Source organism: Quercus suber, unplaced genomic scaffold (genome assembly GCF_002906115.3).
Source record: "Quercus suber isolate HL8 unplaced genomic scaffold, Cork oak 2.0 scaffold_449, whole genome shotgun sequence".
Taxonomy (NCBI): Eukaryota; Viridiplantae; Streptophyta; class Magnoliopsida; order Fagales; family Fagaceae; genus Quercus; species Quercus suber.
Window position 1 is genome coordinate 289 of NW_027069900.1, and position 72,089 is coordinate 72,377.

Below are 72,089 nucleotides of genomic sequence, written 5' to 3' on the forward strand. Positions count from 1 at the left end.
TGAGACTTCATGTGGCAGTATATAATTTTTTTTTTTTTAAATTACCAACATCTTTTTTATCTTATATTTTTATATTTTTTGTGTTTTTGGAGGAGAGAGACATACGAGTAAAACAAAATTACATATTTAGCCCTATTTTTAACAAAGATGTGTTACAAAACCCTAATTGAACTTACCTCAGGTGGGTAACCACAAGAGGGTAAGTTATAATTTTCCCTACTTTTTAAATAAGAACATTGAATCAAATTTATAAAAATAAGATAGCATTTGTGAATGGAGAATAAAGTGAAGATGGAGAATGGAGGTTAGAGACGAGCCAAATGATGATGGTCTTTCATTAGAACGTTAATTATTACACATTGGTGTGTACGGAGTGTGAGTGCCACATCAGTTGAAATTGTGTTTTGGACGTTTTTAATTAAATTATGAAATCGTGTTTTCAAAACATGATTTTACGATTTCAAAATTATAATTAAAATTGTGTTTTCAAAACACAATTTTCAAATGTTTGTATACGGATGTGTACAACTAGTTATGTATAACAAACATTAATGTTTTCATTATTTGGTAGAGCAAAGATCAAGAGAGAAAGAGAAGAGGATGGATGCCAATTTCACATAAGTCCACCATAACTTCACAATTAAAAACCAAATAGAAATATATAGTGTATGAATTTTTTTTTTTTTTATTAATTTATCACTTTATCTTAGAAAAGATAGGACTCAAATAATGAAGAAAAATAGATCCATTTTTTCGTCTATGATGATCACAAAATGCATGTGGTATATATGTTACAAGCTATAGTGGACCTCTCTTTCATCTCTAAAAAAATAATGTATGTCTTTAGTGTGTAATCTTAGTCCAATTGCTTTAAGAGACTAAAGGAAGTCCTCTATCAACTTACCATCCCTAAGCCTATAAGAGATCTCACATCTAACTCCTCCAAGCTTTTACAAGCCCTTAGAGTGCCAAAAAACACCATGTGTTCATCTTCGCTTGCTATCCAAGTTCCATGGGCTATCGTTCGTGTGATTATTTACATTAGGCCTGTCCAAACCCATCTGAGACCCAACCTACCCGGAGGACCCAATCAAAATCGATCCGAAACCGGCTGACCCGACTATTCCGACGATCAACGGCTGGTCTTCTCCACCAGAAACTGACTCCGACAAGTCGTTTTCAATTTTTATCTCCCCAAAACCCGAACCAACTAAAGAAAAACCCATATTCTAGCAAAAAACCTAAATTCCGACAAGAAACCCAGATTTTGGTGAAAAAAATTCCAAAATTTGGCTAAAAAAACCCAGATCTCAGCCAAAAAACCCAGATTTAGGCAATATTTCACATAGATCAATTGAGATTTTAATCGAATCTGGCGAAATCTCATAGATTCCGATGAGATTTTCACTAGATTTGGGTTTTTCTCACTGTTTTCTCGAGTTTTCTCACCGTTTTCTTAGATTTACGATGTCGACCAACCCGCCCGCCACCCGTTGAAGTCTGATCTACCTAACCCATTTACTTTGGCGGTCGGCAGCGAGTGAGATTTTTCCAAACCCGATTCCGTTAGATTGGTTCCGGATTGGGCACAAACCCAACCCGAACCGACTTGTGGACAGCCCTAATTTACACCATGGCTCCTAGCCACATTGTGTTGTGTGGGCTATTAAGCTGTCCACTAACACTCAAATCATGCTACAATGATTTCCCAACATCATGTGTATGAGAAAGGGCAACTATTATATCAATGGTGAATTGCAAACACTTAGTACTCAAACATGTGTTTTAGGACCATGTCCATGTGTAATCACCTCGGCTATATTTTCCAATAGATGATGTGTGCTTTCTCTACGGTATTAGGATTCTTAGTGCATACCAACAACCACCATACAATCTCATAACAATTTGATAGGGGTATTTTTACTAAGAAAATTTCTTAACTCATTAACCTGGCCGGATAAACATCTCACCCAGGATCCGTCGAGACAAACATCTCATTCAATCTCCTTGAGACCCAACAGGACAAGAAACTCTTTCTCCTTGGGACTCATCAATACAATATCTCCATCGATCTCCCAAAGACCCATCGGGGCAGCATCTCTTTCGAGCTTGGTGGCCATGGAGCATTACCCGTACCTCCACTGTCGGTCCTAAGGACTCTTAATGGATTGGCTTGCATACCAACAATTGAATACACTAGGTCCCACAATATTTTACATGTTCTCCACTCATGTCCCCCTATATGGAAAGAACTTGCATGCTACGCACAAAGACCCTACTACATATTCGTATCCTCCCAGTATGGGAAGAAATGCCCTAAGATCTTAGGGCCTTAACTCCAAATCTTTTCTACAAGGAAAGATCCTACATTCAAGAGATCTTGGTCAACTCTACAACACTATATAAACACCAAGTCTTCTCTTCCTTAAGGTACGTGAAATTTCCTAACTCTCACACTTTTGAGTTCTTGGAGATTCTTTTATCACTGACTTAACCTTCGAAAGGTCTTTGGCTGGCATCCCACCGATGCTCTCTGTTAGTCTTTGTTCTCTTATTCTTTAAGTGCCTTAATTGGCGCACGTGTGAACAGTCAACTCACTGACGATTTTGTGCATCATCACAAGTCACAACCCAATTATGACTTAGAGGCACTTCAAATAACCATTTTCCTTACTTGTTTACCAAAGTAGAATTGCACACAAAACCATCATATCAAAATCGAGGACTAAGCAATTTTTTCTGGCACAACCAACTACTGACCACACCCCAGGTTTTAGGTAAATCTAAATTGCTATTTCAATATGTCATATCATATTTCTAAGCAAACACGTTTGGTCCTACTCAGCAAAGCATGTGGTGAGCACTATTAATTTTCTAATTTAACTCTCATGAGTAAATCTAAAAATTTGAACACTATCTATACTAATATCGGAGTGAACATACTCTTGCACATAAAATAATCTAACTTTGGGCATGATTTATCTTTCTACCATTAATCATAAGGCAAGACTAGATGCTCTGCCTCAATGAAAATGTCAACGGATTATAGAGTTATGGAACAGAAACTCTATGGATCTCACTTAAACTACATTAGCTACCAATTGTCAACATTAATGGTTCAAAACGATTTGTACCATTTTCGAGAATTAAAGAATAGTGGACAAAGTTATCACTCCCACCTTGTAAGTCCACTTGAAAAGGACTAAATTAAACAAGGTGAAACAATCTTTGCCTAGATAATATCTTATGTAACAAGGAGTGAAGAGTGAGCAACCATTGTGCCCTAATTCTTCGTCTCATAAAAATCTTCTATCATCTAATTCTCCAAAGAATCAACTATTTAGTATCCTTCCAGAAAATGTGATACCATAATAAAGTGACAATCCCCAAATTGTCATGAGACAAACTCCAATATAAAAATACAAGTCCAACCTCATGGCACTTATCCTACTGTAAAAACCAAGATCAACATCTCCAATTTGAATCAAATGAGGGAAAATTTGCTAAATGGTGATCCATTCCTAACAAATATCAAATATGTGGAAAGCACAACACTTATCTAAAGCTTACATTAATGATTCTCTACAAATCCACAAATGACAAGAAAATATTTATTTCTAATTAGCTTGCATGCCACTAATTAAGATCCTAAAAATCACATTCATGAGCTATTGTTATAGTTCATATTCAAATGGATTGAATTTAGAGATATTACACATTATCTTCTTCTCTTTGCTGAAACTTCAATAATAGGGGGATTTGAACTCTGAACATTTTCTGTTGGAAATATCAAGCAATGCCAATTAAGCTACAAAGCTCTTAGCTGATAATTAATATCATCATAATGGGTAAAAAAGGGGATAAGATATTAACTTTGATGGTCCCATCAGAATTTATCCACACACATTCTAAATGTTTTAATTACATAACCCAAAAATCTTTTAGGTTGTGTTTGGCCTGAAGCCACATCAACTGTTAGGTACCAGGACAGTTGGGATTATAATTTGCCGGCTGTAACTAGTGACCGGTGAAGTTAGAGAGAATAGCTTTATACCATATATGCATAACGCAAAGCAAGCTAGCACATTTATACTCTTATCTTATGAGGTTTCTACTTTTTATTCATTTCTTTGAAATTTATTAGGCGTGGATTCCATTCAATTTCAGATGGGTAGTGCAATGTCTAATAGTAATGGAAAGTGCAGTACCATTAATTGCTACAAAAAAAGTGACTCCAATCAAACAAACCCAAATAAATAAACAAGAAAAGAATTTAAATAGCCTATTTAAAGTGCAATGAAATGCATGCCATCCTCCCATGCTCTCTAGTCTCTTGCTTCTTATTTCATTGTCTTTAGCTTCCAAATTTAATCAGTTACTCCTTCAAAATACAATGTCTCACCCTTCACACGATGCTAATGAAAGCAGCCCTTATGGAGACCTTACAAGAGAAGAATTTTACAAAAATCACCAAATCCTCCACAAAGAGAGCTTCATGCTAAACCAACAAAACATGAAAATCTTCACCCAATCATGGAGACCCAATTCCACTCTCCAACTCAAAGGCATAGTAGCCATGGTACATGGCTACAACTCTGAGAGCAGCTGGTTCTTTGAGCTAACTGCCGTGGCCATAGCCAAAACTGGATTCCTTGTTTGTGCAATAGATCTCCAAGGCCATGGCTCTTCAGATGGCTTACCTGGTCACATCCCCAACATTGTGCCCATTGTATGTGATTGCATACAGTTCTTTGACTCTATTAAAGTTGACCACCCTAAGCTTCCAGCTTTCATTTATGGTGAATCACTTGGTGGTGCCATTGCTATTCTTGTATGCTTAAAGCAAAAAAGAGACTGGAATGGCTTAATTTTGAATGGTTCAACGGGTGGAATTTCGGCTAAATTCAAGCCCACGTGGCCCTTAGAAAAACTACTTCCTGTGGCTGCATTCTTAGCACCCATATGGAAAATAGTGATCTCAAAGCTTCTAGCTAGTAAATCATACAAGGAGTGGAAGAGGAAATTAGTTGTGAAAAATCCAAACCGTAAGGCCTCCGGGAAGCCGCCAATGGCGACTGCATTGGAATTGTTGAGAGTTTCTGAGTATATAAGAAGGCATTGCCATGAATTAGAGGTTACCATGCTAATGGTGCATGGAGAGGATGATGTGGTATGTGACTATAGGTCTGCTAGGTTCATCTATGAATCAGCTGCAAGCGAGGACAAGAGACTGAAAATCTTTCCAAGTATGTGGCATCAGTTGATTGGTGAACCTAAGGAGAATATGGAGCTTGTGTATGGATTCATATTGTCTTGACTAGGGGATCGGGCAAACAAGGCTAAAAGCAGTACAAACTGTTTCTGAAGTCCAGGAGTTCAATGTTCCGTACTATTATTGTACTGGGTGGGTCTCGGCTATGATTATTAAAAGGCCAACGATTGCTTTGTATAGTTGATCTTGATATGAAGAAGCATAAAAAAATATATTGAATTTTTTAATCAAATTTCAGTTTAAAAAGATTTTTTAACAAAATTATTCTAAAATGACTTTTTAGTAAAAATGAAATGAGAGTGAAATGGAAGCATCAATTTGGATATTTTTCATAGTTAAGGGTTTTAAATTTTAAATTAGAATATTAGGGAACCAATTGATTTGTTCCAAAGTTCAAGGGTAAATCCTATTGCACACAGTGTGTATGTGCAATAACTAAAAGTCGCAATTTCAAACTTGAAAAATGACTTGAAGTCACGATTTCAGTTGTTTGCATGCAATATGTGTACATACACATTGTGTGCAACAATCGTTACCCTTTTTAAAATGACCATTTTTAGCTAGACCAACATTGGTTCACACTTGACTGGATTGGACCGGCCAATTTTTAAAATCATGGAAGAACTAGTTGTGGAAATGGAGCTGAATATGTCATTCTTTGCTCATTTATAATTAGAATGAATACACATTATCATCAAAAGGAGCTCTGGAGTTTATGCAATCAAACTACGCCATGAATAATTAAAAGGAATTTCTAGAATTTTTTTTAGAGGAGCCATAATACGGCTCTGTGGCATACATATCCTCACAAGTCACAACATCCACTCCTACTGTTCCAGAGTGCAGCTGTTTCTTTCAGATATGTGCGCTGGTGACTAGAATGTGGGTGAATTGCTTACTGATATGATGCTCCGAACAACCAAGTGAGATAGTCATAAACTGCTATGCAAGGATTGGAGATGGGATATAACTTCTCTTCGAACTTGATCTCTTTTTATTTTCCCAGTTGTTGTGGCTGGAAATGGTTCCGTCCATAAAATAAATACCTTTGGAATCTTGAACCTTTAGAAGATCAAAGGGAAACAGTAAGTAAACCATCCAATCTAATATTACACATATAAATCACAAAAACCAATATGTACTTAGAAAGGATACCCAGTTAAATTCTTTTCTCTACAATAACGTCGGAGAATTGCACCAGATAAGACTGGCACTTTGTTTTTAGATGAGTGTTCAAAGGTTCCTTGAGACCAATGCCAATGTTCTCTCAACTCAACACAAGCAACAACCATCTCTGTCAGGTGAGCATCTGGAACTCCCACAATGACAGTGCCAACAATTCCTGGATGTTGTAACAGGATTCCCTCCACCTATTCATCACCAAACAACTATACTTTTAGTGTGGGACCATGTATAATATAATACATATCCATTAAAGCTAGAATTTTTTTTCAAGAAATTTAACTTAGACTGGTAAAAGAAAGTCCCAGTGAATCATTAGATTCATTTTATACTTCTTCGGTCACCACCAAACAAATGGAAAGTGTATAACTTATTAATTCCGCTTGTTTTTTAATGGATTTCTAAATAAGTGAATATTTAAGCAAGGCCAATTCAAATTATGCTACCTCTTCAGGGTAAATGTTCTCCCCTCCACTCTTAATTTGCCCTTTTGCTCGTCCAATGAGCCATACATTACCATATTCATCAATGGACCCAACATCACCTGTGTCAAACCAACTCTCATTGCTGGAGTGAGCTGCCTTTGCTGGAATTTCTCCCCAATATCTAAGCATTAAATGTGGGCCTCTAGATAAAATTCTTCCAACAGGAGAAGAGCCATCGGCACATATCTTTAATTCTACATGGGGTGCAGGCTTGCCAACACAAACACCTTGTGGTTGGTGAACTGAAGTATACTTTATATTAGCAACAGTCTGATGGTGCTGGCTGTAGGCTTTCATTGTTGGGTCATAGATGGTCATGAAGGTTAGCGAAGAACATGTCTCTGTCATCCCTATATTAATTAAATGGAAAAAGGAGAGAAGAATAGTAAGAACACTATAATACATTGCAAAAGACTTTTTTTTTGGGCGCAGGGGGATCTAAAGAAATATTCATAATGTCAATAATCAATAGCAATTACATTCTTTTACTCATCTAGTTACTAGTTCATCTTCTTGAGGTATGTAGATAATACAAGTTGACCCTGGCTCTTTAAACTTAATTTGCAGACTCTGAGTAAGATCTAACACAGCTATGCTGAGCTTAATGCTTAAGCTTGACTCAAAATTCAGAAAATTATTCAGCTTTAGCTTGTTCACATTCTTTTGTCCACAACTAATTGACACAGCTAATTAGCATAGATAGAAATGCTAATTGTGAAATACTCAATGGTCATTTCATCCATAAAACACTCTTTTCTTTTTATAGGTTTTCATCCATAAAACACTCATTCTAGCTGTTCAGGAGCCCAAGCTAATCTATTATGGGAGTGGCTAGTGGTTCTGTCAGTTATTGAATGTGGAAACTCAGCTTGAACACAGCTCCATGGGCTAGTTAACAAGATGGAGTACAAGCAAAGGACCATTTACAAGAATTTTTTTTTTTAACAACTCCACAAGATCAATCTTAATCACTTCTGATAGTAAAGTACCAAAGTATCTTGCCTGGTCATGGTGGGTGGAGTTAACATGGAAACATTACTGGGTCAAGACAGTTATTGTTTAAGTGTTTAGGTTGGATATTTATTTTTGGGGGAAAACTTTTCATTTTAAAGCTCTTCATTCTTTTTCCCCCCAGATGACTTCAAGTTGCTTCCAAATATAAGCCGAGATCTTTAGATTCCACATCACTTCAGAACAGAACTTGTAATACTGAATAATTGGGAGAAACTATGTATGAGAGATACCCACCATAAGCAGAGAGAAGCTTAGCTTTTGGGAAGAATAAGGTAGCATCCTTGATAAGCTCAATTGACAGACCCCCACCTCCATTTAATATCTTGTTCACAGTCTCCATCCCTTTCCAAGTTTCCTTCTGCCTGACAAAGGCTTCAAACATGACTATGAGTAAACTTAAAGATACAATTTACTAGCATTGAGCTGTATGATGCAAATTGTATAAAAAGCAAGACATTGTGGAGGGGCAGAAGGATTAAATTTCTGGAGTGAACTTAAAGATAGCAAAAGGATGTTATATTGATGATTTAGAAGAGACACCATCTAGGAAGACAGAATAGTAAAACAGGAGTATAGCCGTCTGCAAATTGTTAGGACATGATATGCTTTAAATAAATTAAGCATAAAAATTCACAAGATAATGCAAATGATCTTATTTCTATAAATTTAGTACAAAAATTTATTATTATATAGCTCATTAAACTATTATCAAAGTAGCATGCAATTGAGATACGTTATATCATCTCATTGGTTAGCACAAACCACCTGAGAAAGCTCCGCAAATATTTGTTCCAAATACATTGGAATGTATAGTTTGCCTATTTTTTTATCCAAAAAAAAAAAAATAAAGAAATAAAGAAAAATTATAGTATACCTGATTATAGAAATTATACCAGCCATTATTGCAGGGACAGTGATAAAAGAAGTCACTTTGTGTCGTTCTATGGCCTCGAGAGCTGATTTAGGCTCAAATTTAGGAATTAAGACATGGCAACCTCCAACCATTAGCATGGTCATGGCTGACGAAAGACCACCAATGTGGCACAATGGTGCAGTATGCAAATAAACCTGCATATACCAGCACAACAGACATTAGAAATCATTCTTCCTTGAGCTGCTTTCGGTGTAAATGGTTTGACCCCTACTAACACGTGTATGTGAAACTTTAATTCGAAAACCTTTAGTCCTCACAGTATTATCCTCAAAGCATATTGTATAAACTAAAAAGAACATGTACACATCATGAGGAATGGCATACATCATCCTCACCGTAACCAACAATGGCAATTTTTGATAACGATTGTATAATCAAAGCTGCATGGCTTAAAGTAACTCCCTTTGGCCTCCCAGTGGTTCCTGTAGAAAACAGAACAGTCATAACAAAAAACTAAAAATCTCTATCATTTTATATTTCTTAAGATTCTATATAATGGTTTTTTTTTTTTTTTTGGTTGAAAAATCACTTCAATTCTTTGTTGAATTTATTTGAGTAAAATAGTGACCATTGACTGTAGAAATAGGCAGAGCTAGAGCTCTATATATGCGTGTTCCATACAAGATTTTTCCCAGAAACTACAGGTACAAACTTTTAATAATTGATAAAATCCTACCAAGCTCTCAAAATTTCAGACTGGCAGTGCCTAACATTAGCTCAAACAGTATTTAGGACTGGCAGTTAGTTGCACATCATCACACTTTCTAGATTTGTGCAAATATTAACTCATCAAAACAATTTTAGCTCTGACTTTGGCACTTGTTACCAATTTATTGGCTGAAAATTATGAATGCCCAATTCTATATGTAATGCGGCATGCATGCATATATCAGGGTTGAAAGGAAGGGTGCAGCAGAGTTAAAAGCAGGAGTACAGCTTACTAGAAGGGATTTATATTTCCAGACAGTACACCTATAAGGACTGCCCAAATTTAATCAAATTACTCGTCTATAAATTACTCATGGAAGTTTTTGAAAGGCAATAAATTATGCAATTAGGCAGCAGCATTTCCAAATCCACAATCAAAATCCATATAGAAATTTTAAGGAAAAAAAATAATGAACTTGTACCTGATGTGAAGCATATTATAACAGCACCCTCATGTGCCCAGCAGTGGTTCAATGGTTGAGAACTTACAGAATTCTTCTTGAGCATTTCAGTAGTTAATACTGGAAAAAATGAAAGAAGCAAGTAATATTGTCAAACAGCAGGTAAACTCTTCAATCCATTACGTCATCATTCTTCATGGCAGCATTTTAAATGTCCACAAGACTACATACCATTCCACATCTTCATGAAATCTGAGGAGGGGGAATCCAAAGAAACATGCCACCTCAGGGAAGGTATGTCATCTTTTTGGAAGTTTGAATACCAGTGGTGACAGCTCTCATCAGTAACCAACATAACTGGCCTCACAACCAGCATTGCCAATCTTGCCTCTTCAAAGCTCTACAAGTTAAAAAAAGAAAAAAATTAAATACAGAAGTAGGAATAAATGAAAAGGATATTTTTCTAATCCTATATATAAAAATTATTGTCATCAATCTCCATGCGGTTTCTAGACGTAAAATACAAAAATAGCCTTAATTAGGTCAACTGGCCAACCTAAAACAGCAGCCTTTTCATGGATCAGAGTATGGATGTCTATGAGGTCTTATGACATGATTCTAGTAATTTTCTTCTGTTATGGACAAAGAATGCTCACATTTGATTCAAGGTTTTGTGTGTGTGGACAAAGAATGTTCACATTTGATTCAAGGTTTTGTGTGTGTGTGCGAGCGCGCACGTGTGTGTTTTGCTAATGCGTCCAGAGCTCTTTAAGCACTAGATTATTCCACAGGTGTATAGCACCCCATCTCATACAAACCAGGTTAAAGGGAAGCATTTTTGGAGGGTAGACCGAAAATGCAGGCTAGGAGTTTTGAACCCAATACCTCATGGATCTTATGAAGCCGCCTATCTGTTAGCATGTGGTATATATATGCTTGAAATACATTTCTGGACAACTTCCTAGTAGCTTACTGCTTACTCATCCAGCTTCAGAAGAAAATTCTAGATTCAGATTCAGAATAAGGCCCTTTAATCACAACCATTTAGTATTTTGGATACAGTACATCATACATGTATGTTATATATCATGTCTACATTCAGTAAACCATCTATTAAAAAACTACAAGAACTTATATATCTCTATGATTTGCATATTTAAATACTAAAAAAACTAACTCAAGTGTGGTAACTTCATTCTCATACAGAAAGATCATATATTTATTATATAATTCCCATAGTCAACTGAAATATCCCAGGTCCCAGACAAATTAAATCAATGTTAGCATTACAATTAAATTCATCATTTCCTAACATCTTAAGTTTTTTTGGGACAATCAATAATTTATCATACTATCAAAACAGGCCTTTTTTGCCCCGTTATGCTATTTTTGCAAACATATTAGTTATGTGGCGAAAAACGAAACAAATCTCTATGATTTGCATATTTAAATACTAAAAAAACTAACTCAAGTGTGGTAACTTCATTCTCATACAGAAAGATCATATATTTATTATATAATTCCCATAGTCAACTGAAATATCCCAGGTCCCAGACAAATTAAATCAATGTTAGCATTACAATTAAATTCATCATTTCCTAACATCTTAAGTTTTTTTGGGACAATCAATAATTTATCATACTATCAAAACAGGCCTTTTTTGCCCCGTTATGCTATTTTTGCAAACATATTAGTTATGTGGCGAAAAACGAAACACATTAGTTCTTTTTTTTTTTTTTTTTTTTAAGTTTCCAATGAAACTCGAGTTCCAAATAAGGTCACATAATTAATATGTCTCCGCTCTAACTCCTATTTATAATGTTAAAAATCATACGGTGTTGGACTCCACTAGAAAGTCCGGGTCCGCCCACAAAAGAAGTGTTAGAATTATAATTAAATAATTAAAAACATATTTAATCTGTATGAATTAAACTGAGGAGGAGTGAGGACTCACCCATCGGTAATTAAGAGGAGCAGCTATGCCTCCAACGAATGCAATGGCTAGTAACCACTCCATATACATATCACTGTAATAAAAATTCCCATTCAAATTTATCAAAACAAAAACACAAAAAAAATTTAGAGAGACTGAGAGAGAACCTGTTGAAAGCAGAGATCGCAACAATGTCACCGGTGGCGACGCCGAGTTGAAGAAGGCCACGAGCAAGACACAACACTTCGTCGGCAAATTGCATGCCGGTCTTTTGCCGATTGCCGGTGATAGTGACCACGTCATCACTCCGGAGAGTTGAGAGGCGGGTCAGGCATTGACAAATGTGGGGCTCCGAGTATGAGAATTTACTACTCATTTTTTTGGTTTTTTTGGGTTTTTTAAATTCATCTAGGAAGCTGGAAAGCGCGGTATTATAAACAAACAATACCTTATCTACTGAGACAAAATAAGGTTACACGTCAGTGATGATTCCCCCACAGCTAAATCCGATTGGATATTGTGATTGCAAAAGCCTATCTTTAGTGTGACTCATAACTAGACATGGCAAAACGGGCGGGTCGGGTCGGGTTAGGATTGGGTCAATCGGATCACGGGTTAAAAACGGGTCATTTTAAGCGGGTCAAAATCGGATTGCGGGCCGGGTCGGGTTGACCCGTATTTTTCACATAAATTTTTTATTTTTTATTTTTATATAGAAACAACATGTATCTGTCATTTGAAAAGTTATGCAACAAATTACTTAATGTAGAATGCATTATTTTGAATTCACCACATATATCAAGAATGAACTCAGTTAAACTTATTAATACTTATTCAACAATTTTAAAATTATACAAATCCTAACATTACAATCTAAAACAAAATAACACAAAGCTAAGTAAAACAAATACACAAATTTTATTTCTATACAATATCAACATTCCAAATATAAAACAAAATTACAAATGACTTATTGGATAACTCATTTGATAAAGAATAAAAATATATAAGAAATTTACAATCTTGAAATTTAATTTTATAATCTATTATCAGTTGTGGTTGACACTCTATTTCAATTTGAGATATACTTTAAAATTTGATTGCTTACTTATTTATACGTGGTCTCTTTTATGAATATCATATTATTGTTAAGCAACACACACTCTAGGAAATATAATAATTTATTTTGAAAAGCCGTTTATTTTGGACATAAATTATTAAAAAAATAGGTCTAAGTATTCATAATTTATGCTAATTTGATACTTTAGCTTCACTATTTTCATACTTGTGAATATTTCTTACATGTCTACAATTTTAAATCTATGTTTTTAACTCTACTGTAACCAGATTATCTTGGCATGTACTTTGCTATTTGATATCTAAAAATACTTACTCATTACAGAATGTTCAACCATTAATCTTTTAATTAATTTGCATATAGTTATGTAAATGTATCAATTGTTTCCTTAAAGTTCACAATAAACAATTAAACCAATATTGTCTTAATTTTACTATTTTTTTTTTTTTTACCCAAAAAAAAAGTTTTAAAAAAATGGTTCGGTTCGGGTCGGGTCGTGGGTCGGGTCGGGTTGACCCGCAAAAAACACGGGTCGGGTCACGGGTCAACCCGTTTTTGCTTCGGGTCAAAAAATTCGGGTTCGGGTCAAGTATTTTTCGGGTCGGGTCGGGTCGGGTCAAAAAATTCTGACCTGTTTTGCCATGTCTACTCATAACCTTTGTTAAACTTGTCTTTATTTTCTTTTTTCTTTTTCTTTTTTTTTTCTTTTTTTCTGTTTTTGATAGGAAAACTTGTCTAATTAGTAATTATGGAAGCAATGAAAAGTGTTGTAAAATTAAGGATTTTTTTTTTTTTTGAGAAATTGCATATTTAGAACAGGAGATTGGAGATTTCAATCCTGAATTTTTCAATTGAAAAACCAAAATGTGTCCACTTGAACTACAATTTTACAAGAATATGTAATTTGATTTGTTATGTTTTCACATGTATATTTATTGTTTCACTAGGTGTTTTTTTCATACAATTTTATTGCAGGATTTCAATTCATTTTTCACTTTTTATTGTTGGAATTTTGATACTTGGATTAGAGGTTTTTTTTTACTCAATTATATCATACAATGAGACTTTTTTTTTTTTAGAATTATAATTTTACATTCATCCCAATTTGAGGTTTACACATTTTCCAATAATATAATATATTTATGAACTATTGGTATAACCAGGATTGTCATAAATTTAACTCCAAAAGAAACTTATAGTAGTATATATTCAAAAGGACCTAACTCTTAGATACACAGCATAGGCTTTAAACCTCTTTAACTCACGCTCAATTTCCAATGTAAGATTAACCCACTGTATTAAAACCTTCTCCTTTCTCTTCTCGTGTGTGTTAAAAATATTTTGGTATTCTCAAAAAAAAAAAAACTCCAAAAAATGAACACTAAAATGGCATTGATATTATAATTTTCAATTCTTAGATGTGCACCGAAAGAGTTGCAGTTAACTCAATTGTTAAAATCTCTTATTGTTGAATAAGAAATCTGAGGTTTGAATTTTGCTTATACCATTAATCAATCAGTGTTTTAACCTAAAGATAAAGAGCACTCATCATGGAATGCATAGGTTGAAAATTTTCTAAAAATGTAAAAAAGTAAGTGGACCGAAATGGATCAAAGTGGACCTATTGGACCAAAGTAGACCGAAATAGACCAAAGTGAAACAAATGGACCAAAATTGACCAAAGTGGATTGATTTTTTATTTTAAAAAATGCATAAACCCTTAGTTGAGATGAATAAAAAGTTATATATATATATATATATATTACATGTAATGCACATGCGAAGAGGCTAGTTTCTTTTAATACAACTGCCAATTATGCATTTGTGACATCAAAAGATAGCAAATTATTAACAATACATGAAATGATATCAGAAAAATAGAAAGATAATAGCAGTGGCAGCTCCACATATATTTTAGGGTGGTCATAGGACCACCCTCACTTGCCACAAATTTATATATATATATATATATATACTTGAAATTTAAATATAAAAAACAAAATATATATATACACACTAAAACATATATTTTAGGGTGGTCATAGGACCACCCTCACTTGCCACAAATTTATATATATATATATATATATACTTGAAATTTAAATATAAAAAACAAAATATATATATACACACTAAAATAACCTATTTTGACCACTCTAAGAATAATATTGATTACTTTGACTTGAGAATTATAAAAATTTGGATTTAACAAAAATAAAAATAACTTTGCATCTATAATATTTTCACAATAGTTTTACTACAAATTGCAGCTTCTAACTTGAGAAATAATATTGTAGCAAGCTATTATTAATTTAAATTTGAGTCTAATACTAACATCACTTTTTTATCCATCAATATATAATAGTTGGTCGCATAAGATTTGTTATAAAAATGTTATGAACATAGTATAACTTCATAAATAATTTTGGCCCCCCAAATATAATCCTTAACCTCTTTAAAAAAAAAAACCAAAATAAATAAATGAATAACAAAAATAAAAATTAGCCTAACAAAAATAAGAGTAATGTTACATCAACAACAAAAATGCATTTCACAACAAAAATAAGAGTAATGTTACATCCACAACATTCTTTTTGTTAGTAGAAAGAAATGGTGATACTTCATGTAATTACGCTCTCTTTTTTTGTGACATACATCCAAGTTATTTCTTTATTAGATTTTGTCTAATTTAATTTTTTTAGTGACTACACTAAAAAAAATTCCTTCAACCACCATTGGATAACATGGATCAAAAATTCTGGCCGTAAACAAAACCCTTTGAACATGGTATCACTATTCCAATTCCAATTCATGTATACTTTTTATGTAAGTAACATCAGTAACCTCTACTTAAACCCACCCCTCCTCCCTTCGAACATGCATTTGGTCCAGAACTTGTTGAACTCATATAAAAATTAAAAACCTTGTGGTTTATTTGATTGGCACTTCAATATTTATGATGTTTCTGACAAAGACATTTAAGTTCAACTACCTCATTCTCATTATAACTATGAAATATAAATTTTTAAAATTAAAAAAAAAATAAAAAATAAAAAGAATTGAAAGATTTAAATAGGATGAGGAGGCCCAAACCCAGTCTGTTCGCTCAATTAAACCGAGAAAGCTTGCCTCATTCGTGATGGGCTAAGACGGATAGGATTCTGAACCCAATTTTAGCCCACGCCCATCTGAGACGCAAGAGTATCCGATCCAACATATTTCGCTCCTCATTTTCCTGCCAAGGAAAAAAAAAAAAGGAAAATACAAACGAGTGATTTTTTTTTTTTTTTTTTTTTGTTATTGTTGTTGTTGAGAAGAACATTAGATAGGAGTGAGTGAGAAAGAGAAGAAATGGAGAATGCAACGGCAACACCAACAGTATGCTACAAGTGCGGCCACCCAGGCCACTGGTCACGTGACTACCCCTCCTCCGCCTCCACCTCCGCTCCAATCCCTAATTTGGAATCCACAAGACCTTCTTCCTCTTTCAAGACTAGAAGCACTGGCGTAACTAAATCAAGTGTGATATATATATATATATATATATGTCCAAGGTGGCAGTAGCAACAAGTAGTATAATGAACATAAAGATAACTGAAAATACTTCTTTATTGAAAGTAGAGTTAAACACTTACAGCAGTAGTAGTGAATACAAGATCTCAGAATAGATTAACAGTTACAAAGCTTGAACTAGTCCTAGTTACAAGGTTTGTAGGAACAAGGTAGTAGTAAGAACAAGGTGAACAAGGTAGTAATAGATAACAGAGAACTCTCTCAAAGAAGGCTTCTAGGAAAGAAAACTCTCTCTAGAGAAAATTCTAACAAAAAACTTCTGATTTTAACTTAAGGGACAACCCCCCTTAAATAGGCAAAATTCGGAGTGAACAGTAAAAGTGAACAGTAAAAAGTGAATAGTAATCCGTGAACAGTAATTTTTCCCACTTTTTGTCTTGAAATCTTCAGCAAATTTGGCATAGTTGATAGAAGTGCTTCTGACTTAGAGGTGACAAAAAGCAAAAAAAATCAATAGTGGTGCATGTAGGAGTATGGGCTTGAAAGTAAGGAATATGGTACACATGATGTCCTTTTGTCTAGCCAAAGTTTTCATAAAGAACACCAATCACCAAATTTGTCAGACGCATGGCCATGTACAGGAATCTCATAGTAGGAGCATGGGGAATCTCATAGTAGGAGCATGGGCTTGTCAGGCATTTTTCGAAAACTGCATTATTTTTAGCCGTTGTGGAGGCTAGAAAGCCAATCATTAATAAACTGCAAAGGGTCAGTAGGATCTTGACTAAAACAGTTCTTGATAGTAGGAGTATAAAAAATATAACTTTATCAGTGAGAACAATAATGTCACAAATTTAATCAGTAGAAGGAGCATCGGATGGGTATCCATCAAATGGATCAAAAGGGCCTTGTGGAGAATTGCATGGTTGGTCAAGGTAAATAGCATATCTATTGCAGAATCCGCAATATAATATTGGTTCAAACACTGGTCTTTTTCCCGAGATGAGCAGGCTCCTTAGATTACAGTGATTAGTTATTCGCAACCGAGCAATAGCATCAACATATGGCCTGGGACCAAAAATAGAAATTCTATCAGTGCTTCCTATGAAATGATAATTTTTCCATAGACTCTGAGCCACCTCAATAATCTGGTTATTGAAATAATCACTCCAACATTCGGCTAGAGCATAAGGATGACAAATGAGAATTTCCTTCAAACCATTGTCCTTGGTGAGTATGTCCATTTATGAGAATAAGATGCTTTGAAGGCTGGACATTCATCCAATTATTTCTTTCCCATTTTGGCAAAGTACTCCAGCATCTGATAGAAACAAAAGGGCTAGAAAATTTTTTAATAGCATCCTGAATTATTTGTGGAAGTTGGCTGGCTTGATGATGGCTTGTTAATTTTAAGAACCTGATAAAGCCATATTCAAACATACGAGAAAGCCAGTTAGGATCAGGATCAGTATTATCATCTATATATATATATATATATATCACACTTGATAACAGTTAAAGCATCCTCATCAAAGATTTCAATAAATTTAGCATTTACCATCTCAAAAACCTATTTTATCAATTTTAACACCTCACTTTACAATACACCCAACATCAAAGATTTTATATTTTTTACCACTTCATTAAAATATTAATTTTTTATTATTTTTTATTCTCATTCACATTTGTTTCACTACCAACAAACCCACTGCCACTACTAACACCAGCTGCCACCACCGCAAACAGCCACAACCACAGCCGCCGCCACCACCAACCACTACCTCAACCCCCAGCCACCAAAATAAAAAAATAAATAAAAAACCCACGACACAAACCGTAGCCAAAACCCACCACCCCAACAACCCTAATCTAAACATCAACCCTGATCTAAACCCACCAACAAACCCATCACGCCGAACCAAAGAAAAAGAAAAACCACAGCCATCGAACCCAGGAAGAACCATGCCAAAAAAAAAAAAAAAAAAAAAAAAAAAAAAAGGAAACCTCCATCGCGGCCACCAGACCACAGCCATCGGACCCACGATCCATGACTACAATCACCAAATCACAGCTATCGACAGCCCACAATCGGTGGAGCACAATCATTGGCGAACCACAATTGGCGAAGCACAGAGAGAGAAGAGAGAAGAAAGAAGGGAGAGAGGAAAGAGAAAGATAGAAGAGAGAGAGCCTTTGAGGTGAATAAAAAATAATTTTTCTTTTACAATCCAGCTACAGTGCGGTCTCAAAGATGAATTGTACTGTAGTTGAATGTCAAAAATTTTAAGATTTAGCATATTTAATGTAGAGGTATTTTTATCATTTGAGGTGCTAAAAATGCTAAAAAATAGCATTTAGCATTTTTAGCACCTTTGATAAGAATTCTCTTAAACGTCATGATATACAAATTATAGTATTAATCTCAATAAAGTATATAATAAATATTTATGCTTTTTTGTTACAAAATTTTTAAAAATAAACCTAACATGCTCATACTATACACGTATCATTCTTTATTTGTTTCTCTATTATTATGTCAAATTTTTTTAACATATTTTTCCTAAAAGATACCAAATATACTTACCATATAAAGCACATATCGTATTTTACTAACTAATTTCACAAAATATTTTCATTTGAATTTATAAGATATACTTGCTCACTGGGGATATTCCCCGATGAATAAAAACAACAGAAACTCAACATAAAATAACCACTTCATTTGTATATATAGCAAATAGCAATACACTAATAATTCAAGCTAATATCATTTTAAGACAGAAGGAAAGAAGTGAAAATTAATCTCGTTGAAGAGAAGCTGACCTTGATCAATTAAGCAGCCATTGCTGAATGCTGATGATCTTGATCTATAACATTTGCCATTGGCAAATACCAAAAGCCTGGTAGTATTATTAGTTTTTTACTTCTACTACTTACTCAATCTGCGAAAGTAAAGGGGTTTTTTTTTTTTTTTTTCGAAAGCAAAAGTAAAGTTTGTAATTTAGGATAAAACTTAGATATAGATTAGGTTATTTGATAGTTACAACATGCTACTAATCTTACAATTCGAAGCCTTAAACACTTTCCCCCCTAAACCCAATTTAGTTGCAAGACTTTTGGCAAGTTACTTGATTAAATTCCAACAACTAATTGCATTGACCAATAAAATAAGAACACTTACGTTATTTGATAGTTACAACATGCTACTAATCTTGCAGTTCGAACTTCGAAGCCTTAAACTCTTTCCCCCTTAGACCCAATTTAGTTGCAAGACTTTTGGCAAGTTACTTGATTAAATTCCAACAACTAATTGCATTGGCCAATAAAATAAGAACACTGTTGTATTTTCCAAAGATGGTTCTTCACCCAAAAAAAATCCATGGTAAGTGACTTTTGTTTTTGGAAGGCATTATTCAAAACAGCTACTTAATCATTTTCCAAGAAGTGAGACACACTATGAGGAATTTAAAAGGCAATAACATTTTAGTGTTTTACAATTTTTACTATGAAATTAGACATGAGTAGTTGTAAGGACAACAATAAAAATTCACAACATCTTTAAATTAGTTTACCACTTTACATATAAAAAGATTTAAATTGCATATTGTGGTGGGTCCATATGTGAAATGCTATACTAATTTAAGAATGTTGTGAAATTATTGTAAATTTTTGTTATACCTCCAACTTTATTGGAATAATATAAGTCGACTTCTTTCTAAAAAAAAAAAAAACTTCATTGATTCAACATGGGGAAGGTTTATGATAAAATCACTTTTTGTTGTAAACTACTTGGATCAAATTTTTATTTTTTTATTTTAGTAAATTATATATATATATATATATTGAAATAAATGACCAAGAGCCTTATAACTCAACTAATATTTTTTAGTGTTTACACCTTAATGTCTAAGATTCTAATTTCACTTCCTCCAACTATCAAATTATCAACAAAAACAATGTTGAGGTTCAAAAAAAATTGCCCACAGTCTAAGGCCCAAAGAAATAAGCATGTTGGGCCAATTTCATGAAAATAAAGTTAGAGAAATAAAGGGCTAGGATTCAACGATCCATGAAAGAAAAAGAATTTAAAATACAAGAAAGGCCCAACTAGTTAGGATCAACATACCAAAAGGAGTCCAATAAGAAAAGCTGGGTCGGGATCCCAGAAAGTCACCAAAGTCTGGGGATTTCTGGAATGAACAACACAGTATAAGAAGAAATTAAAGCAGGATAAAAGACAAGGAGCATGCAGGTCTCATGCGCCCAGGCAGACAGTGGAATCAGGAAGGTACAGAAGCAGAAAATGCATGAGCTACCGAGGTCCCCAGAATGAGAAAAGGCATAAAAGAAGGTAGCTGAAAGGGAGCTTTCAACCCAGCAGTAAAAAAGACTAACTATTCAAGAAAATGACAAAAAATGAAGTGCAACCAAAAGCTAGGAGGGTGAAAGAAAGGATTGAAGAGCAGCGGCCTGAGGGGAGCTAGAAATAGAAAAACATCTATGGGACTTTCAGCTTGGTCGCACCAAAAGGAAGAAGCTATGAGGGAAACGACCAATCCCTGAACAAACTGGCACAGCGCAAGCTCTTAGGGGCAAAAGGGAGAAATCACTGGTACTCCCAGAACCCTAGAAGCTCACCATAAAAGAAGGGGGAAGTCCTAGCTAACGAGCATTCAGAAAGGAAGCAACTCATTGATTTTTTATTTACACACATCACCATTTTTGGATTTCTATAAAAGATACAAGAGCCATAAAAGGACTCTATAAAATTAAGGGAAAAACAAAGGAATCGCTCCCAATATCCCCTAGACAGCCACTATAGCATGTACTCGGATTCAAAAGATTCAAACTTTGCAAGTCTTTGAAGCTCAAATAGCTATCAAAGTTTGTAATTTTTGAACTTGGTTGAACCTTGTATCACGTCTTAGTGAGCATTGTAATCATAATTAAATAAATTTATAAAACGTCTCTCATTGATTCAAGGATCCCTAACCCCTTTTTCTTTTTGCCATATTTTATCTGTTGCACATTTCCTTGCTGTTTGAATTGTCATTCAATACGAATATTTCCGTTTGTTAGTTTATTTGTGTTGTAGGAAGCTTGCTTTGTGCACCACTTAGTTCTTAAACAGCCTATTAGTTGCAGTGAACTAAGCCTAGTCCACCAAGAACAATTATTTGGCCCAGGATCTTTGGGCCATTGTGCCGAGAAAAAAAAGGCACTCTCACAAACAACAAGGATGTAAATGAAGTGAGTTAATTTATTTTCATTTATTTAACAAACAAGTCAAACTCAAACAGATATTCAGGTTAAACTCAAGCACATGTTGGTCAAATTGAGAAGATCTCTTACGTCACATTTGTTTGTGGGAAAGCTCACTAGCATCTGCAAGTGGCTCAATTTTGCTAGTTGTAGCTTATCATCAATTAAATAGTTACACCACTTTGGAAGATATAGATATCTCAACTTTTTCATCATCCATAACACTGTCGGTATTAGTACAGCTGAATCCCAACTCAGTTCTTCAATGGTTTCCAAATTTAGGGTCTATAAACACACCAAATTGACTATGAGGGAAGGTAGCTTATCATCAGTTAAATAGTTACATCACTTCGGAAGATATAGATGTCTCAACTTTTTCATCTAACATTACATTGTTGCATTAGTACAGTTGATTCCCAACTCAGTTCTTCAATGGTTTCCAAATTTAGGGTCTCTAAACACACCAAATTGACTATGGAGGAAGGCAATTCTCGTATATGAGTTTTCTTCAAGCTTAAGAACCTCAAATGAATCAAGCTTCCTATTTGCTCTAGTAACACTATGTTAAGGTTCAAAATTAAATGGCCACAAACTAAGGCCCAAAGAAGTAAAAAAAACGTTGGGCCCATTTCACACAAAAAAAAAAAATGAATAATAAAACTAGAAAGGCTGGGCTCTCACAATAAAGAAAAGAGAGAAGAAAGAAAAAAAAGGGAAGAAGCCCAGAGGAATGGAATCCAGATATCCATGAAAAAAAAAAGCCCAAAACAGGCAGAACCAGCGAACCGAAGAAAGCCCAGAAAGAAGAACTGGGTCAGGATCCCAGAAGCCCCCAGAGTCAGCAAATCCCTAGACGTGCGAAGTGAGATTAAAGCAAATTCAAAGAGAGATAAAAGACAAAGGGCATGCGAGTCTCATGCTCCAAACATGCAGTGGAGCCAGGAGGTACGTGCAGGAGCCTAGTCCCAACCATTTGGAGAAAGTGACAAGGAAGAGTACAACTGAAAAAGGGCTGGAGCGCTGAGAAGAAAAAGCCAAAAAAGCTTCAGACCAGCCAACGGAGAAATCTGGAAATAGAAAACTAGCTAAGGGACTTTCACTTGGTCAGACCAAAAAGCAAGAAACTATGAAGAAAAAAGGAAAAGACATGACCCTGAGCAACCTGGCACGGCACGAGCTCTAAGAGGCAAAAGGGGGAAATCGCTAGTACCCCCAGAGCCCGAAGTTGTGCTATAAAAGGAGGAAGGGGTCCATACTACAGAGAGGGGGAAATTCAGACTAAGGGATAGACAATTCATTTACGATTAGATTATTTGAGACATTCACAATCTAAAGTCTCATAAAATTATAGAAAAGGCTCTATAAACTTAAGAGAAAACAGAGGAACCGTTCCCGGTATCCCAAAGGCAACCACAATAGTACATGCTCGAATTCAACAAATTCAAACTTTGCAAGCCTTTAAAGCTTGAATAGCTATCAAAGTCTGTAACTTTTGAACTCAGTTGAATCTTGCACCACGTCTTAGTGAGCACTGTAATCACAACTAAGGAAAATTAATAAAATAAACAATTAGGGGATCCCTAACTTGTTCTTGCATCATATTTCACTTGTTGTGCATACCTTTACTATTAAAATGTCATTCAATACGGATATACTTGTTTGTTAGCTATTTGTATTGTAGGAAGCTTGTTTTGTGCACCAATCGATTCTTAAACAGCCCTTTAGCTGCAGTAAATCGAGCCCAGTCCACCAAGAACATTTTATTCGGCCCAAGATCCTTGGGCCATAGTGCTGGAGAAAAAAGGCACCCACACACACTAAAACAAAAAATGTTTATTACCAAAAAAAAAAAAAAAAAATCATTGCAATAACATCGAAGTCATTGCAATAGTTTATGCAAAATGTTGCAATAAAATTTGAGGTAATAAGTTTGTGCTACAAAAAAAATTTGTTGCAATAAACCTTAAATATTTTAATGAAAATTTTGATGTAATAATATATTTGCTATTGCAATAAACAATTTATTACTTCGAATATCTTGTAGCAATAGGCTATTATTTCATGAATTTTATTACAATAGATTGTAAAGAATTGACAAAAATAATTTGGATTCAAATTATTGTAACGGTATATTTATTGTAATATTTATTTTTTTCATATTTTTTCTTACAATATATTGTAAAATAATTGGAATTTGATCATTGTAATAATATATTCATTGCAGCTTCAGGTTTCTCATTGCAATAAATTGTAAAATAATTGATATTTTAGTTATTGCAATGTTAAATTTGTTGCAATAAGCCATCTCTTTGAATTTCTAGTATAATATATCGCAAAATATATAATTGGTATCAAGTTATTACAATGGTTTCTTCAATTTAAGTTATTACAAAAAATTTCTAAATTCAATTTAGTATTAAAATCTCTATTGCAACTGAAAATTATAAATTAATACAACTAATTATTATTAATGTAATAATTTACTATTTTTAAGTTACTATTGCAACGACTTTTAATTTTTAGATGTGATATTATATCTAATATCCCTGGTTGTCAAAATCGCAATCCGAATTGTAAAATCGCATGATTTTATGATCCCACCTCACCAAAAAGTTTAAAATCATAGCAGGATCGCAAAAATGGTAGGATCATATGTAGAATCGTGTAAAATTGTATAGGATCGTATGATCGTATGGGATCCTACCGATCCTACCATTTGGCTTGATTTTTTTTTTTTAAGTGAAATTCATTTGGGTAAGATAATCCACCTAAACCTACAAGTCCAACGGGTTATTAGAAGCCCAATAATGAATTGAAATCCCAAATTTACCCCTATGTCAACATAAAATCTCAAAAAAACTTATAGTACTTAAGTTTAACGTTTTCAAAAACAAAACCTAAAATATTTAGATGATGAAATGGGATATAACAATGACAATGATTAGATTAGAAGAACTTTAGAATGGGAATTCTCTTTTGGATTTCATATTTGTAATTAGCTAGTTTACCTTAGATTAAGAAATCTCTTTTAGATTACATATTTTAAATTAGTAGTTAGCTAGTTTTTATATGCTAACTAGCCTAACTTATTTTGGATTTGGAACTTAGAATTTGGAAAACAGTTTCCATATGTGTAGATAATATTTTGGTATTTAGATGCTAATTAAACATGTACTAAATTTTTTAGATACATTATGTCAAAAGTTAAATATATTTTGTTTCATTAAAATGACATAAGAATGATATAGTGCGTTCAAATTACATTTTATGATGCAATTTTTTTTTTAATAGATGGATTCATATTTTAAGTGATTATATAACATATAAAGTCACTATCAATAGGTTTTTGCTTAAAATTTGAAAATAAGTAGGATCTTACAATCCACGATCCAATCCAAGATCCAAGATCCTAACTACTTCCCACGATCTTACATAGAATCCCGATTTTGATAACCTTGCTAATACCACTATACTAATTTTGTTGTATTAACACTTGATTTAATAGACTTATTTTGGTGTAGTGTAACTGTCCATCCAATGACTGGATTCCTTCCTGATCCAAAACTCTAAGCAATTTTGAGTACTTAAAAATTGATTTGATTTGACTTGCTTGCTAATATTAGTGAAGTATATAAGGGACCTGAAAAGATGGCAAGCCTTCAAATACTACCAGTTGATGAATCAGCTGTCTCATTTCTACTCCAAGGACTCAAAATGTAGAGGAAATTTTCTTGCTTTGCCTTTGACAAGCATAGGTCTCACATAAGATCACGAAGACGACAAGATTTAATCCTTCCATTTGACCCAACTAGCTAAATTCCCGCACGATGTGCGATGCAACTTATTATTAGTTTTCTCCAATATTTCAATAAGTTTTACGAAGAATCTTGTAATTTCCAATAGAGACATTCATGATTTAAATCTCCCAACTATCGATGTATAAAATTTTTTTAATAAATTTCTTTGTAAAAATTGTAATATTTAATTATTTTATAGACATAGTAGAAATACACTAAGATTGCATGATACAGTGGTTAATATTGATAAGCATGTTTGATGCCTACTAAAAAAAATGTATATATCATTCAATTTTTTTTTTTTTTTTAATTTTACATTCTTGATTGTATTACTAATTTTTCCCTATTTTTGTTGGAGCTTCAATTGTTGCATGATATAGGGTTTCAATTGTTTCTCACATTTAAAAAAATATTGTTTCTCATATAAATTTTAGAAAAATGACAATAAAATTTCATTATGCTATTTCAAAATAAATATATTTATTCTAACACACACACACGCACACCCCCACACACACGCACACCCCCACACACACGCACACATATATATCATTTATGACTAAAAAGAGTTAGGAAATTTAAAAGATTAAGATTAATTTTAGTGAATTCACAAATATTTAATTTTTTATGACTTTTGTGTTAATTGTTGTCAAAGCAACTAAACATAAGTAAGAATGTCATATTCTAAATTTATTATTATTATTCCAACTAAAAATTATCTCTTATATAGAGTTTATAAAAATAATCATATAAATTCATTTAATATAAATAATTAATGCCCAACTATAGATAATTAATATATGGATTTTTTTTTTAGCAAAATTAATATATGCATTTACTCTAATGGTTAATTCAATGAACTAATACTTTGATATAAATGCAAACTTTGTTGATTTAGAAGCCTAAATAAAGAAAACTTCATAGAATGCGCCACATGGTAAAACCTCATGCTTTTCTGTATGAGATCTCTACTTATATATATATATATATATATAGTGATATTGATTTGTAATTTATTCATAATATAAATAATTGGACTCTTCAATTTTCATGGCAATTTTGGTTTTAGATTTAATCAGAGTAGTATTCTAATTTTCATATCAATTGCATACCCCACATCAAATAATCTAACTATCCCTTTTTTTTTTTTTTAATAAGTTAGTTTTTGACTTTTTATCTTATCTTCCATATCTTTCATAAATAAGCTACCAGAAATAAGCTGTTTGTAAAACGTGAAATAAGTGCTGTGTTCAGACGATGTAAACTCATGAGTGAGCAGTAATCAGTGCCCTTTGCCATCACTGCGTAGTTTCCAACAGTGTCTTGGTGATTCTTTGCACCCTCAAGCATGAAGTTGAAGGAGATACCACATTTTCTTACAGAGAACACAACCTACAGTAGCGCTGATTTTGCAATGTATCCCATGGTGGAAAAGCCCCTTCACCTTCCTACAATTTGTGTATTGGCATTTCGCGGAATGGCATTGTGCTGTATGCACCAGAAGATCAAGCATCTTCCTTAGCTGCAATGTGAAATAACCACTGATGTCAGACCAAATCTAAAAAGAAGCAAACGTCTCCAGATTGCATGGTCATATGGTCAACATATGAAAGTTAAAATAAGAGAATGTATTACAAAGCCTTGGACAAAGGCATCCCAATACAGTGAAGGAACATGCAGAACTACAAGGAAAGACGGGAAAAATTTTGAAAAACAAACAACCATTAATGTTACAACATGAGGATATAATTATAGGGAATCTCTATCCTCCACTTTCCATCACCATACTTTAGTAAGCCAAATTAATAATTCAGGACTAAGAACAATACATGTAACCTACTGTCAAGGAAATACCCCACACAAACATAGTGGCATCAAAAGGTAGCAAATTATTAGCAATACATGAAATAATATCAGAAAAAATAGAAAGATAACATAGGTCACAAATTCTGGCTATAAACAAAACCCTTTAAACATGGTATCATTATTCCAATTCCAATTTATGTATGCGTTTGATGCAAGTAACATCAGTAACCTCCAGTTAAACCCAACCCTCCTCCCTTTGAACTTGCATTTGATGCAGAACCTGTCGAACTCATATTTGCCTTTTTCAAGGATAAAGGTTCAAACTAGAAGGTTGAGCGAAACCCAATTCGAAATTCTTTGAGAACTTTCCTCAAGCACTTGGAATATATGCCTTATTTTAAAACCCAAAATGGAGTTGTCCTTGCAAAGAGCATACCAACACGTTAAAACAACCAAGACAGTCATACAAAATCACAGAATTGCAACAACATTAATTATCCCAAGTTTTGGTTCTCAATTGTTGTTACATGGCAGCATAGTTTGAAATATGGTCTAAATTTTAGATTTTGAAATGTCAAATTATAGATAATTATATATATATATTGAGATAAATGACCAGGAGTCTTATAACTCAACTAGAACTTTCTAGTGTTTTCAATAAAGATGTCTAGGATTCTAATTTCACTTCCTTCAACTACTGAATTATCAACAAAAATAACTAGGTTGTAAATAAAGAGTTTTTATTAAGAAAAAGGTTTGTTAAAAAAAAAAAAAAAGATTGTTTATTTTCATTTATTTAACAAATGAGGCAAACTCAAGCACATGTTTAGGTTAAACCATTAATTATAATTTTTAATTTATTTATAAAATAAATAATTGAACTCTTTTTAATTTTCATGACAATTTTGGTTTTAGTTTTAATAAGATCAATATTCTAAATTTCTTAAAACTCTAATGATGAAGTTTTACTGTACACTAATAAAAGTATGTTAATAATATAAATGTATATATGAGATTGAAGTGATAACTCAATGAATATGGTATTTTTAGTAGTATTTCATGTTTGTGGTTTGAATCTCACATCCATTTCTTCACTCTCTACCTTTAAAAAAAATGTACATATAATGTGCCAAATGGTAAAAACATGTAAGTAAACCAAACCACACAAGCTCGTCATGTAAGACCCAACTTTAATAATTTTAATATATATATATATATATATGCTAGATGATTAAAATAAAATAGGGTAAATTGAAATTTTGATCCCTCAAATATATGGTTTGTTTGATTCCCCACCACCCCTCTCAATTTTTAATTTCATAAGGTTCAATTTTGGTCCCTCAAATATTTGAAATTTAGTACCTTCATCAAATTTCCGTTCATCCCCCAAATTTTCAAATTTTCTCGTCATATTTCCGTTCATATATTGAATTTCTAAGTTCCCTAGAGTTATAAGACCAAAATCAAACTCAATACATGTTTAAAGGACCAAAATAAAATTGATTTGATATTTAACATTATAAAAAAACAGTTTAGGTTTTTCATTGAATTGATTTTTTGGAGCATGAACTTCTAGAAATGGGTTGTAGGTCTCAGTATCAAATTCCGAACTAGGAAGCGTTTTGAATTATTTCCATGTCACTGGCCCAATGTCCACTGGTGCCTTCGGTGGAGTTGGGTCACGATGTCTCAACTGATCCCAACAAATAAAATGCTAATATGGTCGCGCAATAAGGAAACCACCTTCAATCTTACTCTCCTGCCCTTGATTTGGGGGGAAAAAAAAGGCTTTATAAATCCTCCTCTCATCCAAAGGTTAGTTTCATCACATCAAATCCAAAATAAAGTACCTTACTATGAACAACATCACGAATCCCACTTCTTTCATGTTTATTATTATATATCTGAGTTCCAAGGCACGAGAATGTTTGAAAGATAGAATCACATTAACCATAAAGAATCAACAAATACTCACGCATTACATTCATCAAAGGTCCCAAATTCAAGAAACAAACTAATCCACAACATTGCAAGAGCACAAGAATGTTTGAAAACAAGATCGTGTTAACCATAAAGTATCAACAGTAGTCAAATGGACATCTATTGTGCCGCATGTTCAGCAAAGGTGCAAATTCAAGCGGCAAACTTATCAGCAATACTGCAACAGAGCTCCTTCACTACTTGAAAGCCTTCATCATCAAGAGAGACATCGCGTAGCTTATTAAGCATAGTCTCCTCAGTGGCTTGATCAAATTCAGACCTTGATTGAAACAAAAAATAACCTCCGCACTCCCAAGCTGATAGGGTCCCGGAGTTTGCCATATTTTGCTTCTGCACAGAATCAATCACTGATTAGCAAACACTCAGTCAATCCAAAACCAATGGCAGAGCACATTTGATCCTCCAGTGTTACATCAACTTTGCATGGTAACTATATCAGCAAGAAATTCACATGCATATTCATGAAAAGATAGATTATACAATAGGGGAAAAAGCATCTCCAAAAAAGCAAAATTATATGCTGCTCAAGGTAAATTCTCAGAACTCAGCACAACTGCACAAGCATAATGACGGTTGCCAGAATGTAAATATTAAAGAAAATGTAGAAGCCATAAAAACTAAAAAGTGATTATTTTTTTAATAAAAAAATTTGTATGTTACCCACACTAGCGCCCACTGGATCATGAACCCACTACCTTAGGGTCCATTCGGGAACAGTTTATTTAACTAAAACTGATAACTTTTTGCTAAAAGTACTGTAAAAAAAAATAATAATAATAAAATAAAATAAAAACTAAAAGCTAGCTAAATAGTACAGTGGAACCCATGAATAGTACCAAAAAATATAATGGGACCCATAAATAGTAACAAAAATAAGCTAAAAACTTTAATAAGCTGTGAGTTTCATCACTTCCCAAACACACTCTAATCTCCTCACTATTATAGAAGATGTGTCATTTGACATAGAGCTCAATGGCTGGTATATGTGTAATTCAAAACCAAATGTTCGCTTCTGGTTACAAATTTGAAACAAAATAAAAAGGAAATTCAACTGTATATAGACAAATGTTTTTGCTGTAAGTAACACAGATATCAAAAAGATTGTTTTATATTCTCTCAAAGGGCACATAAGGGACGAAATATAGGACAAGTAAGAGGTTCAAAATAATTTGTACATTGTCTACCTATTCCTGCCATACTCCTAAAGTGCACCTCAATCTGCTAACTTTTCAGTGTCCAGCAAAAAAATAGGAAATCCAAGTTTCAATTTAAACTAATGCTTACAAATCACTCCTAGGGTGAAGTATGTAGTAAAGAAAGAAAAAATTTTAAGCTTAAAATGAGACTATAGGCCATCTTACCTGAAGAAACAAAAAGATCTTTTTACCACAATCGGATATCAGCAAATTATATGGAATGTTCTTCTCCTGTAATTGACAACATATCTCAACAAGAACCTCCACCATTCTCTTAAATTTTTTTTTACTCTCAAACAATAGGGTCTTAATGGGGAAATCTGTAACGGCGGAGATACGCATCCCCCTCCGCCCCTCATGAAAAAAGGTATCAACAGGTGTCAGCTCTACAGGTAAAGGGCTTGGAAAGTAGCAGGCCTGCATCATCAAAGGAGGAAAAAATGCATTTTCAATCATAAACCAAGCAGAATAAAAATTTTGGCACAGGAAATACTCTTTTTAGTTTTTAAAATATACTGCTACAACACCAAACACATACTCTAGGAACAACTAAAAGGTACCTAAGTACGTAGTATGTACAGTTCATAAACCATATCTTCAATGTTGTCAAAATTTTATTATCAGAAACCAAACTCACTGCTTCACCTCCAACCTCTATTAAGTTAAATGATAAATGCCAAATAGGTTTTGAAAAAAAAAAAAAAAAACTGTTGAGATTCCTTCTGTTGTTATATATTAACAATGTACTTATAAGGTGACACATTTAACAATTAATGCTTACATGAGAAGTTCAAATTGGTTTATTTTATAATTTGTCGTGCAGCATCAAACTTGTGTTCTCAATCTTAAAAGAATTGACACCATCACGTTAAGTTTTTTTTTTTTTTTTACGTGTCTTCTCAATCTTAAAAGAGTTGACACCATCATGTTAAGAATTTTTTTTATAAGTATATGTGAAACACCCACACCCGCTCCCCCAAGAATGTGTGTGTGTATTCACTAACCAGAAAGTTGTCTTGTAAATTCAAGAACAAAAAAATGAATTAATTAAAGTAAGTTATAAAGAGAAAGACTTAATCAATTACTAGACAAATGTCAAATCTACCATGGCCCCACTTGTGGAGACATTCATCAAATGTTAGGTTTCTTTCAGACCTTGTGGAGAAACAGATACCACGAGTCATTAATGCATCCTCATAAATTCACAAGAAAATACATGGGGAAAAAAAATTTCTAAGCCCACAATAACCTTATGCAACAAAGCTTTACAAATTATCAGGCGAAAAGAACATCATCAGTTGCCAAATTAACAGTATCATGCTGAAAGAAGTGAAAAATCAACAAGTATAAATAATCTCATACCTCAAAATATCGATGAGAAGTACCAGCTGTAGGACAGTCATAGAACAAGCGAAAGGAGCAATTATTGATTTCAACTGCAAACCTTGCAACCATTTCCAAAGATTTTGTATCTAGGACCTGGGCCAAACTATCTGATCCACAAGGCACCAGGAAGACATGGCCGTATTCCACAGGGATTTCCTAGAAAATAAAGTTGATTATCAATCAAATCTTACCCTTGAGAATGACATTAGAACATATAAGCCTGCATAACTAATTGCAATCAGCATCTATAATAAATTATTCCCACACATGATACGAATATAATACACAGTTACGAAACCATACGAACACAGCTGCACAGCAACACGTTAATTCTTTTAAACATAGATATAAGAATTAATTAATTGATACTTTTAGGGTTATTTATTAGTTTTAGGTATGAAAATAATAATGCCAAAAACATTTAAAATAACAAAACCTTAGTCCCATAACATTTGAAAAGATATGAACAAACCAATTTATGATTAGATAAAATATTTTAATTTTCCTCCAAAACTTTGGTATCTAATTTAGAAGTACATGATCTTAGGGATGCAATAAATTTTTATCCAAAAATTTGTTTTATTTGGCCTCTTTAATAGAACAAAATTTTGTCAAGTTACTGGGCTTAAACAAGTTTCCCATCAATCCAGACACAAGCCATGGCCCAAAAATTGATTTATTTAGTCATTCAATCTAAGCTCAATTTCTTTGGTCAACTTAATAATTAAAATCCCAGTCAGTGTCACAGAGTACAGTGCTCAGTCAAAAAATAAAAATAAGTGTCACGGAGGATAACGGCTTCCTAGCCCCTCGTTTGGTCAAACCACCCCCTGCCCTAAAGACTCAACCTCTCTCTCTCTCTTTTAAACCTATCTTCACCCTCCCATCCATAATCCTCCACTGAATCTCGCATCCTCAAGATCTCTCGCTCCATCCTCTTCAACTGTGACTTCTCCTCTGATGTTCACACTTCAAAGTATTTGTGTACAATACATGTGGGACACATATAGTCCAGGGAGTTTTCCAAGTTCCTGCTTCCTAAGTTAGGATCATATGTTTGCATAATTATTGAACCTGATGAGCACCGTGAGTCATGATAATTGCATGAAGATGATTAAAACTGCATATATAAACACAAGCCATAAACCCTCCACCTTACATTAATAATAATCAAGACAGCCCCATCAGGCATAGCAGCAGAAGGAACAAGCTCAGGTATTGCCATTTCACCACTTGCAACATAAAAGAGAAACTCCTCTTGATGTTTTGTCCTTTGAAACTCAGAGAGATTCCCTTGACCACAAATTTTATCTGGCTCAGGTTTGGGCACATAATCCATACCCAGTCTTTCATTCAACTGGGCAATAAACTTTCTCCTGCCAAAAATCACCTGCATAAAGTATCTAAATAAATAAGTGCTTCTGTGGTGATTAAATCTGGACCCATGTAAAACGAACAAACAGCTTATACCAGAAGAAGATGATTAGTGCAGCATAACCTACCTTAATTTCAGAGGTTGTCACATCATATCTGAGAATGCCTTTCCACATTTTATCTTCCCACTGGCAATTTAATAAAAGAGCACATAAATTATAGCTAGACCTCAATAAATATCAATGTTTATATTTGTTTTGAATCTCACCTGAGCAAGAAGAAGAGAATCTAGTGCACTTTGTTCGTCTTCTGTAATGCATACATGTCCTTCAAATGGACTATCATCCAAAAGAGATTGGCTACTGAAGCGATAAAGAGGAATCCTGATATCTGAGCAAATTAAACAATCAAAATGAATTTATGTGAAAGAAGATGTTAGCTAATCCCAAGATTTATAAACTAAAACACCATTTTCTTAAAAAAAGCGGATTCATTCATAATAAAGTGACAAAGTTATACGTTGGCCATTAACCACCACAATCCTCCTCCTTTTTCTAGGCTTGGGAGAGGTAACAAAATAAATGACACTAAGCACATAAACGATTTTCCTTAAAAAAAATAAAAACAAAGAAAAAAAAATATGGAATTCAGTTCATCCATCACTACTATGATATAAAGCGGTGTTATTATATACTGTTACTATAATCTGTGAATAGACTCAATTACATCTTTGTTTACCTACCCACCATTCTTATATATTTTCCTGTAAGATTAGACCAATGTTCAAATCAAGGCACCCACTTTCCCTAACGGTGTCTCCAAAAATAAACAGAAGAAATGAAAGAAAGTATCTGTGTTTGGTACCAACCATACAGCAATATAATTATTCACTACTCTTAATGACAGCAGCCTCATCAAAACTGTTAATTTGTCAACTAGTTTTTAATTGCAGAAGCATCTACCCTATGTTTCATAAACTACCTTTCTGTAGAGAGAATCAATATTCTATAAACCCAACAAATACAGACACGTTAACAACTTTATGACTTCCCATAATTCATATAACAAAACCACATAAACAAGCAATCAAGAAGTACAATACCCAAAAAAAAAAAAAAACCAATAGACATACACAAACTAAAGCCAGCCCACACCATCCCCTGAAATAATCTTATGTCCGCCAAGCTAACTCCTCCAATATAATCCATTATATTAAGAATATATTTTAAGTGATGATTGAGGAAAGAGACAAGAATACCTTAGTAGGATGTAGATGAGCACAAGTACATTGATAATGCTCATGTGATCCTTATAAAAGCAACTCGGATTACATGATACAAATATAACATAATTCAGTAAAAAGCAACAGCCCTATTTCATTTTACACTTTAGCCGTATTCAGAACCAAAAGGAAACAATGGTATACAATTTACAAAAATTATAGAATTTCAAAAAAAAATTAGATTCCACACATTTCCAAAACATCAAATATTCCTTCTGACATACTGTGTCGAACCACCACCACACCATTGAGGCATCATTGCAGCCACCACTCCCTTCCATCGAAAAATAAACATGGCCAATGTCAAATTCCCTGTCCCCCACAATAACACCATCAGCACTGCCACTATGATAATCATTCTATATTCTTTTTAATCACCATTACTAAACAACTTCCCAGCACTGCCACTATGATAATCATTCTATATTCTTTTTAATCACCATTACTAAACAACTTCCCAGTCCAATTAAATTCAAAACATTAATCCCAACATATTCTTATAAAAAGATCAAGTTGCTTGTTCCAGAGATGACAAATGAATTTAAACATGTGATCATTCCAGTATTTATAAACAAGAGAAAAAAAAGGAATGCAATCATACTATGCCAACATTTGACAGTCCAATTTTTTTTTTTTTTTCAGGTCCCCAATTTTTCATAGAATGTCTTATGAATTTAATGGAGATAAAAATATAAGTGTTTGATTATAAGCAAACAAACTTTACCAAAAAATCTAATCACGGTTAAGCATTTTGATCTAAAAAATATAAATAAATAAAAATAGTGTAATATCATAGATACAAGTCCCCGCAATGAACAAAAGAAGGAATGTACTAGAAGAAACAGCCATGAAATCTAAAAACTTTAAACATCAAAGACTCTTTACAGCTTACTAATATATTAACAAGAAGGGTTAGATCGCAACTGTACTGACCTCGAAAACAGAACCGAGGACACTTCAATTGCTCAGGGATTGCACCTTTTGAAACCAAATTGTCATCTTCAACCTGCTTAACTGTAACCATGATTGTATATATAGCGTGCAAGCTAACCAGTACAAAAACTAAAAGAAACCTATTCAATGTAGCAATTAGCACCCTCTACGGGCAGGGAAAGTTAGATCAATTGGGTGTGACTTTTAGCACCCGCCACCGGCAAGGAAGGTGAGATCCGCCGGATGCCCACCAGCTGAAGGTAGGGCACCACGACCCCCGTGAAACGTAGGAGACGCAATCAAGAACTTAGGACAGGCCTGCACACATTCTTTGCCCCGTCTAGTGTTAATGCAACCTTCTTCCTTTCTTAGAGCCGTGTTTGAATAAACGAAGCCAGCCCTTACTGGACTAGCAAATTCCCCTCCGACCTTAACAAGTCTTGAAACAAAACTGGCCTAAAATAATAATAATAATAAATCATCACAAACCTCATAAGCCTCTAAAGTCAGAATCTTTTTCAACCTTTATTGCTGGGAAAAACCCAATGTCCCATTATTCAAATTGTTTCAAATAATGAAATTGAATACACGAATACATATATTTCAGATTAAATGTAGGAATAACAACAAATTTGAGTTCTTAAATCCACATATAAAAAATAAGAGTCAATACTCAGGATTATAAATTATGCATAATAGAAAACCAAATATGGGATTCAATATTCTATAATATTTAGCTCAAACTGAGCTTGATTTCTATGAATGTTGATGAAATTTCAATAATAAATAGGAAAAAAAAAAATTAATGCAAACATTTCGGCATTATTTACAGGAATAAGTAAAACCCCATTAATTCTAAGAGCAAAAAATTAAACATTTGGGGCTAAAAATTCAATCTTTGAATAAATTCAAGCATTCTCAGAATCGTTTTCGAAATCCTAAGAAAAAAAAAAAAACCACAATTTGATAACCAAAAAAAAAAAAAAACGATAATCAATGAGGTCAATGCGATTATTGAACAAGTCAATGAATAATAATAATATAATTATTACCTCGAAAGTTTTGCCGTAAAGTGAGGAAATTCTAAGAATGACACTGCAATTCGGAGAAATTAAGAATAATGGGATTGGAGACCAAACGAAAGGGGATGAGATGAAGGATAAGAAAACGTGAGATATATGGGTTCGATGACTCGATAGATAAAAGGATCCTACTGATGATATGCATATACGGGTGTCTATTCTGCTGACACAGGTTTCTCAAATCCTTTGGTCATTTTTAAACCAATAAGAACCTGACACGTGCAAAAATGGCTAAGTTTTCTTATTTAAAGCAAACATAAAAATTACATCTTTTTTTAGTTTCATTTCATTTTCCTCTTGCAAGTTTACTACTAAAAATAAAATATATATTATGAAATTATTAAATTTCTCTCCAGGAAAAAATGGTAAAATATAGTCAACATCTCTTTGGTTTCAGTTAATGACAGTTAGGTTTAAAACATTCAAAATTGACCAATTTAGTTCTTAAACTATTACTCATTTTTCTCCTTTTCGTTGCAATGACTGAGGACCAACTTAATCAATTTTGAAATATCTTGGACCTGGTTAGATTGTTATTTTGGTCTATAAGTTCGATGAATTGTTATTTTTGATCTATAAGTTACATTTGTATCATTTTGATCCTGTAAATTTACATTTGTTGTCACACTTAGTCCTTATTAAGGACAACTTCTTTTAACAAAATTGATGAGGACTAACAATGACAACAAATGTGAAATTACAAGACCAAAATGAATAAAATAAAACTTAGAAAGCCAAAATGACGATTGGTCAAAATTAAATGATGTAATTTTTTTTTAACATGCAAATTAAGGGTTTTTTTTTTTTTTTTTAATTTGACAATTGGAGGGAGAGAATTTGAACTTTGAAATTTTGAACGTCTTTATTTGAGAATGAGAAATGTCACTTAAGCTACAAAACTCTAAGCATATATGAAGTATTTTGAATGCATTTGGGATTTGCTTAAAAAAATTTGCTTTTTGCCTCAATTCTAATCAGTAATTTAAATAAATAACTAGTTTTTAACTTTTTGTAACACATTTAACATAAAAATGATCAAAAATCACATCTTTTGATAAACACTATGTAAATAATTTACCAAAATTTAAGCAAAAGCCAAACACACCTTTTATAAACTAATAAATATATGCTAAGATTAAGATAAATATTAAAATCTTTGCCTATCATTGATCAATTAAAACTTTTTACATCATGTGTGTGTGTTTGTTTTTCAAAAAAAAAAAGTTATCCCACATTGCTTAAAAGAGTGTGTTATGTGTAGTATAACATGTCTTACTTTCCCTTAATAATTATTATAGCTTTTGAGTGGAGTTTTGTGGTATGTATTTATGTTAGAACCCCATAATCTCTCCATTATTTGATAAATGTGTGTGTGTGTTTATATATATTTCAATTGATTTATTTGTACATATTTAAATATTTGATTGTCTTCTTTCAAAACACTCGCTTTCTCTTTCTCTTAGCACTCTCATAGCTACTCCCTTTCTTTTCCGCATTAATATCAAAGCTATGTCACTAATAATGGAAAAATACCTCTAACTCACCCCATATTGCTCCTCTCCGCAAGGTTTTTATCATCTCAAAGAGGGGATTGGGCACCCCCTAACCCCACCCCTCCAAAAAAAATATATATATATATTGCCGTCCCTAAAAAGAAATTGAAGCATTTACCCCTAGTGTGTTAAAAAGAGAAAAGGTTACTTGTGAAATTTTTTGTTATTTTAATGTAATAGCTTGTTTAAATATTAATGACCTTCTATAATATTGGGTTTTTTTTGGTCATTTTCTTTTCTACTAAGATCTTAACAATTTGCACTTGTTAACTTTCTAATCACACATTAATTGAAGTGTTAAGAGTACTGTAACTCAATTTGCACATCTTGATGTTTGCAACATATTCATTTTAAGTTTAAATTTCCCAATTTGGATGTTGTAACTATTGAATCATCAAATATATGTACTAAAAGGGAAAAAAAAAGAGAGTAAAAATACGTCATAATATTTAGAACTTTCTTTGTTCATACATTAATTCACGTATCCCTCTTTTCTCTCCCTCTTATGAGGCCACTGCAAACCATTTTTCTTAACACTTCAAAATATTTCTCCTTGCCAAGACATTATAGTCAACCCATTAAAAGTGACTCGGTCTTTTGTCTGTATTAAGATTGTAAAATTCTTTATGATTAAGCTCTAATGGCTAAAACAAAAAATTTAAAATTAGCACCTTCTACTTTGTTTGCTGGACATGTAAAGCAAAAATTATTGTAGTAGGATTTCTTCATTGGATAAAATTTGGCTCCAAACAAGCTTGGAGTCTTAGACTTCAATCCCCAATAAGAAGATGGCATGCATGTATTAATGCTACGTGCAGTGCACATGACTCACTCGGCGTGCATTACAAATGATAGGGACACATGCCATCAACCTATTAAAAGCTAAAACTTAGGACTCAAAACATGTTTAGACTATGCAGCCCAACTTTTTCCTTCTCCATTTGAAGCCTATTGCATAGTAATGCGTCCTCGGTTTGGAGGAGTATAACACCTATAGGACGATTGGTAACGGGTAAAATATACCTCTCACGCATCCTTCTTGGCCATAATTCAAACATGAGTTAAAAATAATAAGGGAAAAGTTTCACTCCAAAAATGTGATTACATTTTGATTTTAGTTTCTCTCTTTTTATTTGCATTTGTCGAGTGCGTCCTTGTTGTAGCATACAATTCTACTTTCCTTTTTTCTCCATAAGTGGAATACAAGGAAGCATAGAAGAAGAAGAAGCGAGCAAAAGATCTTCTTCTTGTTCAGATCTCAAAGTCGACACAACACACAAGCAATGTGAATCTAGAACAAAATGATTAATGGGGAACTTTCGACTTGAATTTTAAACAATAAACACCAATACGGGACTCAGCTATTAAGTAAATCCTAATAACTACATTTCTTTTGGTGGGAAGAGAAAGAAGGGATGGGGATGTTGTGCTAGTTTTTAATCAACATTATATAAAGATGTTACCAACAGTAAACTGCGCCCAAATTAAGGAAACTCTTCAATTTTGTAATGGTAAGGATGTAAAATGGAAGCTGCAAATAATAATAACATTGTCTAAAATTGCCCAATAAGTTTTAAAACTCGGTTATGTCATCTATATGCAGCATGAAATTTTGTTGTTGTTGATAAGTATATGCAGCATGAATTGATTAAACATCAATGCAAGGTATGCCCATCATCACGATGGTAGTCCCTTTAAGAGCATAACAAAACTTGATTATTTAATCCTAATAATTATTTTATTACTAGAGTGCATAAATTAAAGTATAATATAATATTGTTCAGCAAAAGGGACATACAAACATACCCATTCCTGAAAACATGATTGAATTGGTGTTATAGATTAGATTAGCCGAATTATGGTATTGATACATTAATCAAAGAACTCAATATAAACTTAAACCACATATATAAATAATATACATGCATATATAGGTATATACGAGTGTGAAAAAAAAAAAAATTTATTTTCTAATACTAAAGTCATAGCTTATAAATTTTAGTATACAAAATTTTCAACTATTGAAGATAACTTATCATCTTTTGCTAAACAATAACAAATATTATAACTTCTCAAAAAAAAAATATTATCAAAATTAAAAACAAAAAAACAAATATTGCTTTAACAAATAGGTTAACAGGGGATATTTAACGATGTAGGTAATAATGCAATAAAAGATTAAAAAATATATATATACATCGAAATATTGGTTTTTGACTGTAAGAAAGTAAAAGTGTTAGCTGAGAGTTTTTTTTTTTTTTACATTAAAAAAGAGTAACATTTCTTTTGGTGGGAAGAGAAAGAAGGGATGGGGATGTTGTGCTAGTTTTTAATCAACATTATATAAAGATGTTACCAACAGTAAACTGCGCCCAAATTAAGGAAACTCTTCAATTTTGTAATGGTAAGGATGTAAAATGGAAGCTGCAAATAATAATAACATTGTCTAAAATTGCCCAATAAGTTTTAAAACTCGGTTATGTCATCTATATGCAGCATGAAATTTTGTTGTTGTTGATAAGTATATGCAGCATGAATTGATTAAACATCAATGCAAGGTATTCCCATCATCACGATGCTAGTCCCTTTAAGAGCATAACTAAACTTGATTATTTAATCCTAATAATTATTTTAGGGTAAAATATCATTTTCGTCCCTAAACTATCACAAAAGTTCGTTTTTCGTCCCTAAACTTTCAAAAGTTCGTTTTTCGTCCCTAAACTATCACAAAAGTTTGTTTTTCGTCCCTAAACTTTCAAAAGTTCTATTTTCGTCCCTAAACTTTTCCAAATGTATTGATTTTCGTCCCTCCCACATCAGTGCTCTGTCAAAGTCACGTCAGCACTCCGTCAGACGGAGGGACGAAAATCAATATGTTTGGAAAAGTTTAGGGACGAAAATAGAACTTTTGAAAGTTTAGGGACGAAAAATAAACTTTTGTGATAGTTTAGAGACGAAAAACGAACTTTTGAAAGTTTAGGGACGAAAAACGAACTTTTGTGATAGTTTAGGGACGAAAATGATATTTTACCCATTATTTTATTACTAGAGTGCATACATTAAAGTATAATATAATATTGTTCAGCAAAAGGGACATACAAACATACCCATTCCTGAAAACATGATTGAATGGGTGTTATAGATTAGATTAGCCGAATTATGGTATTGATACATTAATCAAAGAACTCAATATAAACTTAAACCACATATATAAATAATATACATGCATATATAGGTATATACGAGTGTGAAAAAAAAAATTATTTTCTAATACTAAAGTCATAGCTTATAAATTTTAGTATACAAAATTTTCAACTATTGAAGATAACTTATCATCTTTTGCTAAACAATAACAAATATTATAACTTCTCAAAAAAAAAAAATTATCAAAATTAAAAACAAAAAAACAAATATTGCTTTAACAAATAGGTTAACAGGGGATATTTAACGATGTAGGTAATAATGCAATAAAAGATTAAAAAATATATATATACATCGAAATATTGGTTTTTGACTGTAAGAAAGTAAAAGTGTTAGTTGAGAGTTTTTTTTTTTTTACATTAAAAAAGAGTATTACTTTCTATTTTTACGGGCACTTAAACAAGTTATTTGTCATTTGATTTAGATACAATTTAGGCGTTAATGTAGCTCAATCTATTAAAAATATATATAAATATGGAAAAAATATATAGTACTAGGAATATTTCTAGAAATTTGGGGGCATTCTCACAACCCACCGTCCCAGCCCGCTCATTGAAAGGGTCGATAAATGTTAACCCCACCAACATGGCCTTCTCATCACAAGAATGGATGAATGTCGATCTTAGTTGCATCAAAAATCATTTGTAGTCTTTATTTTCCTGTTGAAGCTATAGACTGAGAATGTGGAAAGCTAAACATATAATAAAACAGCTCCTCTCAATTTTCATATTTGGTAATAAAACAATTCATCAAAACATTCTTAGTCTTAAAAGTGCCATTTCACAATCGAAATTTCGGTAGTTTTAATTGACTCCAATATCTCATTGTGAAACTTTCATAAAAAAATTTGGGCACTTTTAGATATGAATCTTTCTTTTTCAATGACAACTCTATCAATTTTGTAGGCAAAAATCATACAAAAAGAACAGTTGCATATAAAAGTTATGACCGGGTAGTTCAACGATTGGCATAACTATTATGACACTTCTAAAGAAAACATCTCCTAAATAGGAATTATTTAGAAAGCTAAAAACAATAAGGAAGGTACTAAAAACTTCCTTCCCCTAGTCCATAATTTATCTCATTCTTCCATCTGTGAGATTTTCTTAGCCTTGAAGAGGTGACAATTAGGTTTTGCTCATCCTAAGCCTCTCTCGAATGTTAGGGCCCGTTTGGATACAGCTGAAAACTGAAAACTGAAACTAAAAACTGAAAAATACTGCAGCAAAATAATTTTTAAATGTGTGAATAGTACCGTGGGACCCATTTTTAATGAAAAAGTTGTTAAAAAGTGAAAATTGTGGGTCCGTGAACAGTAAAAGTTGGTGGAAAAGTTATATGTTGCGGCTACTGTTTAATGAACAGTAGCCGCAACAGTGTTGCTACAGTAACAATGACTCTGAAAAGTTGGAGACGCGTGAAAAAAAAAAAAAAAAAAAAAAAGGCTGAAAACGTGCAACGCGGGTCTTAACGCTGAGGCAAACGGTCTCTTAGTGTAATATATATATAATTTATTTGTCATATAGATTATATTACCATCTTGAAACTCTTGCTCTATCTTTCTTAACATAATCACAAGTATCTCTCATCTTTTCATCCCTCTATTTACCCTTCTCTATAATTGTTTTTTTTTTTTTTTCTGCCCCAAAGGGATGAGGACCCCTATTATCATATGCGCCCGCTCCATGGAGTGGGTGCACCAGATACTTTTTCCTATTTCCATCAATTTTTTTTCTGCGCGTATTAAGATAAAAGTTTTTTTTAAATAAAAGATTTGTCTATTTCTATTTATTTTGTTATTCTTAAAAAAAGAAAAAAAGAAAAAGGAAGACAAACGAGTTTGGGTTTTATTTGCACGCGTTGTGCTAACGCAAGGACCTGATAGCTTATGAGTTGTGAGCTGTGGAGTGACTAGGGTTCCCAGAACACAAGAGAAGAGAGGCTCGAATTCACTCTCCTTTGCCTCCCGCCCACTGCTTTGCGCTCACCACCACACCCGCACTCTCTGTCTCACTGAATCTCTCTCTCTTTGAAAACTCAGAAACAATGCCTCCAAAAGCCTCGAAATCGAAGGAAGCACCTGCGGAGAGACCCATTCTTGGTCGATTCTCATCTCACCTCAAGATTGGAATTGTACGCTTCCGCTTCTAATCCATTTCCAGATTCATTATTCACTTAGCCTCTGTTTGGTTTCCCAGAAAACTCTCCAATTTTGTTGATACTTGTACTAGTTATAGTTTTCTGAATTGTCCATGCAAGTTCATGCTTTTATTGATTTATTATACCTTTTTGTTTGAATGTATAGCATTGTGCTTCGATGATGGGACTAACTCTCAGCATATCGCAGTGTATTTATTTGTTAATTGTTTTCTTATAGTCTGTGTAATAAATTTGTGAACTTTGATGTGCTTGTAACGTATATATTTAATGGGTCTTATTGATTTTCTCAGGTTGGATTGCCAAATGTTGGCAAATCGACTCTTTTCAACACGCTGACAAAACTCGCAATACCTGCTGAAAACTTTCCCTTTTGTACCATTGAGCCTAATGAGGCCCGGGTAAATGTCCCCGATGAGCGGTTCGAATGGCTCTGCAGCTCCTTCAAGCCGAAGAGCGAGGTTTGTGACTCCATTTCTTGAAGCCTTTTGAAGAGGAGAAAAGGGTTGCTGGAATATTCCCTCCTCTTTTCCTCCCCCATTAAAAATATAAACTTCATGATCTGATTTACACATGCTTAGCATTAGGGATTAAGTCTTCTTTATTTCATTAAAAATACTATATGCAATTAGTTTATTTGATGGAAAACAAAACTCGCAATACCTGCTGAAAACTTTCCCTTTTGTACCATTGAGCCTAATGAGGCCCGGGTAAATGTCCCCGATGAGCGGTTCGAATGGCTCTGCAGCTCCTTCAAGCCGAAGAGCGAGGTTTGTGACTCCATTTCTTGAAGCCTTTTGAAGAGGAGAAAAGGGTTGCTGGAATATTCCCTCCTCTTTTCCTCCCCCATTAAAAATATAAACTTCATGATCTGATTTACACATGCTTAGCATTAGGGATTAAGTCTTCTTTATTTCATTAAAAATACTATATGCAATTAGTTTATTTGATGGAAGTATGTGGAGTGGAGATAAGGATTCAGATTTCAGTTTTTAGTTTTATATGGTTTTGATAAATATAAAAAAAGTACAATTTGATGGAATTCATAGATGGACTTAACTTAAGCCTTATTAATATGTAGATTTGAAATGATTAGGTATCATGTTATTTCAAGTTCATGACACAAGTATTTTTGTGGGAGCAAAATCCTTAAAAATCAAATCCATCGTGGCTTGTTGGAATTTGTATCGATCAATTTATAATAGATCAATCTATAAAAAAAAATGAGTATAGACTAGAAATTGTTCTTCAAATCTCTTGTTTTGAAGTCCTCAACTCCATATGCAACAGTGAAGATTTGTATGATGCATCATGATTAATAAAATTCACTTCCCCATTATTGAGCTTAGGCCCTCTATTGGATGCCTGTGAGGTAAGATTTACCAAACAACTGGTGATCTAGTGGATGCTGCATTCTCTTTGTGCATGATAATTCCTGACCTGATTAGTTCTTTGGTTAATTAGTCCCTTGCTTGGCCTAGAGATATCCTGACATTTAAAAACCTTGTAAATTGTGAAAGTGGCTAAAGGGAAAACGAGTTGAGAGATTTTCCATATTTTTAATATATGGTGTTAATAGAAGTTATAGTTCTCTTTCTTTTTCTTTTTTGGCCCTTTCTTCTTCTTCTTTTGAATACCAGTAGCCTATACAATATAATTTATGATTTTCCAAAGGGACAAATATTTGGTATAAAACCCCTATTTCTCTGGAGAATGATTTGATATGATGAAGGTGGTGGCAAGAAGTGTCCACAGTAATGTAGCAGTTCTCTGTACTTTGTCTGAACCCCAGATGTAAAGATTGTAAGAGTGTACCAGTATCATGAATATCTTAAATAATTAATCACAAAGGAACTGAAACTTTAAGATAAGGATCAAGAAAATTTCATGACGCTTTTGACTTTTGAAATGACCTTTGCATATTGTGACTAGTCTGAAGTTATTGAAAAGTGGAGAGTACCTTGCATGTTCTGAATCAACTAGGTTAAGTTTAATTTCTTAGAGTCCTAATGGCGATGGAAGGTGGTGGCAGTGTTACATGTGAGGGAGTACCTGTCGATGAAATATTCATCCAGAATATAATTAAAAAATCTGATTATTCACTTCCATGTGGATTTGTGAAAAAAAAAAAAAGGATAAATAAGTTTTTATTTACTTTGTTATTTGTTTGTTCATAATTCTTAACTTGTTCTTTTACATATTCATGTAATTCCGTGTTCAGGTTTCAGCCTTTTTAGAAATCCATGATATAGCTGGACTGGTGAAAGGTGCTCATGAAGGACAAGGGTTGGGCAACAATTTCTTATCTCATATCCGAGCAGTTGATGGCATTTTCCATGTTTTACGTAAGAAGCTTATATTTTGAATAGTACATGTATGATTGTTGCATCTACTTGTACAATGTACATGCTCTACCAATTTGTTGAATCATATATCTATGGGTTATATTCCTAGCAAATATTACGGTTAATTCTGTTGTATTTATGTCTTTCAATGATCTTGATTCTTGTATGTGTGCTTCCATTTGTGCAATTGGTTTTCTGCTTGGTTTAAAATTAAAATAACATGTCAGCCCTATGATTGTCACCTATTGAGTATATCATTGTTGTAATATTCACTTCTACTTTCCTTTTTTCCCCCTAGGTGGATTTGAAGATCCAGATATCATCCACGTTGATGACTCCGTGGATCCTGTAAGGGATTTAGAGACTATTAGCGAAGAATTGCGGCTAAAGGTATGCATTATTTTTTTTATCTTCTTGTATTGACTATCAGTCATAAGTTTAGTATTTAGAGCTACTGCTTTCTTTCATCAATAGTTTTTAAATGCATGCAAATCAAGTAGAACATGGCTGGATTCCTGCATTGGAATTTATGATTTATATTACATTCAATAAAGTCTAAAGTTGGTGTCCTTGAGATGTATAGATGATGAGGATGATGTGTGTGAGTGCGTGTGCACATGTGCGTGAGGGGGAGAAAGAGAGATGCCATGACAAGGATATGGGTGAGGGATTGGTGTCATATTGATGCATAACTCTCTGAGTATATTAAAGAGAGCAAAAGAGAGGAACATATTCTATATCCGCTAGAAGATTCCTTCCCCCCACCACCCTCAGTTTGTTATTAAATGGTATTGGTACTTGTTTCATGGCACTGATGGTGGTATAAAAGAACATTGGATTGTGGCAATTCTCTCTTCTTGTTCTTTGATTTACGAATCAAGACAAAAGTTCAATGAAAAGAGTATATAATTGTTTCAAGTACAGATTGTTCATCATTGTGAACATGATGTATTTTTTTTTTCAATAAAACTTCTATTACTTATCAAAAAAGAAAAGAAAGAGTATGGGTCTTTGTCTATATAAGTTGGATTTGTGTATGCATGCTTAAGCTTGGGATGGGGTTTGACTAATTTCAAGCCTAAATATGGAGGCCCAAACATGTTCTAAACTTAATTTCTAGCACTCTTGATGACCATATAAATAAACTGTTATGGAACTTTAGCTCAATTTTCTTTTTTAAAGAAGATTTTCTTGGTGAAATTCACATAGTTAATTGCAGAATGTGGTGTATTTGGAGGGAACAAAATGCTTGAAGTTTTGAGGGATGTGAATGGTCTTTTCTTAAGATTAAATATTTCTTCTGTCTTACTTTGCTGGATTGGAGTTTTGCTTTTCAATTTGTTCCCTATTTTACTTTTATATATGTGTTAAGAGCATTGTAGTTTGAGAGTTTGATGTACCGCTCCCTGAGTACAACCCCCGTGTACTTGGGACTGTTTATTCAATAAGATTTCATTACTATTAAAAAAAATTCATTTAGTTTATTATAAAACTTATTGGAAGAAGATGAAATCTTACTCAGTTCTAACCTTGGTGGCTGCATTGCAGTCTTTGGCCTCTTTAGATATATGCAAATATAACCATAATGGCTGGTCATTTTGCCTCCTACTTTTGCTGGTTCCACATGGTAGTCTGGGACCTAGAATACAAACAATGAGGATTGTGAAACAAATTGTATAATTTATATGATGTTGTACTTAGACATTGGAAACTAGGGGCATAATGGCGTTGCTAGCTGAAGGTATTTAGAAGTCTTTTGTATGATTCATAAGATACACAAAATGACATCAGGTAATAAAAGCAAACTCATATATGTGATGATGAGTAAAAATCTTATGAGTAGCATATAGTGCATCATGAACTTGATAAGTTCATACCCTTCTCATCTTTATACCACATTCAATGTAGGTATTATTATTTGTACCTGCATTTCTTCATTGGCCGTTTTTTAGTGTTTTGATGGTTTTTTCTCCTAATTATGATTTTGTTAGTCTGTAAATTTCTTTGTTCAATATCCCTGTAGTATTGCTCCTTTGTTTCTTTCCAACTTACCTATTTATTTGTCCATATTTGAAGAAATTTTCTAACCATGTGCCTTTCATGTGACTTATATGTAGGATATTGAATTTATGGAAAGGAGAGTAGAAGATCTTGAGAAAAGCATGAAGAGGAGCAATGACAAGCAGTTAAAAGTAGAGCATGAGCTCTGTCTAAAGGTTTGTGTTTTGATAGCGGGAAACAGTAATGCTTACTTGAATGTGCAACCTTTAGTCATGTGTGGTAGCACTGAAGTAGCTGAAGATATTATCCATACTGTACAAGTCTTGTTTAAGACATGTTGGTTGCGTTGTTGTATCTCTACTGATTACTGAGTCAAAGTATGGATTATTTTACAGCTGTAGTAAATTCACTTTTAGTTTGCGTGTACAAACACATTTATTTCTATTTCCCTTTGTAAGTATTTACATATAAAATGTGATTGCACTGCTTTCCAAATAAATATATAGTTAAAATATGTATACATGAATGGGAAAACCCTCAGATAAGGTATGGAAATGGGTTGTAATCATTGGGAGAGTTCTCTCAAGTCCTTGATTACTTTAGACCATTGACTGAGAACATGAAATGAACCAATGGTGCCTGAGAGGATGCTACAATTGTAAAAGTTTTTGACTTAGCAAAAAAAATTGTTAAGGTATTTGATTTCCTTCCACAATCCAGGGGGAAAAAAAATCAAACTCTCTGTTAAAGCATGAAATCTGATCCTTGAGTGCATCTTTGTTTAATCCTTTTCCCGTTACACAGACTCTTTAAGGTTTTGTAGATGATGTATTTTTGTACTAATTGAGCATGCTTGCATTCACAAAAATTCATTTCATACAGTTGGCCTTGTGTCACAAATATGGTGTTGTTAAATTTCTACAGGTCAAGGCATGGATTACTGAAGGAAAAGATGTCCGTCTTGGGGACTGGAAAGCTGCTGATATTGAGATATTGAATACTTTTCAATTGCTTACTGCAAAACCGGTTGTATACCTGGTGAGTTGTCTTTTCATGTTAAGATAAATTTGCTTAATGGTCATAGGCTAAGTTAGCACTTGTCTCATAATAGATCTGTTGTTTGCACCTAGGCCAGCGTAAGCGCAAACTTCAAGCACATGCTTGATTGAAATGAAGTGCAAATTTAAAAATATAATGTAAAAAGTTGAAAAATAATTATTAATGAACATTATAACGATCAAGTGACCAACTAATCATATAAAAAATTGAAATATAACATTTTATATGTTTCTCTAGTGCTTTACAAAATATATGTAACTATGATATTTGTTATTTGATATTATGATTAAAATAAAGACATTAAGTACATGGTTGAATCAAAACATTCCCAAAAGGCAAAGGCCAAAAAGCATTAGAATGTCAATTTATGATTTCTATGCCTAACAAAAGCAATGCAATTCTAAAATATTTAATCAATATCCTCGCATTAGAATGTCAAGTAATGATTTCTATGCCAAACAAAAGCAATGCAATGCAATTCTAAAAAGGGTTCTTGCTTTTTGAGAGGTTTCTTTCCTCACCAAAATGCCATATCATTCCTCTGGCAAAGCATCAATGGGAGGTTCTACTTTTGTTTTCATTGAAGCAAAAACCTTTGATGATTGCGAACAGTCCATACTTGAGTTTAAGTCTTTTTTCTTTTCTACTCTTCTCGAATGGTGTTTGGTTTTACCTTCTTTTTCTTGTATTTCCCTTTCTGGGTTGCTTGATCATTGTACTTTGTTTTCTTGATGGTCTTGCCCCTTTCATACATTTCCTATGTATGGGGCTTTGTTCTTTCAATAAACTTTTAAGTTACTTATCAAAAAAAAAAAAAAAATCTAAAATATTTAATCACCATCCTGGCATTAGATTGTCAAGTAATGATTTCAATGCCTAACAAAAGCAGTGCAATGCAATTCTAAAATATTTAATCACCATCCTCAATGCGCATAAGACCATCATCATTGTCATCTCAAGATTGTTTGGCCTAGGGAAAGTTCATCTTGCTTGAGTCTCCTTTGATGAGATGAGCTGTCTGTGAAGTGTCTTTCTACATGGAGTTTTACATCTTTTAGTATGTGTAAAGGGGTGTCAGTGTCGGCTTAGGTGTATGATATCATATCATAAAATTGAGTTCTGTTTAACAAATCAACATTGATTATCAATAGCATTACAATATGACTGCTATATTTCATATTTGTTTTTTTTTTGAAAAGCTTGTTTTTGTAAATGCACCCCACTTTAGAGGCAAAAAAGGGCTAAGCTTCTTGTGCTTTACGTTTAAGCACACTTATAGCTTTTACCTTCAGTATGCTTGGCCTCAGCCTGGATGGTAAACGGGTGCTGGGGTGTGGGTCTTAAGAGCCAAAAAGGAAAAAATAAAGATCTCGTCAGTTATCCAATGGCTTTTCTTATAATCAGATTATTTATTGGCAATTTTGGCTTTTGACCCAAATGTGACTATATAATAATGGACTGTTCAAGCTAATGTTCTTCGGACCAAATGACCTCTTCCCCTCCCACAATCAAGGGGTGGTGGATGAGGTCAAATGTTCAATTTTGTACAATGCAAGTTTTAGTTTTCTATCAAAAAATTATGGACTTATCATTACATATTTATATATAATTGTAATAAAACTCTTTTGGTTTGCATTTCTTTGTTTTGTCAAAACTAGTCCCACAGAAATACTTAAAAAGTCTTTTAAAAGACTGTTCTTTACTAAAATGATTCTTACCTATAAAAAAATAAATTGAGCAATTTAAGAATTATTACCCTATAAAAAAAAGTAAATTGAGAAATTTAAGTTTGTCCATGATTCCACTACCAATTATGTATCTTGAAATCTCTTAATTTGAGTACACGTTTCTATTATAATTGTTTTTAACTTCTCCCAAAACTCTTAAATGTTTAAAATATCCTCTTCTCAAATTGTGTTGAATCTAATTCAAGAACAGTGTATGCATCAAGAATTGCTAAGGAAGGAGAGGAAAAAAATCGTGTATCTTTGAAATATATAATGGGGTAAAACTCAAGTATAGTACATTAGGTGCAGTACATTATATTCTCCAATTAGTTGCAGCGCATGGAATTTAATTGTCTTTAGAAATGATAACAATGTTTGTGTTTTATTGGTCAATTTTATCAAGTGTTTGAATATTAATTGGGGAACCTAACATGTTGCTACCTAAGTTTTGCACTAAATATAAATATATTGGTAGACACCTCAATCCAGATAAATTAACAACGGATCTGCCACTGTGGTCCAACGTTGGTCTGTCAGTCTCTGGGTTTCTGGTCTTACTAGTAGAAAACAATTAGAAATTTCACTCTGTTGTCTGCCTCTTATCCAGTGACCAATAAGGGAAAAGCATTCTGTATTTGCTGAGATTTTAAGATATGGTAGAGAGATATTGTTGTGTATAATATCATAGGAATCAAGTCAGGATCATATCCATGTTTTGGTTCTTGGCTGTTTTTAGGATGAAAACTGTAGTGATGATAAATAAGGGATGGAGGATGTGGTCATTAGTTTAATCTGTATAAGCACGTGATTGTGTTTTCCTATCAAAGAAAAAAAAAAACGAATGTGATCTTAATTATATCCTATTTTCTCTGCAGGTTAACATGAATGAGAAAGATTACCAAAGAAAAAAGAACAAATTTTTGCCCAAGATTCATGCTTGGTATGTCCTTTATTTTCCATAAATTAGTATCTTGACTTTACGTAGCCAATGTTTTTATGATTCTCTATGTGTGTCTATTTTGCCAATGTGCGTCTGTTTGTTGCTTTCATGATGTCTGGCTTTTTGCTTGTGTGTGTCTATTTGTGACTTTCATGATATGTGTCTTAATTATATCCTATCTTGACTTTCTATAATGTGAGCTACCTATCATAAATCCCTCTTGCGTTGAGTTTGGAGCTAATGTGCAAACAATCAGACTCTCAATGGGGAAGTATTTTATGACACTAATGTGTGGTTGTAGAGTCTGTGTCAAGAAAAACCTAATTATGATTTTAGCAAATTCCACAGCTGGCCATTTTAGCTAAACTGAGCTTACTGCATCAGTGCATCTAGCAGACGTAATGATTGCTTACTCTTAGAAAGCTTTAAAGGCCAATGACCTTAATGGTCTAATGGCACCTCTCTAGGTACTTAGTAGTTATTACCTAAGGTAAGGGAGAAGGGGGTCTCAGGTTCAAGACCCCGCGGGGCAGGGGTGGGGGTAGATTTAGGATATTTCTAACCATGGTTTAAAAAAGGGAAAACAAGAAAGCACTAGAGGAGTAACAAAGCAAATTTTATTTCTCCCCTCTCCCCCTGCTTCAAATGACCATTCTTTGTGGTCTGTCTACACTGAATATTTTTCTGCTATATTTTCCTTTACATCTTGATAGAACTGCAAGTGAGTTCATCTCTTTCTTCTCCTTCACCACCAACCCCCGCCCCCATCCCTCAAAGCCTTTTAATTTCCTTCAGTTTCCTTAAGAATTGCTATTTGTGGAAAGGGGAATAAGAATTACATAATTCCTTTTATCCTCAGGGTACAGGAGCATGGGGGCGAACCAATTATTCCTTTCAGTGGTGTGTTAGAGAGGAATCTTGCTGATATGCCAGAAGATGAAGCGGCAAAGTATTGTCAAGAGAACAATGTTCAAAGGTATGTTTTTACTGACAAGGAAAAGATGACTGCTAAAGTTTTATGTAAATGTTTAGCCATTTGAAAGAGGAATAGCATTATGTGGTCTGTGGTTGCAAACTTAACATTAATTTGAAAAATTAATACTAGGAATGCAGAGCTGATGCAAGATATATTATGTGCACTTGTGTTGATTAACCATTGTAAACCTATTAGCATTTGATTATTTCACTTATCATATTCTTGTTAAAGATGAGAATAAAATAATATAGAGAAGCGGAAGTAAGAAAGAGAGAAGAACACAAGGGATTGCGTGGTTTGGCCTACATCCATGAGATAAAGCCCTAGTGGCTACATTTTTACTGAATAATCAAGTCAACTTTTACAGTGAACCCTTAATAGGGTATATATAGACTGGGAGCGTGAGTTAGCCTTTTATGCTTACAACATAATTGGGCCTCTTGGGCCTTTACAACGACATAAACCTAATACCTTTAACTATTCTCTTAAGATGTAAAGGGACATTGCAATTTCCCCCTAACTTTCCTGCAAATTATAATGTGTGGTACCCAGTGTTTTGTCTTCTTCTCTCTTTATAAACTTATCAATACTTCAACCTTGAGTGATAGCAGTCTGTAGGGTGTAATAATGAAGACAGTTTCCTTTAGAAGTTTTCATATATATATATATATATATATTTTTTTTTTTTGGGATAGGTAATCAGAAAATTAATATTAATGAAAAAAAGAAAAGAAAAAGAGAACAGTACAAGATGTTCATGATGATGAACAACAAGAAAAAAAAAGATCACACAGCACAACAAAACGAGGGTAATCAGGAAACTAAGCTGAGGGAAGACATAAACTCAGAGAGAGAAGAACAATCAGTAAATCTTGATTGTGTGAGAATACATGGATGAAACTGGCTTCCAGTATTGATAGAAGTTGTTTATAAGTGGAGGAGAAGGGACTCGTTATGGTTACATAATTGGACCTGATTGTGTTAGGTTAGGAAATCTTGAACTGGAGTACTTCAGGTTGCTGATCTCATCATCTTATCATATTTCCTGTGGTATTTCTGTCTATGAGGTTTTCTTGGAATTGGCTTGAAATTATTGTAAGTGGTTGGAATTTCAAATTTTGTCCGAAAGTTTGGTTCTGAACATCTGATACAATTGGTTTGGTCACATCCCTGTTCTTGACCTCTGTTTTAATGATTATTTCTGAACTCTGGCTTCAATCACTTTCACTAAGTATTGAGTATTGACAGTTAAACCTACCGCACAAAATATTTTATGCGCATTTTAAGTCTTTAATCACTATTCTTAGGAAATATCCAATTTTGCTGGACTTTTGTATGATTTTGATTGTCATATATCCAAAGATTTACAAAAGTATGGTGATACATGTGTCAAGGAACTCTATTATGGAAGAAATGTGTTGGTGCCTGTTGCTTTCCCAGACTCATAGAACTGTGAACAAATTACTATGGAATCTTGGTATATGCATTATTGTAAAATTAATGAAGTTCCGAATTTTGGACTTTTGTGGAGCAAATGGCTGACATGCTTAGGACTTTCAAAGACAATGTGGGGATGACTTCACAGTTCGTTTGTATTAATAAGTTTTTGGGCAGATATCACTTTTGGTCCTTAAAGTTTGCCACAATTTTTGCAATTCAGTCCCTGGAGTTTCAAAAGTAGAAATCAATCCTCGAAGTTTGTAAAATGATCCAATTTGATCTGCATGCTAATTTGAACACTAACGTATCATGTGGTTGGGCACATTTATATTAAAAAAGGGCTTGTATAGCCTAAGGCTGGTTTGGATTCCACTAAAATGGATAGGTTTGGTAGCAATTTTGGGCTTGACTGTTCACCATTGCAAGTCTTAAGGCACAAATTTTTTTGATTTCAATGAGAGGCATTATGAATATGGACTCGCTCAAAACAAATTAAGATGATTCCACCATCCTAACAGATTATGACAACTTATTAAAGCATGACTTAGACCAGAATGAGGATCAAGTCTATTGCCTACTAAATGGACCCACATTTAGCCAAAGCAAACAAACCATGTGAATGCTATGCATTGTTAACTATGCCGGCTACCCAAATCCACCTAAAGCAAACAAACCTTGAGAATGCTATGCAATTGTTAACTGTGCCGACTACCCAAAGCCAAAGAGAAGGGTTAAACTATGACTTTATGTGAACTATAGCTAAGAATAGGAACAATATTCTAAGCAAAGGACAAGAAATATGTGTTTCAGCCTAATCCAAAAGTGAGAAGAGAAACGAGCATGCATGCATACTTGAACAGAACAAAGGTTGCCGATCTCCATCACGGCAAAGGCAGACAAATGGATGTGAGGAGGAGTTAAAACCGCATATCCCAGCTGAAGCCTCACACCCCAAACAGGTAATCGCCCAGAAATTATGGTAGTCCACATCAAAACCTTGATTCAATACCTTCTGAAGTCCAAAAGACTCGTTTTTAAGAGCAGTCCCTAAAACTGGAACTCTAATATTTCTATGGCATTTCTCAAAAAGCTCGTCGATCCCCGTGAAGGATTCGCTTACAAAGTAAATATTATCTAAGCCGCAGGGAAAGTAATTCGCTTTATCCAATCCGCTAACTCCAGAAGGGCAGCCATAGAACAAAGTTAGGTTTTGATCGGTTGGTGTGTGATAATCGAAGTTACTAAAATCCAAAGTGGTATTGACGAACTTTGGAGTTGGAGGACATGGACTATTCCAGAGGTCCCATCTTGCAATGGTCATGATATAATGAGATTGGTTGATGTTTAGTACAAGGATCTCTAGTTCTTTAAACTGATAATAGGGTATTCATTGTCGCGGCACGTAAGCTTGAACTCTGGAATACCGCAAGGTTCAGGTCGATTATCTCTCAAGAAAGGGTACGAAATGTTTTTGATCCTTCCACAATCAAAGGGACGCCTGCACTCAACAAAGCGTTCATCGTCGGTGCAGTAAGATGGTGGTAATATTGTTAAGAAAAAGAATAGGGTGACGAGGGAAGAGAGAGCTAGAAAATGGGAATTCATGTTTAGAAGATAATGAAATAAAGAACTGGGAAAGAAGTAATATTTATGACGCAGCCTAACGTTGAACGAAGACTGGTAAGTCCGAAAGAGATTAAAGAGCCCACTCCACATATTGATTTTTAAACGGGATTTGTCTGGACTCTGGAGGCAAATTTTCCCACTGACTTTTCCACACCATTCTTTTATGTCTGAGACTGGGCCGTTTTATGGTCCACAAGTCCTAAAGAAAATGATTTTCCTCAATTCCAGAAAGTTGCACTCATGGCCCAGTTGCTGAGTTCACCCGGTTTGTCAAAAATAGAAATAAATTTTTTCAACCAATTAATTGGGCTGACAAATTGGATTCAATTTCAACTATCTTTAAAATAAATAATAATAATAATATTGGATTAGGGCCAAGCAGCTATTTAAGCCCATCCTTAAATAAAATTAAAAGTCTTTCTTTTAAGTTTTGTGGTCAAAAAGTAGACCCCAACGACTTTTCGTAGAATAGACAGAACTGTCTNTTAAATATGTACTTAATAATAAAAAAGGCTTAAATATGCTTCGGGTGATTTTATTTTTGTCCTCAATAAAATTTAGTATTTCATTTTAGTCCTTAAATCTTTTAAACAGCTTGGATTCTCATCCTTGCCATTATCTGGCTTACAAAATTTGCTAAGGTGGCTGGCAGGATGCGTTATTTAATTTTTTTAAAAAAATTGGATTGAAAAAGCCACATCATAAAAAGCACATCACTAATATCTCTAATTTTTTTGATAAGTAACTTAAAAGTTTATTGAAAGAACAAGCCCTACATAGGAAATGTATGAAAGAGGCAAAACATCAAGAAAACAAAGTACAGATCAAGCAACCCAGAAAGGAAATACAAGAAAAAGAAGGTAAAACCAACACCATAGAAGAGTAGAAAAAAAAAAGACTTAAACTCATAATGGACCGTTCACAATCTCAAAGTTCAATTGTCAACATCAATGACATATAATTAATTCTTATTTTCCTGTCCTTCATTTCCCGACTTTCTTGGCAACCAAGCACCGCATGCACACACTTTCTGCTCCTTCATTGGCAACCAAACACCCTCGTCTGTGTGCTGCATGCACACACTCATTTCCCCCAACTTTCTTGGCAACCAAATACAGCACGATTCACTCTGCCAATTTCTTGGCAACCAAACACAATGCACCATGCTTTCCTTGCCAGTGTTTGTCAACCAAACACAGCACACATGCCACTGTAAAAGCCCAAATCATTAACTGGGAGGCTCCCAAATTGTCAAGCAATAATCACCTAAAAACTCAGGGAAAACCCAAACATCTAATTTACCCAATTGGCCAAGCTTGTAAACCTGATATGCCCATATGGCTGAACCAACCTGATTCACCCCTACTCATTCAATCAACCACTTGCTTTGGAATCACACTTACCCACCCATCAAACTCACTCAAACACCTCTAGAAATCCACCACCTCCCTCATAGAACTCCCATTACCAAACTCACATCATAAAGCTGAAACCCACATCTCAATCCTCAATGACCAAGGGAGAGAAAATAATAAAACCAAGGAAGATGGAGAGATAACAAAAAGATAGGTCAGCCTAAGGGTTAGAGAGGAGGGATGGGTTTCGGTCATAGGGGAAGAGAGAGAAAAGCAAAGAGAAGAAGAGGAAAAGATGAAATCGGTAGGTTTGTAGGTGTAAATGCTTTGTTTCCTCTTATCCTCCTCATGGATCCTCAAGATCCACATGTGAAAGTTGGGATGCTGGGTATGGAGAGGGTGATGGGAAGATGTTTGGTAAGTGAGAAAGAAGAGAGAAAAGATGTAGATAAAAAATGGGAGATTAAGGGAAATTGATGTGAATCAAGATTTGGGGATTGAGTTGTTGGGTTTTATTTTTATTTTATTTTTTAAATTGAGGAAGGAAGATGTGGGGTTTGTTGTTTGTTTGTTACTATGGTATTAGAGTGATATGAAATGCACCATCCATAAGAAGAGTACTTATGGGATGGTAGAATTATTAAATTTTATAGCATACCTATAGTATTGAAAAAGGCCATGTATTCTTTTTAGTGTGTCACATCAGCTTTCAATATACCACACATGCACTTTCTTTAACGGCAGGTGGACATAAGAACTAAATTGATACATTTTAAATCTTTTAGGATCAAACTTGTAACTTTTTAAATTTGAGGGATCTAAATTGAATTTAGAATAAATTGCAGAGGCCAAAATGTATTTTAGAAAAATTTTATTGGTTTTTATTTAGAATTATATTGAGAGGTTCCTTAGTCAAATGGCTTTTGATCCCAAATGCAATCAAGATGCACTTAATATCAAGCAGAAGTTAATTTGTTGTATTTTTCTTTATTTTTATTTTATTTTTCAATTGATTCAACTTTGAGGACTATGATTGAATTCTGTTCTAATTTGGCAATTAACTCCTTTTTTGGGTTTATTTTTCCAACAGGCGGCTGGGAAGTATAAACAGGAGGGTAAAACCTATGTGGTTCAAGATGGAGACATAATATTTTTCAAGTTCAATGTTTCCGGAGGTGGGAAGAAGTGAGATACGTTTTCAATAGGCCATTTAAATTATTATTTTGTTGAACTAGATAGTGTTCTGAGTTTATATTACTTGTAAGCTTTTGTAACCAAGAAAGGGAAAAATAGATAACATACTTGCTTCCGGTTTTCAGTTTGTTTAAAACTTATTTTTGTGAAGTAAAAGTTTTGTAAGAGTTTGATACATAAAGCAATTGACTGCCAACTTCTAAGATGCAAGGTGGTGCTGTTGTAGGGTTTTTTTTTTTTTAATGTTTCCATGAGGACGAGAAGAGTTTGCCACACTTTTAAGCCTGCCCACCATTACCTTTTTAATCGCAAAATAGAACTTTAAGGGCCCGTTTGGATTGAGGTGGAGGATAGTAGAGTGAATTTGATAAAAAATTAGGCTTCTCCAGCAATAGGAGATAGGCATTAAAAAAAAAAAATCATGAGCATATTCTGTTCAATTGCTTTAGGCGTATCTCTGTGGACTTTTTGCCACTGGAATGGAACAAATTTGAGTGAATAGCTGACCTCACCTCAGCTGGAAATTACATTTCCTAGTACAACTTTCCAGACATAAAGCTTAGGAAATGGCATTTAGTATGAATTGATTTATGATATTGATATTGAGTTGGAGCACTGTTATAGTTTTCCAGACAAAAAGCCTAGGTGACTCCCGTGATGGCTGCCTAACATGTAGGATACAGACATAAATTCTCTCTCTCTTTTCACACTATTTTCTCAGGACTTGTTAAGGTAATAAGTTGATTGGAATAGCTTTTTCACAAGATTTTATAATTGACAAAACTTTTGTTACGCACCAAATATAATAGGTTACATGAGTAGTTATCAAAAAAAGATCTTAAAAATGTCTTTGGGTAAAATGCAAAACTGACCATTAAAGTTTTTTTAGATTTTATTTCAGTTTTCTAACTTTGTTTTTGTTCATTTCAGTCTTTTAACTTTCAAGTTTATTCAATTAAGGTTTTTTCATCAACTTTTATTATATGTTGCGGTTAATTTTTTAATTTTATAAATTTTTCTTCAAAATTTTTTAATGAAAAAAAATTCAATTAATGATTGAAAAATATTTTTCATTTTTTTTTTTCAAAAAATTTTAACAAAAGTTAACCGAAATGCCTAAATTGAATAAACTTGAAACTTAGAGGACTGAAATTAACGAAAGAAAAATTAGAATGTTGAAATGAAATTTGAAGAAAGTTAGAAGGATCAGTTTTGCATTTTAGCCAATGTTTTTTTTAACTGTTTGTGTTTTAAAAATTAGCTGCGGTCCTCAAATTCTTGGAACCTGATATGTCATGCAAACGTAAGAAATATTGAGTTGCAGTAATAGTTAAGAAATCATTTTCACACAGTTAAAACTAGGTTTACCTGTCTAAGATTAGATCTTGGTACTAATTCATAATAACCGAATCGAATTGTGAGCCTGTTACTGAAGCAAATTCAATGAAACAACAATAGTCTTTTGTTCCGAAAAAAAGAAAATCAACCAATGGATGTTGTAATGCTTGGCATCGTTATGATAAAAAACTCATATGGGATCATCATGATGCCTCCCACGAAGTTTCCTTTGTACAGTTTGTTTTCAACATGTCAAATGATTCAACTGCAGAAGAAGAAAAAAAATGAAAAAGCCAATGAGCATCCAGAATTCCCATTTCCAATAAAAAGTTAAAGATCTTTTTAACATTTTAAACAAAAACCAAAACCATACAAGCATATTTTTTCTTCTTCTTCGTCTTCTGTACATATTAAAGTTGCTATAAATGATCAAAACAATCATTGTTTGTTAGATAAGTCTTAATGTCGGTCCAGATCATCCAATAATGGCTGCCATTTGGCAATTGCAAAGCACTGAACCCCACAGGTTGGTCTCTGCCCTTGTTAGTAGGTCATTTTTCTCTTACAGCTTCCAAGTAGATGAATTCCTGAGAATCCAAACTTTGTTCCAGCCGGAGTCTTTACCATGTTTACATTCTTCTTCCTAGCCACCCACAATTTTGCTATTGATTACTTGAATGTCTGGCATGCTTTACAGTGCAAATGCAGAGAATATGAGATTAGAATCACATGCACAAGTTCTATTAATTGTACAAATCATAGAGGTAGTATGCAGAATTATTTGATTAGAAAGGGCAAAGCATAAAGATTTTAAAGGTTGATTTCAATTATGAGAGTTATCAGTATTTACCATTCAGGGCTCTATTGTTCATAGCAAGAATAATTGGAATCACATTGGTACTTGTGTGACTACAGTGGCTCAAATCCAAACAATTTTGTAAGAATGCTAATAGTGAGATATATATTAAAAAAAAATTATAAATTTGATGCTGCATAATCATCTGAGAAAGACATGTGGAAAGGTTACTTGGGAATATACCATTTTCTCTTGGAAAATTTAGGTGAAAGCAAAAGATAAAAGAGCTTCCATGTAGATGTTTATTATCATTGAGTCTTTATCTAAGAACATTTCATCATGCAACGATTAAGACTACTAAATATTTGTTTGAAATGGTCCCACTATGAAGAGAATTTTATTATTGTTTTTTTTGTGAATTCACAAGATCCCTTTTACTAAACTTTGAATAGCTTTTTGATAGATAGGTTTTCTATTTAAATATGAATAGCATAATCAGTTGTGAATCATGTTTCAAGAAACAAAGTTCATTAATTTGAATATTCTTTCCTCTTTTATTATTATTATTTTAAATTTTGGCATGTAGGCTCAATCCCTAGGCAATTTTGACAATTGTCTAGAGTTCCCACGTAAAAAAAACAATCTTGGTCCTGAAATATAATACTATACTTATATAATTATAATAGCCTAAAATAAGATATATTTCATATCTATTTACTTTTTTTTGTTTTTTTTTTCATTTTGAACAGGTGTTTATCTAGATAGGCTTTTTTTTGTTTTTATTTATTTATTTTTTTTATTTTTTTTTTTTTTAAATGAGATAGAGAGAGAGAGAGAGAAAAAAAAAACGCATAAGATATATTTCACCTAAAGTTATCGCTATAGGGCTCAAATCTTGTTGATCCGACCTTGTTTATTGGAACTGAACTACTAACTCATTAAAAATGAAAGACTTATGTTATGGTTTTGGGTGAAATAGCAACAAAAAAAGAACTTTGAGGTTTGGGATAAACCTAAGCACTATAAAAACTTTCAATTTACTCTTTAAACACAAACGATATTTAACAGCAATTAAAAAGTTGCTTAGTTCTCCAAATTCTTTGTTTTTAAAGCTTGTTTTGATTGCACAAATTTCACAGTAACTACATATGACAATTATATGCACAAGAGAGTGTATGAGTAATCAATACTCAATAGTAAATAAATAGCCGTCAAAAAACAAAATAAGTACAAGAATTTTCAAACTATGTTATATGACAATTACGATTTGGGAGCAAATTAAATATTTTTGAAAATTTTTGGTAATACCTAACATTAACCTAAATTTCAGGAATAATTTTTACATTTAACATTATAATTAAATTAAATATAAATATGGATTTTATTAGTCTTTCTTTTATATCTTTTCCTTTCAAGTAAAGGAGCTTTAGTGGAGTGGATAAAAGTAGTGAATATGAAATTATTATCATTATTGTTTGACGAAAGGGAAAAAGAAAAAGAGAGTGTAAAAAGTGATTGATTATGGAGAAGAAAAGGTTAAAAAGCCACACTTTCTTTCTTTAGAACATGTCAACAATAACATTCCCAGCCTCACGAGCACAATGTAGCCTGCTTGAGAGGATATCATATCACATAGTCTGGACAGTGGACACTGCAGTACAAATATTCAAGTGGTCCTACCCAAAATAGATAAAAATAAAAATCAGGTGGGGACCACTGTACCCCATCTCTATTTGCCGTCACTTGAGGTCCTCTTGATCTCATTACCATCAATTCAAGATCAAGATCTTGTACACATCAGTAGGGACTACATAATCATATGGCAAACAGTTCTTTGTTGGAATCCATTCTATATATCCGACCGACTTGAAGATACGTGCATTTGTAATCGGTGAACCATTTCTCTCACTTGTATGCATAGCTTTTCTCAACTATTCACATTTGACATTTATAAATTTCAATAAAACAGCAATTGTGATTGGTGAATTATCTCTCTAACATATATGCATTACCCTTCTCAACTTTTCACATTTGGTATGTATAAACTCCCTTTAACATATATACATTACTCTTTTTTTAAACTATTCACATTTGGTATATATATCTTAAAAAAAAAAAACAAACACATTTGGTATATAGAAATTTAATACATGTAATTATGATTAATGAACTATTTCACTAACATATATGTATCATTTTTCTCAACTATTCATGTTTGGCACGTATAAGGTTGTGACCAAAATTATGACATAAGAGTAGTGTCATTTGTTTTTGAAGGCAAAGGTGAGACCATCATTGTCCACGTGTCATCATCATAGTGGTGCTTCTGGAAGGGTCCACTGGGCCCCAGTCCACACAAGGGCCACACCCCTATCATAATAATTTTTTCACCAACTCCACCACCGTGTGTCAAATATATGTCTATGTCACATATTGGAACTTGAGAAGAGAACCAAACCAAACCAAACCAAAGAAAAAATGAGCAAAGAAAAAATGAGAACCTAGTCAAAGGGGCATCTGTTATGTGGGAATCAGTCCTACGTGGCACTGACCAAACACACTCCCCCACGCTCTCTCTAAGCTCAACAGACTTTGTTTGCTGTGTGTGTTTTGTTTTTTTTAAGAAAAATAAAAAAGTGCAAATCTTAAACTGTATTTGATAAATCCTTTGATGTCCACTAGGAAAGCGAGAGATTCTCTCTCTCTTGTATATATATATATATTTTTTGTTTGGCGGGTAAGTTCTCCACTTAGACAAAAAGTTACACTAAAAAAATGAAAAATCCTAAAGATTTTCCCGCTTACTTTGTCACTATCTGACACTAAACCCCTCAAAAGAATGAACAAAAACTAGGGTTTTTCTTTCCTATTAAGCATCCAATGCAAACAAACAAGTTAAGGGTTTGATATTTGGGGCCCTCATTTGTCATTAGCCAATATTTTTATTTTCATATGCCTCCTAAAATGAAACTAGTGAAAAGGGGACATTTTTTTTTTTTTTTTTTAAGGTTTTGATGTTTTTTTCATTAAAGAAAACATGAGGGTTTTGTACTGTTTTAGTGCTGTTTTGTACCTTTTATTAAGCTTTCAAGGCCAAAAAATTTTCTGGGTCCCTTCTCTTTAATGCAGTCTCTTTGTCCATGTGGTAAGAGACCCATTTCTTGTTTCTTCATGGGTTTGTTTTTGCAGCTGTAATCCATGTGGGACTTGATGGTATCAGATTGTTCAAAGCTCTGAAGTCTGAACTTTGCAAGGAAGTGACCTTGTTGCTAAAAAGATTGAATCTTTGGGAGGGGTAGTTTCTGCTGAGCCTACATTGTGAATCAAGGTGGAACATTGGTAAGAAAAATGCTCCATTTTTGCTCTGGTTAGATCTCTGAAAGTGACTCACTTTGTATGGTACATTTCAGTCATTTAATGCTTTAGCTACGCTTTGAGTGGTTAAAAATTTGTTCTTTGCTAAGCATTATTGTGTTTATGACTTTCATTGGAAGGAGGACCAGCCTTGTGATGTTCTGGCTTCCAAGCGTTTGGTTGTTTGTTAGGTGAAGTACTGTGCTGGTGAATATATTTGGGGACTTTGGATGCTTTGATTGTTCTGAAGTTCTCTTTTTTGGGCTTTCCAAAGTGGTAATCTTTCATGCTTTTGAAGAATGGTTGTTGCATACCTTTTGTTTTATTGTAAAATATTCAGCCAACTTTGTGTTCTCCTTTGAATTCGTGGGTTTGAGAGCTCAAAAACCCCATTTCTCTTCACCAGATTAGGCTGATTTCTCATGGTAGTGAAGGATCGTTGAGTTGTTTCCTGGGTTCTGTTATTGTTTTTTACAGTAAGTGGTGTGGAAATCAGTTGTGCCTGTTTGGGTTTGTGGATTAGAAGCTGAGAAAAGCTTTTCTCTGTGTTCTTCACATTGAAAGGATTAGCATGAAGGTCATTACTCTTTTAGTGGCATCTTTATTTTTCCTCTCTGCCATGGGGCAGCTTCCTTCACAAGACATTTTGGCGCTGCTTGAATTCAAGAAAAGTATCAAGCATGATCCCACTGGTTATGTCCTCAGTTCATGGAATGAGGAGTCTATTGACTTTAATGGCTGCCCTTCTTCTTGGAATGGAATTGTTTGCAATGGTGGAAATGTTGCTGGGGTTGTTCTTGATAACTTAGGTCTGTCTGCCGATGTGGACTTGAGTGTATTTTCCAACCTCACTAAACTCTTGAAACTCTCCATGTCAAACAATTCCATGTCAGGCAAGATTCCTGAGAATATAGCTGACTTGAAAAGCCTTGAGTTTCTGGATGTATCTAATAATCTGTTTTCTTCATCTTTGCCGCCGGGGATTGGTGAGTTAGCGAGCTTAAGAAACCTCTCATTGGCTGGGAACAACTTCTCTGGCTCAATTCCGGATTCCATATCTGGGCTTGCCTCAATCCAGACATTGGACTTGAGCCACAATTCCTTATCCGGGTCGCTGCCAACATCATTGACAAAGTTCACTCGCTTGGTATCACTGAATCTATCTTTTAATGGCTTTACAAAGAGAATCCCAAAAGGTTTTGAGCTGATTTCTGGTCTGGAGGTGCTTGACTTGCACGGAAATATGTTTGATGGTTATCTGGATGCTCAATTTTTGCTTCTATCAACTGCCATTTATGTCGACTTCAGTGGGAACATGCTAGGTAGTTCTAGTTCGCAGCAGCAGAAGTTTTTACCGGGTATTTCTGAGACTATTAAGCATTTGAATCTTAGCCACAACCAGCTCACTGGATCATTGGTGAGTGGAGGTGAGCTACAGCTCTTTGAAAACTTGAAGGTGTTGGATCTAAGCTACAACCAGCTGTCTGGAGAACTGCCTGAATTTAATTTTGTTTATGACCTCCAAGTCCTCAAGCTCAGCAACAACGGATTCTCTGGGTTTGTTCCTAATGGCCTACTGAAAGGAGATTCTTTAGTACTTACTGAACTGGATTTGAGTGCCAACAATCTGTCAGGTACTTAAATAGTTACTTTGTTTATTCTGGCAGTACTGAAATTCACAATTAATATATTATGTTGAACCGTTCCATTGCCTGCACTACTACTACGTAATGTAAATCATTGTGTCTCACATTCATGTTCATCTTTCAGGGCCAATAAGTGTGATCACGTCAACAACTCTTCACACTCTTAATCTCTCTTCGAATGGACTCACAGGCGAGCTTCCTTTGCTGACTGGAAGCTGTGCAGTACTTGATCTATCAAAGAACAAATTCGGGGGAAATTTAACGAGGATGGTAAAATGGGGTAACCTTGAATTCCTTGATCTCAGTCAGAATCATTTGTCTGGGCCTGTCCCTGAAGTAACCCCACAATTTTTGCGTTTAAATTATCTCAACCTTTACCATAATTCTCTTAGTAGCATGCTGCCAACAGTTATCACACAGTATCCAAAGCTTAGAGTTCTTGATCTCAGCTCCAACCAGCTAAATGGAAAGCTTCTAGCTGATCTGTTAACAATGCCCACTTTGCAAGAGCTTCATCTTGAAAACAATATATTGACTGGTGATATTAAGTTTTCTTCTCCTTCCTCTGGTGAACACAATCTACAAATTCTAGATCTTTCTCATAACCAATTTAGTGGCTATTTTCCCGATCAATTTGGGTCATTGACCGGACTTCAACTTCTCAATATTGCTGGAAATAACTTTTCTGGTTCTCTGCCAACTTCCATGGCAGGCATGAGCTCATTAAGCTCATTGGATATATCACAGAACCACTTTACAGGTCCTTTACCAAACAACTTGCCTGATACCCTTGACAGCTTTAATGCTTCATCTAATGATCTTTCAGGGGTTGTCCCTGAAAACCTGAGAAAGTTCCCTAGTTCTTCTTTCTACCCTGGAAATTCTAGGTTAAGTTTGCCTGGTGGTGGTTCTTCTGGGGCAAACAATTCTCCAGCTGAAAACCACAAGAAGAAGCCAATGAACACTATTGTCAAAGTCATAATTATTGTTTCATGCGTGGCTGGTGTTTTCATTCTTATACTGCTTGCTATCTTTGTACATTACATCCGTCTATCAAGGAGGCCCCCACCAGAACGTGCTATGAAAAAATCAGTCAGCAGGCGAGCTCCATCAAACCCCTCAGGCATTAGTGGAACAGATAGTGGCGGTCCTTTGGTAGTGTCAGCTGAGGATCTTGTGGCTTCCAAGAAAGGATCCTCATCTGAGATAGTCAGTTCCGAAGAAAAAACGGCAGCTGTAGCTGGCTTTTTCCCATCAAAAACTAGCCATTTCTCTTGGTCACCTGAGTCTGGGGATTCACTCACTGGTGAGCACTTTGCAAGACTGGATGTGAGATCACCAGATCGATTAGTTGGTGAGTTGCATTTTCTTGATGATACCATCACGTTAACACCTGAGGAGCTGTCTCGCGCACCAGCTGAAGTATTGGGGAGAAGCAGCCATGGGACTTCTTATAGGGCAACACTGGAAAATGGGATGTTCTTGACAGTTAAGTGGTTGAGAGAAGGGGTAGCAAAACAGAGGAAAGAGTTTGCTAAGGAGGCTAAAAAGTTTACAAACATCAGGCATCCAAATGTGGTGGGTTTAAGAGGGTACTATTGGGGGCCTACACAGCATGAGAAGCTCATTCTTTCAGATTACATTGCACCTGGAAGTCTTGCAAGCTTTCTATATGGTAACATTTTGTCCTTACCCTTGTTTTGATAAGTTGTCTTATGTAGTTGTGTTATGGACATTGACACCTGTAACAGGTGAAGTGATCTTAACAAATGGTACAACAAAGATGCTCACAAAAGCCCATATCCTGCTTTAAATATATACATCTAAGCATAGCTTTTGGTACTCACTAGATCAGCTCATAGGGGACCCTATGTGAGTCCTAATAGAAATTTCCTTTGCATTTGGCTTTATGATCCGGTGAAGGAAATAAAGGTGAATCCTAATTGAAATTTCCTTTGCATTTGGCTTCATGATCTGGCGAAGGAAATAAAGATGAAACAATTACACAATTTATCTAGCTTATGAACTCAAGGTTAAGCTATGGGAGAGATCATGTTTGGAGAGTGCTGTTTTTTGCATTCTTTCTATCTTAAACTTTTTTGTTAGAAGCTGAAATATCTGGTGATATCTGCGTTGGTTGGACACATGGTCAATTTTTTCTGTGTCAAAGATAGTTGGTGTCAGTGAACCTACACCAAAACGCCTCAATAGGCAAATTATTATTGGTCTTGTGCATATTATCTTAGTTCTTTTTGATGGAGTGATAAGAAACTTTTCATGTTGACGCAATCTGTAGAAGCACAATAATATTGCTTATTTTAAGTGAGATGTGTAATGTGTTCTTAATTGACTGGCAAAGTAGCATGAATTCGGCATCCTTCGTGCTAAATTTATTCATGATGTGCCAAATAGCAGTGTGACACAATAATTGGTAGCATTAATACTTGAGCAACTAGATCCTCATACCGTCATTGTTTCATATAAATTACATTCACTGATTTTTCTTACTAATTGATGTTTCCTTCCACTCCAGACATTCTTAGTAGAACCAAATAGTATAAGCAGTGCTACATACATGAAAAATCAACTTTCCTTGTGAATCAGGAAGTCGCTTATTAAATTCTTGTATAACCACTTACCAAAATCTTTAAATAAATTATCCATTCACTTTAGCATTTTTCATCATAGCCTGACCGAATTATCATTTTGGCGTTCTAATGTTATTGATTATTTATTGGTCATTGTTAGAATAATGTTTAAATGATTAAATTCATTTTTCTAACAGCTTAAACGTTTAGGATAGGTGGTAATTTACTATAATATCAAAGTAGGTGGTCCTGGGTTCAAACCCTTGTCTCCACTCTACATCCCATTTAAAACTTAGTAATTCCATGTGGTTCTCTACATATTGAGTGGAGTTTGGGCCCACACTTAAAGGGGACTGTTAATATAATGGTTAAATTATTAAATAGAAATTTTCCCTAATAGCTTAAGCTTTTGGTACAAGTGTAAATTTATCACGCCCCTTAAGGAGTAAGGACAGTTAAGGAGTTGGCAAAAAATTGACCTAGTGTTTATTTGCCATGAACCAGTATTGTTTGTCACCTCATTACACATTACCTTATATGTTTTAGCCAAGATTATTGCTTGTTGGCTAGATGTTAAGATTTCAATCAATACAAACCTTATTATTTGGCAGTTTCATGCAGGAATCTCCTTACAAGAAGCTTTTGCAAAGTTTTGTTGTTACTCAGATGAAAGAAGGCCTTTTGCATTTGTCCCTTTTAATATGACATTGATTTATTTTATATGTATCTGTATATGTTTCTTTCTATACGTCACTACTTAGTTTTTTAAATTTCTGATGCATCCCTATTTTCAGACCGGCCAGGAAGAAAAGGTCCGCCGTTAACCTGGGCCCAAAGGCTCAAAATAGCAGTTGATGTTGCACGTGGCCTGAACTATCTCCATTTTGATCGTGCTGTACCACATGGTAACTTGAAAGCAACAAATATACTGTTGGATGGGCCTGATCTAAATGCACGTGTTGCTGATTATTGCCTCCACCGCCTCATGACCCCGGCTGGCACCATTGAACAGATTCTTGATGCTGGGGTTTTAGGTTACCGTGCGCCAGAGTTGGCTGCTTCCAAGAAGCCACTGCCTTCCTTCAAGTCTGATGTTTATGCCTTTGGAGTGATACTTTTAGAACTTCTAACAGGAAGGTGTGCTGGTGATGTAATCTCTGGTTTAGAGGGGGCTGTTGATTTGACAGATTGGGTGCGGTTGAGGGCAGCAGAAGGTCGTGGCTCAGAGTGTTTTGATCCTGCAGTGATGCTGGATATGGGGAATCCAGCAATTGAGAAGGGAATGAAGGAGGTCCTTGGAATAGCTTTACGATGTATACGATCAGTTTCTGAGAGGCCAGGTATCAAGACCATATATGAAGATCTCTCATCTATATAGTTTGGTGTTGAATCCAATTTGTCTAGGCTTGAGTTTTTCTGGGAATTTAATATCTTATTAGCCTCCCTCTCTGAATTCTTGACGTGGCATGTTCGCATGCTCTGCTAATTGTATTAACCATTGTTGTAAAAATGGAGCATATTTCAATGGGGTACAAAATTTTAAATTTTGCTACCATGATGTGCTTTGACTTTTGCTTTGTGATGGCTTCCCAATGACAAATGCAATAGGGATTAGAAAATACTTTGCTTAAAAGGTGTTGCACCCTGTGTCTTCTTAATTTTTGTACAACCAATGGTCTAACTTGTGGAAACCATCTCCAGATAAAGAGCTATCCAGTTGTGTCCTTAAATGCTCATATGGTTTATAAATTAGTCTGCTTGTTACATTTGTGAATGTATGCTGGCTGCAAAAGAGATTGCAGGAGGTCCAGTATTATCGTATTCTTGAAATTTTTTTAAAGACAAGTTGCAGGAGAACCACTCAATCAGTTTGCCCACTGATCCTACAGAAATTAAAATGCAAATAATAAGATTCATTAAGGTTTTGGTAACATGCTAAATTATATTGAGAGATTAATTTGGACTGGCCCAAATTGTAAAATGGCAAAATTGAATTGAACTGGGCCAAATTGTAATAAGCTAAAAAATCAATTCAATTTGGCCCTGTCTAATTAAAGATAAAAATATCCCCTTCTAAATTTTCACCTGGCCCCTTCTTATTTGACTATGGCCCAGTCCAATTCAAATTGGCTTCCTATTTCCTATATATAAAAAAGAAAAAGAAAAATCAATTTTCCTATTTCCTGTATCCAAATAAATTTATGTTTGAACCCAATTTATTGCTATTGCTAGCCTGTTGTTCTGGCGGGTTGGGTTCTTTTGGCTGTGTCTCCTGGTGATCCAAAACAGATTTGGTAATGGGCTGGTTTGAGTTGCGGCCTCGCGAGAGTCCAGACCTTTTGAGTTATGGGCCGTTGGGTTTTGAATATTTATTCGAGTAGGCCTCCTTACATTTATACACCCATCTTCAATCATCACAAAGGAAGATAATCATATTGATCAGAAAAGATAACATCTACAATACTAGAAACATCTTAACATATGAGTTTAAGTGGCTATTTTATAGATCAACATGACAAAGGGTACATGTGGGGGATAAGAGGATCAGGCCCAAGTTAATGGGCCGAATACCCACGAGAGGACTGTTTCACATCCGAAGAGAAGGATGCGGAGAATGCAAGGCCCAGGGTGGAGTGGAATCCTCTTGATAGAGGATCATCGCTGTCCGAGGAGGATATCTCCAGTCCGAGGAGGATATCTCTTGTCGGAGGAAAATGTTTTACTCTGATATGATATCGGAGACTAATTGAGTAGGGGAAAAGCCTGATTGACTGTCCGAGGACTCCACCTGATCAAGATAAGCTCAAAACATATTCAGGAACGATAAGGATGAGGAAATATCTGAGGGAAAGGCTGCTGCCACCGTATTCAATGCATTGCAACAGCTTTTCTGGCCGCATTTATGTGGAGAAGACCTCTGAACAGTGCCTCCTAACCTACCGCCACTCACACAGAGATGAAAAGAAGCTGCCTGACGTGACAGGTACTTGAGCAAGTTCATGGATGGGGAGCACGTGAAGGCCAGGTATCAAGACCATATATGAAGATCTCTCATCTATATAGTTTGGTGTTGAATCCAATTTGTCTAGGCTTGAGTTTTTCTGGGAATTTAATATCTTATTAGCCTCCCTCTCTGAATTCTTGACGTGGCATGTTCGCATGCTCTGCTAATTGTATTAACCATTGTTGTAAAAATGGAGCATATTTCAATGGGGTACAAAATTTTAAATTTTGCTACCATGATGTGCTTTGACTTTTGCTTTGTGATGGCTTCCCAATGACAAATGCAATAGGGATTAGAAAATACTTTGCTTAAAAAGTGTTGCACCCTGTGTCTTCTTAATTTTTGTACAACCAATGGTCTAACTTGTGGAAACCATCTCCAGATAAAGAGCTATCCAGTTGTGTCCTTAAATGCTCATATGGTTTATAAATTAGTCTGCTTGTTACATTTGTGAATGTATGCTGGCTGCAAAAGAGATTGCAGGAGGTCCAGTATTATCGTATTCTTGAAATTTTTTTAAAGACAAGTTGCAGGAGAACCACTCAATCAGTTTGCCCACTGATCCTACTGAAATTAAAATGCAAATAATAAGATTCATTAAGGTTTTGGTAACATGCTAAATTGTATTGAGAGATTCATTTGGACTGGCCCAAATTGTAAAATGGAAAAATTGAATTGAACTGGGCCAAATTGTAATAAGCTAAAAAAATCAATTCGATTTGGCCCTGTCTAATTAAAGATAAAAATATCCCCTTCTAAATTTTCACTTGGCCCCTTCTTATTTGACTATGGCCCAGTCCAATTCAAATTGGCTTCCTATTTCCTATATATAAAAAAGAAAAAGAAAAATCAATTTTCCTATTTCCTGTATCCAAATAAATTTATGTTTGAACCGAGCCCAATTTATTGATATTGCTAGCCTGTTGTTCTGGCGGGTTGGGTTCTTTCGGCTGTGTCTCCTGGTGATCCAAAACAGATTTGGTAATGGGCTGGTTTGAGTTGCGGCCTCGCGAGAGTCCAGACCTTTTGAGTTATGGGCCGTTGGGTTTTGAATATTTATTCGAGTAGGCCTCCTTACATTTATATAACCATCTTCAATCATCACAAAGGAAGATAATCATATTGATCAGAAAAGATAACATCTACAATA

The 72,089-nt window shown here is 34.1% G+C and overlaps 5 protein-coding genes across 7 annotated transcripts; 3 read left to right on the plus strand and 2 right to left on the minus strand.

Annotated features, from left to right (window-relative positions):
* Positions 1-4,393: 4,393 nt before the first annotated feature.
* LOC112006091 (caffeoylshikimate esterase) lies at positions 4,394-5,317 on the plus strand. The gene has a single exon (XM_024038390.1). It carries the CDS (start codon positions 4,394-4,396, stop codon positions 5,315-5,317), a length of 924 nt encoding a protein of 307 aa, XP_023894158.1.
* Positions 5,318-5,901: 584 nt separating this feature from the next.
* On the minus strand, positions 5,902-12,332 carry LOC112006094 (2-succinylbenzoate--CoA ligase, chloroplastic/peroxisomal). Its single transcript, XM_024038395.2, has 10 exons — positions 12,097-12,332; positions 11,951-12,023; positions 10,228-10,396; positions 10,018-10,116; positions 9,212-9,309; positions 8,828-9,021; positions 8,188-8,315; positions 6,901-7,289; positions 6,428-6,642; positions 5,902-6,334 (listed from the first exon to the last, which is right to left on the minus strand). Exons 1-10 carry the CDS (start codon positions 12,303-12,305, stop codon positions 6,205-6,207), a joined length of 1,704 nt encoding a protein of 567 aa, XP_023894163.1. The 5' UTR covers positions 12,306-12,332; the 3' UTR covers positions 5,902-6,204.
* Positions 12,333-29,251: 16,919 nt separating this feature from the next.
* LOC112006093 (GDP-L-galactose phosphorylase 1) lies at positions 29,252-36,791 on the minus strand. The gene is made up of 8 exons (XM_024038393.2): positions 36,610-36,791; positions 35,558-36,013; positions 33,611-33,732; positions 33,471-33,530; positions 33,128-33,358; positions 31,945-32,124; positions 30,748-30,999; positions 29,252-29,716 (listed from the first exon to the last, which is right to left on the minus strand). Exons 2-8 carry the CDS (start codon positions 35,646-35,648, stop codon positions 29,519-29,521), a joined length of 1,134 nt encoding a protein of 377 aa, XP_023894161.1. The 5' UTR covers positions 35,649-36,013; positions 36,610-36,791; the 3' UTR covers positions 29,252-29,518.
* Positions 36,792-43,224: 6,433 nt separating this feature from the next.
* On the plus strand, positions 43,225-58,418 carry LOC112006086 (obg-like ATPase 1). The gene is made up of 9 exons (XM_065762245.1): positions 43,225-43,526; positions 43,844-44,011; positions 45,772-45,895; positions 46,194-46,285; positions 48,013-48,111; positions 48,821-48,934; positions 51,558-51,622; positions 52,482-52,659; positions 58,074-58,418. Exons 1-9 carry the CDS (start codon positions 43,440-43,442, stop codon positions 58,206-58,208), a joined length of 1,062 nt encoding a protein of 353 aa, XP_065618317.1. The 5' UTR covers positions 43,225-43,439; the 3' UTR covers positions 58,209-58,418.
* A 4,707-nt stretch (positions 58,419-63,125) lies between these two features.
* On the plus strand, positions 63,126-69,487 carry LOC112006085 (LRR receptor-like serine/threonine-protein kinase GHR1). Of its 3 annotated transcripts, none has more exons than XM_065762244.1 (4): positions 63,126-63,977; positions 64,108-65,335; positions 65,472-67,022; positions 68,730-69,487. In XM_065762244.1, the coding sequence occupies exons 2-4, from the start codon at positions 64,273-64,275 to the stop codon at positions 69,311-69,313; spliced, it is 3,198 nt and encodes a 1,065-aa protein (XP_065618316.1). In that variant the 5' UTR covers positions 63,126-63,977; positions 64,108-64,272; the 3' UTR covers positions 69,314-69,487. The 3 variants fall into 3 exon arrangements, with proteins under 3 accessions (XP_065618316.1, XP_023894151.2, XP_065618315.1); XM_024038383.2 differs by having other exon boundaries at positions 63,126-63,686; positions 63,842-65,335; XM_065762243.1 differs by having other exon boundaries at positions 63,126-65,335.
* The last annotated feature ends 2,602 nt before the right edge of the window (positions 69,488-72,089 follow it).

Excerpts from the sequence above, each read along its gene's own strand:
- LOC112006085 (XM_065762243.1), top strand. The coding sequence starts at position 64,273 with ATGAAGGTCATTACTCTTTTAGTGGCATCTTTATTTTTCCTCTCTGCC. Across the intron at positions 65,336-65,471 it reads GAGTGCCAACAATCTGTCAG|GGCCAATAAGTGTGATCACG; the intron begins GTACTTAAATAG and ends TTCATCTTTCAG. Across the intron at positions 67,023-68,729 it reads TCTTGCAAGCTTTCTATATG|ACCGGCCAGGAAGAAAAGGT; the intron begins GTAACATTTTGT and ends CCCTATTTTCAG.
- LOC112006091 (XM_024038390.1), top strand. The coding sequence starts at position 4,394 with ATGTCTCACCCTTCACACGATGCTAATGAAAGCAGCCCTTATGGAGAC.
- LOC112006094 (XM_024038395.2), bottom strand. The coding sequence starts at position 12,305 with ATGAGTAGTAAATTCTCATACTCGGAGCCCCACATTTGTCAATGCCTG. Across the intron at positions 12,024-12,096 it reads GCGATCTCTGCTTTCAACAG|TGATATGTATATGGAGTGGT; the intron begins GTTCTCTCTCAG and ends TTTTTATTACAG. Across the intron at positions 8,316-8,827 it reads GGTATAATTTCTATAATCAG|GCAGAAGGAAACTTGGAAAG; the intron begins GTATACTATAAT and ends AGCCTTTGTCAG.
- LOC112006093 (XM_024038393.2), bottom strand. The coding sequence starts at position 35,648 with ATGGTTACAGTTAAGCAGGTTGAAGATGACAATTTGGTTTCAAAAGGT. Across the intron at positions 33,733-35,557 it reads TCCTCGGTTCTGTTTTCGAG|ATATCAGGATTCCTCTTTAT; the intron begins GTCAGTACAGTT and ends TAATTTGCTCAG. Across the intron at positions 29,717-30,747 it reads AGATCTTTTTGTTTCTTCAG|AAGCAAAATATGGCAAACTC; the intron begins GTAAGATGGCCT and ends GATTCTGTGCAG.
- LOC112006086 (XM_065762245.1), top strand. The coding sequence starts at position 43,440 with ATGCCTCCAAAAGCCTCGAAATCGAAGGAAGCACCTGCGGAGAGACCC. Across the intron at positions 44,012-45,771 it reads CCTTCAAGCCGAAGAGCGAG|GTTTCAGCCTTTTTAGAAAT; the intron begins GTTTGTGACTCC and ends TTCCGTGTTCAG. Across the intron at positions 51,623-52,481 it reads TTGCCCAAGATTCATGCTTG|GGTACAGGAGCATGGGGGCG; the intron begins GTATGTCCTTTA and ends TTTTATCCTCAG.